Source organism: Cygnus atratus, chromosome 13 (assembly GCF_013377495.2).
Source record: "Cygnus atratus isolate AKBS03 ecotype Queensland, Australia chromosome 13, CAtr_DNAZoo_HiC_assembly, whole genome shotgun sequence".
Taxonomy (NCBI): domain Eukaryota; kingdom Metazoa; phylum Chordata; class Aves; order Anseriformes; family Anatidae; genus Cygnus; species Cygnus atratus.
In genome coordinates, this window is record NC_066374.1 from 4,480,154 (window position 1) to 4,552,242 (window position 72,089).

Sequence of the window (72,089 nt, forward strand, 5' to 3'; positions counted from 1 at the left end):
ACTTTAAAAAATCCTGCTGGTAACTGGAACACGCTGAGCACAAACACCAGCCCACAAACAAGGTGACGGGCATGGAGTTGGCTTCACCCCCACCCCAGCACGATGCTCTGGAGGAAGCCCTGAGGGTCAGTACAGATGCAACCATCCATCGGGGAAAAGCAAGGCAGAAGCAGCCCCCAAATCCTAGCATCAATCCTGCCTTGGGGCTCAGAGCTAAACCCACCTTACTAGCAGATCTGCTGAGTGTGGTTGGTCAGCCTCAAGGCTAATTCTGGGAAATGCTCCTAAAGTCACTCGAAGTCAAGCTCACATACCCCAGAGTAAAAATTAGCTCTATTTATTTATTACTAACTCGTGGCCCAGCAGGGCATGGACCAGACAGTATTTTGAATTTAAAATGTGCTTTTACAGAGCAGCTGTCACTTTGGAACCTCATTTGCTTCTACTGCGTTCTGACTTAGTCCCGTGAATTCCTGCACACAGGAGCAGCGCAGCCCTGAACCGAGTTTTTCCTGTGCAGAAGTGGATGACACAGAAACAGACCTGTCCCGCGATGAACCTGAAAGACTCCAAGCATATGGTACTATTTTTGCCTTTCAGATGTCTCTGTTCCAGATCAGTCAGATAACATCTGCAACAAAGTCTTACAGAGTCCGACAGCAAGGGGTAAAGAATGGAGAATGGAAAGAAATCGGAGGGAAAGGTGACGGTGGAGCTCCTGCAGGGGCTGCAGAACAGATCAGGGAATAGCAGCGATGGGATGGGTGTCAGGAGCAAAGCCTCTGGGTAGAGGCTCCTTCATTTACCAGCACACTGCCTGTAATCTACAATGAATTGTTCAGTTCTCTTTAGTTTAAGCTGCTTCTGCACAGGTTATATGCACGAAAATACAGTGGTCAGAATCACTCAGCCAGCCAACACAGAGAGAGAAGCTAAGGAGAGAGTGACTAAGCAATTACTTTTTGCAATCCAAGGCAGAGGCATTCAAGGAAAACACTTGTGCCACGTGTGTTTGATCATGTGACCTTTACTGGAGACAGGTGGGGTCATTTATTATACAGAAGTAACATCACACCATTCTCTTCCAACTTAATACCTTTTAGTTTCCTTATAAATCTGTAGCAAAAGTGCACTTTTAACAGTTTTTAATCTATAGTATATATCTTTCAATATTCTCTCTCAATCAGGTATTTGTAAAAACGTATCACCAGATACACAAAATACATGTCTAGTGTACTACATTAATTTTTGTATTTACTGTTTAGATTATTTTTAACTCAGTGCTCTTTTTATTTTTTGCAAGACTTTCTGATGACAGGCTTCTGCTAGCGCCACCAGGAGAGGACTCACGGCTTGTAATGGGAACAAGGGGAGAAGACTCGTAGCCAGGAACAGTCTTCACACAACATGAACAAGATGACAAGGATGCTTGCTGTTATTCAATGTCTCTTAAAATGACAGTACTCTGTATAATAAAAAATAATTTAAAAATGTCCATACTTTTTATTTTCTGCAGAAGGAGATGTGTGAAGAGTACTAAGTACTGTACTAAGCTGGAATCCGACGGCAATGACTGATTCGCATTTTGAAGAGAAGTTAATTGCTAACGTTATGCTTCTGGTCATGGTAAGGAGAAACAAATACGTACAGCCACCACAAGAAAATGTTTGCGAAATGCTGTTTTCCTGAGGACAATATTTTGGTAAAATCTCTTCTATCCTGTACAAGCCATGGAATTGCATAAGTTAAACGTCCTCAGGAACAACAACCACTGGTATACACCATGAATGGCCATACTGGAAACAGACACAAAGAGGACAGCTCTGGTGTTATCTAACAAGATGAAGGAAGGAAAATATTAATTTCCACTGGTAGTTTAGAGCCAGCTGCGACAAGCTTTGGCACAGTAACAGGACTTTTCAAAAAGAAAATTACATATGATTTTCAGAGATTTCTTACAAACTCCCATAGTCTTTTCTTTCTAGTTATCCTTGAGATTATAATATATACACACGTAACGGATAATTACTTAATTTCAGTCTTCAAAAGACTAACAATTTCCCCTGTTAAGCAAGGCCTATAGAGGTAAAACAATCAGAAGCATTTTTAAGGGGGTTATGATTCCCAGATTGGTGCAAATGTTACCAACAGACGATGAGGAACACATAGCAAGGCCATGTCTGGGCTGGTTGGCTAGTTTTCCTTCTTACATGATCATTATTGTGAAGAACAACTGGATTAGTTTGGTAAATAATGCTTCCCTTGGTTAAGCCTTCACAATTAGTGCTGTTTCTGTGTATTAGCATAGATTCAAAATGCTAGTTGCATCAGTTTACTACGTATTGAATGAAATGTTGAACAGATCCTGTTTCAGAAAGAGGGCACTTTTGGTTTATGCGATAGCTGCAAGAAATGCTGTAACTTTAAACTTTCTACAGCAACTGGTTGCCAGACATTCTTCAACACATAACTGCTTTTTTGCTCCCCTTAAATGTGCAGCAATGAGGCTTTGAGTCAAAACTTCTGCTTCAAAGCAAAAACGAACATTAGGCTACGTGTGGATAGCCCTATACCTTCTGAAGAAGAAACAGAACAGTAAAAATAAAAATGCAGAAAGAAGCAGTGCTGTTAGTGTTATCTAAAACCAAGGTAATGCATAACGGGGAATTTACAATGCTGCAGTCAGAGTTTTTTTGTCTGTTTTTTAAAAAAAATTACAGACTTGACATTTCCAATATGTCTTAGCTTTGCACTGCTTCTCAAGTCTGAGTCACCAAAAATATCCAGCAACCAGCTGCTGTTCATATCCTAAAATATGCCTTCAGCTGACACTGAATATTGAAATCATTCTGCTAAAATACAGAAAAACGATGATAGAAACCAAGGTATAGCCTCAGGCCAACATTAAATGGTAAAAATTCTACAATGCTACTTTTAAAACTCTTCTTCAGTTCATGAACAAATAAGCAGCCAGGTTTCAAGTAGAGGTAATGCAGATTTTGGAAGATAGCACGTTAAAAAAGCCCAGAAAGAAAACTGGAACAAAAGCTCTTCTTGTTACGGCAGTCAGCACTAATCCTCCAAGAAATGGCAGAGAGAAACCTTTATTCGCCCTGCTGGATCTGTCCTGGTCCTACAGCAACAATGAGTAACTGCTTCTGCTGTCACAAATATGTTCCACTTGGACATATCTTGATCCCTTTTTCTTTTATTTATACATACATATCTTTTGTCTTAGTCTCTTGACTGGTAGAAGAGGATATATCCAGATTCTGAGTTTTTGGAAATGTCTGATGTTAACCCATAGAACTCTTCAATGGCCTGGGCATCGATTTTCTGGAAATTAACAGGCAGAAATTAGTCTCAGTCAAACACTGCTTTAAGAATCCTTTTCACAAACAAAGTGTTATTTTCCAGCTCTCAGGGGTGATGCTGGAAAGCCGCACAGTATTAGTACAATCATACTTAAATATCATTGAAAACAACAAAATACACCAAAATATTTTCTCCACTTATTAACTTATTCACTACTGCAAATAAGTGAATCAACATAAAATAATTCCTCTCTGAAGTGGTGCACTCTTAAGCTGGACTGTAAAAGGGGGGAATTAACAAAATCATTCTTAAAATGTTACACAACATTTTTATTTGCCTTTTCATTCAGATTGGAGTTACTTTTCCTGACCATAGGTCTGTAATGTAAATGAAAAAAAGCAGTCAATGATTAGCAAAGAAAGATTTTGTATAGTTGGGAGTATACAAGGCCCTTCTTGAGCAGATTTAACATTTCATGTTCTTGTGACCCTCTTACATACAGAAGTCCTGCAAGCACCACTGGTTAACTATACCATGAAATCTGTGGATCACACCCGACTGTAATCCTCTGGTCTTATGAGAGCTTTTCTTCCTTCAGATTTGCTGGTACAAAGCCTGCTGGAATGTTATCACAAGATTCGTGCTTTAAGAGAAATAACTTATTTGCCATATTAATAGAATTAAATGGCTTGCTTATACTTAGAGTTGTGAAATACTTTAAATGTCTGGAGGGCATTTTAAAGGGCTTTTAAAGATGCAAGTTCTACCATCCTGATTCAGCTCCTGAGAATGACTGGCTTCACATCACTGACTTGGATCCTGCAGTCAGTGGAGAACAAGTGCAGAGATTGAAGTGCTGAAATAAAACACCCCCAGTGGCCTGTGCTGCTCAGCACTCCACACTTGTTTTAGTATTTTAAAAGACCTTTAGGACTTTGGATTCAAAGATGAGAGGCTGATGTAGCCTGAACTTGTTGAGGAAGACCAAGGGGAGAGTGGTCTAAAGTAAAAAAAAAAAAAAAAAATCTTTTTTTAAAATTTTATTTTTATTTCCCAAGGACTAGAACTGAGGAAGCAAAGAAGCACATAGAATACGAGTCTCTGGGTTGAACGTGTCTGCTTTAATCTTGAAAGGGAGTAGCAGAGACCAAGCTGCGCTAACATTTTAAGAGAAAGGGACCACGCAATGACTGCATCAAGGAGCCTCCTTGGCTACAGAATCCATTTGGCAGTGTGCTAAATGGTTGCTCACCGAACAGAGTTCAGTATCACCAGCAAGCACAGAGAAAGCAATGCTTTTTAAGTGGCACTGCCAAACAACCCACAAGCTCAGGCCACCCTTTTCCCAGCCTATCTGAAGCATTGAATGCAAGAAAAATGTCTTAAGTTTCCAGAAGATACATTGACCGCAAGACTAGGCAGTGAAAAATATTCCCTTGAATAGTTTTGTTAAACATTTACTGTTAAAATCTTGGGAAGGGGGAGAGAGATAAAACATATTTTGGTTTTCTCTCTCCCCCCCTCTCCATTTCTGGACTTCACAGAAGCTGAAATCCTACACTAATGGCATTTGCCTTTTCACACAGTTCACTGAGATAATGTCTACTTCAAATTGTTAGATACATGTTTTAATAGAAAAATAGCGAAAGAACATTTTCTAGTCCTTGTAATATATTTAGCTGACAACTCAAACATTTTATTTTAAGTGCCGACTAGTTTGCCGTGCAATCAAGTCTATTTCCACTACTACTCATTCTGAATGCAATTCAAATGTTTTACATAGATTAATTCATCCTACAGATATTTTTAGTTTTATCATGGCAAAAACAGCTTCCTTTTTAGATTCCACTATCCACAGAAAACAAAGTAGAAATGAAAGAGGATTATATAGACTTTATTCTTCCCATCCTAGCTGGCTGCGTATGTTGTGGACAGCAGAGTTTTACCCGGTTGCAGCTTTAGAGCAACAACTGGTTGATGGTTTCACAACTACTTTTAGGATTCTGTAGCTTCACTTGGCTTTAAGATGTTTTTTTCCTGTCAACTGAGCTTAAATATCCTTTGATCATTTCTGGTTCCCCAAACCGCATCTTCCTTACTCACCATCCACAGCATTCAACTGAATCCTGCAAGTCTGTGAACAGATATTTAAGAGAAGACATGCAATCATTCTTGCCCTGTTCTGGATTTGGAGAACTTAGGAATGGACACCTCTGTTTCAGGTACAGATCACCATGATGTATCAGTTAGTTCTCTAATGACAACGTGCCAAACCCGCCAGAGATCATTTACTCAGGTTTCTCAATTAATTTTCCTTGGCAAAGTATCCCATTTGGACTGACTTACGTCCTGGATTTGATGCAGTTCCTTTTCACATATGCTGTAGTATGTTTGCTTATCATTTATCTCCAATTTAATTGAAAGTTGGCCTCCCAAGCAAACCCAAACAGATAAACATGCCTTCACTGCTTATGACATTTAGTGGGTAATAAGAATAAGCTACTTCCTATTGATACTTCAGAGCTATTAATTCATATCACTTATCAAACACACAACAAATCTTTTAAACCGTATTAAAGGGGAAAAAACTTTCTCCTGCATTCTTTTAGCTGCAATATTTGTATATGGGTACGAGGACCTTGGCCCCATCTTCTGACGCCTGCTGACTAACACCCATTTGGCTACGTAGCTGGTTCTCACTCAAAATGTTATGTCTCCAAAGCTTAAAAGAAAACTGCTTTCATATTCCGAGAGTCTCTGAAGAGTAGGAGGCTCCTGTGGCGAGCCCTAAATACAGAAACTCCTCCAGAATTCATGTTTTGGGAGATTCCAGGGTTAGGGGCTTCTCTTCTTTTTTTGCCACTCAGTTTTTGAGGCCAACCTCTGAAGTGCCATACAGAACAACGTATTTCCTGCAGTGGCACTGTAAGAACAATCACAAGCAGCTTGAAAACAGTACTTGGTTAAGCTCAGAGTAGATAGTTAAATCCCTTTAAGGCAGCAGATGGAGCTGACAAAAGTCATTTCAGCTTTACTTCGTTTTTTCAGTGAATAGCCTACAGCCCCAGAAAGAAACTAATTCTCAGGAGCTGATGACTAATTGGGGAGAGCAAGAACAGATGAGCAAAACTGCAGCTACTTCTTCCAGAAGCCTGTAGCAACAGCAAAGGAAAGGCAGTCTGCACTACCCTGTTCTTCTTGATCACTGAATCTCCAGAAATCCAGGTGACTTCTGGAAGGCTGAGGAAAGGCAAAGGGTGGTGCTTCGTACGTAGAGGGAGCTGAGAGTTAAGCTTCACCTTTGTCATGTTTTTAGGAGGCAGGAGCAGGACAGTAAGAGCCCTTGAGACAAAACCAGCAAGAATGCCCACGCTACATGCTTCAGAGCGGCCCAAGGAGCAACACTTGATCGGAAAGGGTCAAAGACCTCAGGTGGCTTGTACGTAAAACTCTCGTGCAAGTTTTTGTGCCCTCTGTGGGCAGGAAAAACAAAGCCTCAGTTTCATAGAAAACAACACCTGCAAACAGATAGCTTTCGAGCAGGAAAAGGAATCTTAAAAGTCCCAGATCTGCAGCTGGGGCAGGGGGAGTGCTACAGCACAGGGCCACACTCCGTATCCTATTCAAGACTCCGAAAACTCACAGAACCATGGAAACCACAAAAAGCAGAAGTTTCATCTGAAAGAGCTTTATTTTTACAGCTTTTAAAATGAACTCTTAAAGAAGGTGAAATTTAAAAAGCCATGATCCAAGTTAGAAAAGCAACTTTAAAAAAAGCGTATCTATTCAGGAGAGAGGAACTACATTCTAGCTTGTGACAGCTCCTTGAACTTACTATCCAGTAACAGACAACACACGTTTAAAAGCTCTGTTTGGCACAGCTATAAAAGTGCCAATGATATTTGTGGATTATATTAATTCTGATTTGACCTGAAAGTTAGGATACAACATAGATGTGACTCATTCAAAACAAATATGGAATAACAAGATAGTTATTTTACATTACTTTTTAAATGCCAAGTTTATCTCCTGGATGAAAATGACAGTGACTATTTGCATTTAAAAATATTAAATTGAGCATTATTTTCAAAACGAGGTGACATATAATTATGTACCACTGCCACGACAGAAGAAGAAAACCCACAAAATACAATAATGTGGGAAAGAACTGTTCATAGCCAGAGAAGTTATTCAAATCACCAGGAAGTCACACCTGATGCTCAGAGCTGCCTAAAGAATAAAAAAGGGAGAGCTCACTACATCATCATCTCAACACAAACCAGGGTTTTGCTGTACCTGTTCAGACACGTAGCGTCTAACCTTAACCTTGACTGAGAGATCTCAGAAGCAAAAAGTACACTTTTGTCTTTACAAAAAGCAGTTCTACTGTAGTATTTGTTCTACAATTTGATATTTGGTTGATATTACGTGAGATATATGGATGAACATATTTTGGATATTAGATTTATGGGTATGTTAAAAAATAAGGAAAATTTGCTCGAACTGACTATTTAAATATTATCACCAGTAGCCCAAACACCTCTGTATATCCTCAGGACCTTAGTACAGTCTCCGAAGATTTTTTTTTATTTATTGTACAGACTTTCTATACTTGAATTTGTTGGGGAAAAAATGTTTACAGGAAAAAAAGATAAGGAGTTCTTAAATGCAGCAATGAAATGCAACTATCAGAAAACAAGTTAGCAACAAAAAGGAGCCCAGAAGGTGGTCTAAAATATGAGCATTTCAGATTTTTATCAAGACCACTGCAGTATTTGAGCCTGAACAGCTGTACACCACCCTACATCTTAGCTGTCAACACAGCCATTGCATTGGTTTGCCCTTCTCTGTACATGCATCATCTTTGTAGAAGCGGTTAAGTGATAAAGTTTACTTCTGAAATATCCAGAATTCTTCTGTGCATGGGTTTTGCAGAAATCATTTCACAGGTGCAAGAGCTAATCCGAGACATAAAAATAAACCCTTCACAAAGCTGGAGTGTGATGCTGCCTACACACAGCAGTGTTTTCACTCTGTAAAAGCACACCTACCTCTACAATGTCATCATCAAACAGCAACCAAAAGCCATGGCTCTTCACAATGGTGATATAATGTCCACGATTTGGACCACTGCCAGGGGAAAAAAAGATTGAAGATTTATTACTCCTGTGCCTTCAAAGGCAGGGCTGCTGCTCTCCCACATGATTCTAGCTATTACTGGCAGAATTAGATTTCCCAGCTTTTAATGTTGTCTAATACTACCTAATAACACTGTTGACATTCTTGGACTTTACTAAATTGCTTGAATTAAAATTTCTATCTTTGCTACCTGCCAAATTCAATATATTCAAAATACACTATTCCATAAACATTTTAGGTAATCATCCATATCTTTCAAAACTGAAATTAAAAGCCAGTCACTTCAATCACTGTTTTGTCACATAATCATCACTGAGTATTGTGAACACTTAAAAGTTTTATTAAGCACTTATCTGAAATACTTAATTTGTACTTTTTTTATTTTTTAAATTTAATGTGGTTTAGTCTATCGCTGACTGCAGATGGGCTTTCTGCAACTGCTGTTCCCAGTTTTCCAGTCTGATTCTCTCCCCTGTATCCTGAATGCTTACCTTGAAGGGAAGGAACAACAAAATGACTTAAAGAGAGAAGGATCTACAGGATAAAGGCAGGGACTGTCCTGAAAAGTTGCCAGCTTGGGATAGGAAACTGTATGGGTGGGAAAATACAAACTATCAATCTAACCTCAAATTCTCAGGGAACAATTCAGGGGCACAGTGGAAAAAAAAACGTATTTTTTCCCCCATCTTAACTTTTTGTTTAGGACCTACGTAACGCAAGGAGTATTTGGGGCTTTAGCCGAAAGAAAGTAATTCTCTAGTCCTTCCAGAATTACTGATATACTTAAACACTATACCTGTCACAGAATGAAACTTCTGCTTATAATGACTCAATGAAAAATAAAACTATGAAGGCAAAATATTTAAGGCAAATTCTGAAAACTCAAATATTTAGAAAATGAAGTCTATCCTAACTCTTTGGTAAGCTTCTAGTGAGAATTAGAACCAGAAAAGTCATCGGGCCCCTAAAAGCCCCATGTAAGGCAACAGGCTTGAGAAAAAAAAGCAAAGCTATTTAATCCATCTAAATGATGTTTTAACAATGTAAAGAAATGGCTATTGATAAATGCAGCTATAGGTATAGCAAATTAACGCCTACAGAAGATGACATAGGATGAGATCTTAAAATGATAAAAACAGGAATAGTACAATTGTACCACAACAAAAATCACCTAGAATTATATAGTGTTTATACTAAATCTATACAGTATTGACATATTGACTACTGTCCTCCTCCTCACAAAGATGCTTCCACCATTTGTGTGCTGTAGTACTTATTACTTTAAAACTCGCACTTCTAGAAGGCAATCATATTTATTCACTTCCACAACTGCTTTTTGTTAAAGTGTGCTTATTTTTTTCCTCCTTGCTATTAAAAACAGAATTAAAAAATACAATAGAAATTTTATAAAGTGTAAATTAAAAAAAAACAGCAGTACATAGTTGATTCCGCGTGGTGGCACCAGCTTCTAAAAAAACAAACCTTCAGTGGTTCAACACAGGATCTATAAACTACTATTATTTTTAAAAGCCTTTTCCAATATTTGTTCTTATTTCACTTTGGCTTCCCTGGAAAGCCGGTGGGTTTTTGTTTGTTGTTTTGGAAGACTGCTCTTACTCTGCTAAACCTCAGAGAAACAACTTTTCTGATTTGCCAGCATATTTGAGGGCTCATAAACAAGCAAGCCTTAGACTGTATAGTCTGAAAGCAAAATTTAAAACAGTTAAGAAGTGAAAAAACCCCACAAATCATCATTTTTTTTTTTTTTTTTAATATTTTTGGAAAATTAGCTTGGCATGCTCCCATATCGCCAGCCACTGTGCTATTATAAAATGGCATATGGATGACAGACTCATTTTAAATTTCAAGAGGATGCATTTAAAGTCTAGAAAGCACAAAGACATACCTGCCACAGTGAACAACTACAGCCACAAGGTCATACATTCTGTCAGGATTTGTAGCATCTCCTGAAGTGTTAAAGAGCCGGAGCTCCAAGGGGAAGACTACACGGTAGGAAAGTTTGGTGTATCGATGCAGCTGGTCCATGTATTTGAACCTTTTTAAGTGCAGAGCTAGAATCATGGGCAACTTTTTCACTCTCATTCTGGAACAAAATTGGGTTAAACAAAGAAAAAGGTGTTAGCAGATCGCCTAAAAACAAAGCTTTGTCCAAAAATAGTCTTGATACGAAGAAGTCTCTTAAAACACGTCTAAAATTTTGATGAAGGGTTTTTTTAAAGGCTGCCTTTCCCGTATGTATTCTGGTGAGAATGGGCATCATTTCCTCTGAAAGATTAACTACACAACTGACGTCTGAATGTAGGACAACTGTTTGAGCTGAAAACATCAATTTTTCATCATATCAATGGAAAGAAAGGGATGGAATAAATCTGTCCGGGTGTTCCAGCTGCTACCAAGTACGAGGTGAGAAATGAGATTTTTGCACACAGTATTCATGATGAAAGCAGATGGGTGGCTTTGAGCTGATTAATGCTAACTGGGGAAAACACGAATGTCTGGAAACACCAGATATAAGCTCTTCTGGGAGGAATACAAAATTAATCTCATTTCTCTCTGATAAGGTTGCCACAAAGTTACCTGGTCTCCCCACTTTTCCTTGCTCCTTTCCCCACCAAACACAGATCAAAACAATCCTGCATTTTCTTTTTACTGATTTCACAAGGTGCATTTTCTAACAGCTGCCTGCTTTAAAAGAACATCTATTAGCCTGAGTATTTTAACCTTACCTTTTCTGTGCTTCCTGTTTACTGCGGCACTGCTCACAATAGTATTTATATTCACTGCATAGAGTTTCAGTATTACTAAACCCTCTGTGGAAATGAAAATGAAAGAAAAGTCAGATAGAGAGGGGTATTCAGTCAGACCACCAGCTAAAAGTTACTGCTAATAATGATGAAAAAAACCACACACAAGATAAAATTCTTATTCTCAACACTTATATCTCCCAAACATTTTAGGCCTATTTGTCCCAATCTTGGGCTGTAATATCAATGCTCAGCTAGCAAAATCTGGAAACGATACCACCAGATACTAACTGCATACTTTCTAGGTAGGAGTCAAACGAGATAGGTAGCACGCAGCAACAAGGTAATCGTGTTTTCTTTCCAGAGACAGCCACTCCATGTGGCAGGCATTAAACAAACTCTGGCCATTAGCCACTGACTAGGGAAAGTGGATTATCTTTCGGCTCCTAGCAATTATACATCCGTTATCAGCTTTTAAAAAGCTAGCTGCTATACACAACTTGTAGTATCCTAGCAGCTGATAAGCCTCGGATTTGGCAGTCAGCTACGTGGACCAAAACTTCTATCAGCAACAAGAACACCTGCCTCAAACAGCAGGACCAGGCAACTGAAATGCACTAAAAATATTAAACAGGAATATATTATGAATCCATACATAATATGTTTAGTTTCATAAAACCCAACTATGTTATGTAACAAATTAAAAACCCCATTAAAGAAAGTGAAACCCAATCTTCCACACCAGCAAGAAATCACCACACTCAGTGATTACTAAAAAACACTAAGAAATGAGCAGCAACACCAGTGGAGATGAAATGAACAGCACTCTGAACAGAACATATTTTACCATAAGCTCAAAGCCTTCAACTGTTGCACATAAGAATAAACAAGGCTCTTCCCTCTAACCAAGGGCAGGTTATTTTTTCCATTCACAACTATTTTCATTTACCTTAGACAGTGTGTAATTGATGTATTTTGTTCCACATCAACCGACAGATCCAGAAAGTCCTCATCTTTGCTACTAACCTTGAAAAAAATAAGGAAAATTATTTCATAACAGTTTATAATCTTGCAGATTTCTTTTAACTATTTCTGGAAGGGTACAATGTTCTCAATGCAAACAGACTGATTTGAAAAAAATACATACACATACACACAGAGGTTCTTTCTTGAAGTAAATTAAAACTGAAGAAATAATCTGATATGCAGTTATAATCCAAAGGGGATTTTTTTTTTTTTTTAAAAAAGCCTTGAGCTTTCAAGACATGTTTGCTTACTTCACTGGCAAAACCAAGTTTTTAACCACTCAGAGCTGGAGAAGTTTTATCTGTATTCCACTCTGCTCTGTAGACTGCATACAGTTTTTTGCTGCATTTCTGAGTATAACAGCAACTACTGATAGGAAATGCAGAAACAGTCAGCTGGATTTTCAATTAAATCCTGGGATGGCTTAGCAGTTAGGAAAACCATCCTTCCATTTGTGGAGCAGTCACATTTAGCTTCTAAATTCTTGAGACAGAATCTTATTAATTCCATTTTTAGAGCTTCTATTCACCACACAGCCATAATTTTAGATTTAAAATGCCAAGAGCACTCATTTCAGTTGTAATTGCTTCTCTCTTTCTCTCTCCCTATCTCGGTTTTCATTTTTTAGAAATATTAAATCAGACATGGCACATTGCTAACTACAAATTCCTGGTCTGAAGGTAGCGTGGTTCTTCTAACTCTACACTTTGACACTTCTTTTACTCTCAAATAGAATGGCTATGGACCGGCACCGCAAAGCACAGACTTTTAGTTCAAGAACCATTAAATTCAGTTAATCCCAGAGTTAAATAAATAGTGAGTAACTCTCATGAAGAAACAAACTATCAATCACTGACACAAGAAATAACATGAAGACAAAAAGGCAGCTCATTTCAGCCAGGTGCAGACTGCCTTGATGGAAACAGGGAGGAATAATAGAAAAAACACTATGCTTTTTCTGAGAAACATACCTTAATGAGTATTGGTTTGAACATAGAGGTGATACAGTCATAAAATAGGCTATGCTCCATATTTTAATAGAGAGAGTGCAATTTCATCTATCCTAATAAATGAAAAAGTGTGCTTAGTATTAGGGAAATTGATCCAGAACCTGTGAAAAATCTAAGAGATTTTGTTTTGTTTTAAACGTACAGCCTCACAGTTAAGACATCTGGTTTCATTGGTTAGTGTTCCTTGGAAGATTTCATGGACCCACGTCAGATCAGTCTTTTCCCCTTCTTCACTCTCAATGCTGCCATTCTGGAGCTTGCCATTCTGCTTCTCCTGCTTTTTCTCTTCTTGCAGTAAGTCAGCAATAGTGTTAAGTAGGTAGTTCAGGAATTCATGTGCATCCTGCTGCATATAATTATCAAACAATTCTGGAAAGGAAGAGACAATGAAAAATGAAAAAAATACAGATAATACATAATATCAAGCTACTACACTTTCAGGAATCAGTAAGTACCCTACTACATGACACCACAAATTATTTGGGGTTACACTGTAAGGAGTCTTTAAAGAATTGGGCTTTGTTGTTCTAGCAGAGGATGTTAGGTTACCCTCACCTATTCCTCTGGTTGCATGAAACAGATCAGAAGCTGAAAAGCAACATGAAAGAAATTTAGTTTGAGCATTTCCTAGAACTGAAGAACAACAACTGTTGTTGTTTTGCTTTCCTTTGGGGAAGAAAAGGAATAAAGAAACTCAGATGGATTGCCTTGGGCCATTAGCTCATTAAGTCCAGCATCAAGGGGCAAAAAATCCCCTACTAGGTAAGCTTATCTTTTCAAGTTCAAGCAGAGAGGATAAATCAACATACACAACTTCTCCTCACAAACCAGCCCTGGGAAATAACCACCAGTTCTCATCATAACAAGTTTATCGTACCACAAATGTAAGAAAGCAGGATAAGGGTGGTTAAGGCTCCCTACAGACCTTAACTTTGACTGGCTCCGTAAGGTCTGTTTAGTCATGGCAAATTCTAGCAGTGACCTGAAGCATGATGACTTGCAACAGACTTCTAGAGAACACGGTGCCAACAGGGAGTAACTGGAGTACTGAGACTCGTGTAAGCTCTCTGTACTTGGTCTGAGCAAGCACAGAAACAAAGATATCCAGATAATCCTCTTATGACACAGCACAGTTAATTCTGATATAATCTCTTCCTATGCTACAGAGGTGGCAAAATTCATACCACAAACTGGAGTTCAAAAGTATTCCAGAAATCTGCTACAACCTGACAATTTGGACTCACTTAAAAAGGAAACTGTTCCATTTTTATATGCTTAGGTATTCAATGCTTAAATCTACATAAAGAATTCATTTATTCATTTACCATTTTCTTTCCTCAATCGGGAAATAAATTTCTTGGGTGGGATGACTCCCACCTTCTTCTTTTGCGTAGCAATACTGTTGAAGAGATCAGAAAGGCATGTCAGGAGGCTTTCCTTCTTTCGAGGCTGCACTTTGTATGCCAAAACTTTTTCCCGAAATGGACGACAAAAATAAAGTGCCTGTAAGACTGAGTTGCAGTAGCAGGTGTTGCCGAACTGGTTAAAACAGAACAAAAGGAAAACAAACATTTTCGTGTTAGGTCTGCTAAAAAGTAATAAATGAAGAGAGGTTACTCATAAAGAATGTCACATACTGAAAATGAACAAGTTGCCTGTCGGAGGTCATTTACTGGGGAGCTACTAGTAGGCATGTTCTGAAAGACTCATCCGTACATCATCACAACTGGAAGTAGCAGTAAAATGAAGAAAACAGTCACAGTGATATTGGGCACCAAAAAAAAAAAAGCAGGAAGGCACTGATGAAAAAAGCCAATTGAGGGCTCATCATAAAGATCAGACCTTCTGTAGACAGCACATTATTAATCCTGGTAGGGAAGATCCTGGCATTACCCATCTGGAGAGGTGCCAATGGTAGAGCAGCACAGAGTAAATACCAAAAGGAAGAGACTGCATCCCTGCATCTTGACTGTGTTACAGCAATGAGAGCTCAGTGCGTGAATTCATATTTCTGATTTGCCTGTGTCGCATACACAGATTACTTTTTGGAGATAGTTAGCAAGGTATGTCTAAAGTATTTCCTGTTTACGATGAAATATGAAAAGTACATGATGTAGGCAAATTCAAAGAGCAGCTGTTTTACATCTGCCCTATCTGGAGGCAGTGTCATTTTAGAGAAAAGAGGACAGCGATAATGGCTTCCATAGGCAGTGTTCCACATTGCTTAACAAGGAGAAACAAACTGAGATATTAGCATATCATCTAGAAGAACTACAGCATTTTTTGAGTTGTTTCTTTGCAATTTATTGTGCAATTATATTCCACAGTGCTGTCATTTCACAAAAGTGAAACAATTTTTGGTTTGCCAGTCCCAAAATATTCTGGTAGTGAGATTCTGCAGCCCAAGAACATTGAGAGCAAAATATTAAGATAATAAAATAATAAAAAATGCTCGTTTTGTTTATGTACTACTCAGAGTATGGCCACTACTGTTCACCAGAATTCAGTGTAATTAATGTAGCACAACGACTGCAAGTTTGCTGACTGAGTGAAACAGAAAATTAATAGTTTTAATTCACACTGCTCAAAAGGCTACACCATTACACATACATTAACAATAATTTATACCATATGCAAACATGGAACAACATTTAAAACTGTTATTGACATGAGGAAAACAAATATACAAGCTGAACAAACATGAATTAGGATGGAACCCAACTCATGCATATGAATGACCTTTAAATCAAGCACACAAACAAACATCACACTAACTAAATCTGCATACAATACAAAACAGGCAGGAAAACTACCACAAGCCTGACTAGATACCTCATCTGGAAACAGGAACATATTTGTCCATAATAATTCCAGAAAAAGAGAGAGAAGAAAGTAGAAGGTAACACCTTAAAAAACTGGGAGGTCATGGTGCAGCTTGCATCCAAAAAGTTCGCAAACACATAGCTAGTGAGATTTCAGGAGTGTCAAAGAACAAGTTAACTGGTTACATGTGTACTGCTTTGATGCTGCCCATATAGTAAAAGAAATATTAGAATCAAACTACATGGAAGAGTTAAGAAGTTCAAATGCCATCCAAGTAGCCTTAAAAATTGCTGACAGTAAGAACAAGATGCTTTCCAGTAGCCAAAGCTATGTGGTGAAAAATTCACTTAATGGCATGCTTCAGGCTTAAAAAACTCTCCTTGTATAAAATATTCCTACTAAATAGTGTTTCAGCCTGCTTTGTTTGCTACCACTTTTACACAACATAACATGGAAGCACTTCTCTTCCTACAATCAGAGGACAGAGCCTGCTGGAGTTCAAGAAGCATTTGGACAGCGCTCTTCGATACATGGGCTGGTTTTTGAGTGGTTCTGTGTGGAGCCAGGAGTTGGACTCAATGATCTTTGTGGGTCCCTTCCAACTCAGGATACTCTACGACTATGATTCAATCACTATCTTACCTGCTGGTGTTTTAGGTATTTTACAGCATGCCAAGTACATTGCAGAAAAACCACGTGATACATTTTATTTCAGAAATTCTGACTTCTTAAATGCCAGAACAAAATCCTTCCAACTTCAAGCAATTCAGTGCCTTGGGAAACTTCTGAACAACTCTATTATTGATCTACTCTTCTCTATATTAGAGACAGCTCTCCAAAAATAAGCAGTATTACGTATCAGTGTTAAAATTATAACTTAAATCAGTCTGCGTTTAGAAGAACACTAGTCAGTTCCAACCACAACCATAATTTTGCTAGAAATTCTGCCCCAAAAAAAGAAGGTTGTAGCCATCCATCTTCAACAGAAAGCCAAAAGAGAAGATGGCATGGCAGTTCTCTGTATTCAGGCTGCTGAATATTTCTAGTCCTACAGTCCTATGCACAGATCAGACACTCAGTTTGTGTGTATGGAGTCTACTGTGACCTAAAATACAAAGGAAAAATAACTACAAACATCTGGTATTTAAAGCGTAAAGGAAATTCAAAGGCTCATTTTAAGACAAGAAGCTTTTTAGAATGAAAACTGAGATGAAATTCTAGAACTAAAACAACGTATGAGATGAAATTCTAGAACTAAAACAGTGTTCCATCCCTCTCACACTTCAGTTCAACATTACACAAAATCTCTTTCAGTAGCAGTTGTCAGAAGGAAGAGTCAGAGCTTTCCCCCACATGCTCTGCACCGGTGTTTGCAATCGTCTGACTGCAGGTGAGCTGGTTCAGCTCCCTGATCCACAGAGGAAACTATGAAACAATTTTTGGAAAGCCTTCATTGTCCATGGTTTCAACACCTGGTTCTATTTGCAGTGCAACTACATATTTACTAGTACCGAAGCCATGAAACTGCACTCCTTAAAGTGCTCCAATTAATTTTACATCATGAAAGAACTAGAAATAGCTTCGGAAAAAGCTCTCCAAAACAAGCATGAGAACGATCATTCCTAAGAAACTGACTGCAAGAAATGGAGCACAACAGTATTAGTCATATTTTGTCCTTCTGAACAGAGAATGGATGCGGACATAACTGCGGTTATTTTTAGAATGCTGTTTTCCCTCTTCACACTGCTCATCACTCTGCTATTTATGTTACAATTGGAGATGCCTTCCATTTTCTCATTATGGTGCAAACCTCAGAAGCTTTGGAACGGCCATTAACACCATACTTACGGAGTATAACTCAATGTGTTTAGATATCTTGGTGTCTGAGAACATAAACTGCCAGAGGCCCACACAGAAGGCAATTAAAAGAGTTTCTGATGAGCTGCAGCAAATAACACTTTAGTAGCTATGCTAACCTTGCTCTGTGCATCTAAAGATGATCATCTCTGTTTTCAATGAGATGTACCTAGATGACCAGCAAAAAGAAATATACTTGGGGTTCTCGTGAGCTGTATTTTCATACCATGGGTACGATGCCACAGAACCTGTTTCTATCAACCAGCTTCCTACATTCACTGTAAAAGATGTCACAGGCCCAACAGCTGCCTTTCTCCTCCAGAAGCACTGGCAAGATCAACACCAGTTCTCTCCACAGTTAATTTAGGTAGACAATTCCTCCTGTTCAGCAGATCCTAATGAGGTCAGATGCACACAAGCTGATAGATAGAAGAAATAAAGCTTTTTAGAAGGACTCATTGTTACAAAAGGCTGTCAAAAAATAGAAGAGCAGTGTTACTACATGTGAGAAAATTATTGGCCAAGTTAATATCATTCATCCGACTATGTACTTGCTTAGAAGAACTGCCACAAATCCCACATGAGCAGGATGTTTTAGAAAAGTAACATTTAAAAACCTCAGGAATCCCACACACCGCAGTATCAGCGTAACATCAAATCTCTCTTCTCTAGATGGAGAGAATACAAACAACATACACACTTTAATGACTTTTCTAGTTCAGTACTAAGATCTTATATTTAGAAATGTACCTGGTAGGAAAAATACTCTCACTAATCAATATTTATAATAAAATACTTACTTTTCTGTTTTTAAGACAAAATTTATATCTTGGTTAACAACGAGGCATTGCAGGATGTGGTATCTGTGCAGAGTCCCCCTTTACGTCAGAAGGGCTCAAAATAAACTTCTAACAGAAGCCTGTTAAATTCCAAATTACGATGTGAATTAAAAAAACCAGCACTTAAAGCATAAAACATGCACTTACATTGACCAAGCCAAAGTAATGCTCATTCACAGGGAACTGTTCAGGACCAATCTCTTTCTCCAAAGCAGAGGCATTGGCGCCCTGCAAAGAAACAGTATGTTAGAGAGAAGAAAAAAAAAGTTACAAAAAAATCCAACAGAATTCATACTACCACCACAGAAACAAAGAAGCTAAGAATGAGGTACTTCCATTAAGAATTAGCAGCTGGTGTTTCCTATGTTCTTGAAAATGAAATCAACATGACAACTTTAATTTATTATTACAAAAGGCACCACACTTTCACTACAAGATTCTACTTCATCAGCCAGAACTACGGCAGAGCACCATCTGATCTAACAGAAGTTTTTTTTGCATTTGATTTTATTTGAAAATTAACAGCAAGAAAGTTGTTCTAATTTAAGTTTTCTGATTAGTCACAGTGTAGAAATGCCAACTTAAACTTAGTCAAGCATGTACTGTAAAAATAAAGAAACTTGTAACACACACAATTTTTAAACCTAGAGGACAGCAACCATACCGTCTATAAATTCCATGAAAGAAAAAATGTCTGTCTGATGTGGACTGCACCTTCATGAAAGAACAAAAAGACAACTCCCTTACGGAATCTATTGGGGGATGCAGGAGGGAGGGAACTGCATAAATTTTAACTTCCAATGTATTGCATACAACTTCACAGCTAATATTAAAACATTGCTATGTAATCTCGACCTGCATCCATCAGATGCTATGTGATCATCAAGACTTCCGCTGTTACCTTACAGCCATGTTTAAGGTGCCTGAGTAACTAAGACAGGTACTTTCACCAAATTCTCTGTTCTAAACATATTTCAACATGCATTGAATACTTTAGAGTATTCGAAGAGTATACTTCTGAGTATTCATTAGATCTTTCAATGCTGTTACAGTTTTTGAAGGTAAATATGGCTGTTGATTATTTGTCTCTATCATACATAAAGATTTTTTTTTTTTTTTTTTAAGTCTTACCTTCACTGACACTTCCTATCAGAAATACTATTTTTTTTTTTTCTTCTCTCCCTCTTGAAAAGTATTATGGACAGGTGGAGCATGATTAAGATAAGAATGGAAAGAAAAATTTTATATTTTATGAGACATTCCTCAAACTCAGCCCATTTGGCAGTGCTTTGGTACCTTTAATTTAAGGAAGCTTAAGCTTACCGTGTATTTCTGGATATATCCTTGAGTCTCCAGCAATATAATGAGGACAGAACTTACTATTATAGAGAGGCCCCCAAAATATCACTACATATCCGTAGGGTTTTAACTATTGCACAGAACAAGAACTAAAGCACACCAACATCCAAGTTTCAAGTTTGTTGGTTCAAATTCAAAGTGGTTTATGCATTTCTTCCCATTCCCCCTCCCCCTTTTTCTTTTTTTACTCCACCAACACCTCACAGCTGAGCTCCCAGTGGGGATTTGGTGCCTTCCCTCACACCCCACTCCATCCTGTCCTCTGATGCTTCCTGATGATCGCCCACCAGCCCTCAGCTGCTTCCCATTGCATCTGTACAGCTGCCTAAGGAGTCACCATCCTCCAGTGCAGCATCCAAGCACTTTGGACTCCTGACTTCTGTTTTGCATACCCAAATCACTCCACCTGAAACTTTCTGCAAACAGGGATCCTACTGCACAGGTGAGCCATATTAAGGCTTAAATTCAAACTCCTCAGAAAAGCACTCAATCACAAATTAGAGCCCAGCAAAACACAATTCACCTATTTCCCTGAAGCTAGCAATGGTTTTTAATTGCTATTTCAATCATTTCCATTAGCATTCTGCTATTAATATAAGCCTCTGGCAAGTAGAGACTACATTTAGACCATTAAAGACAACATACGTAGAAAGAAGATAGAAAGAACGAAGAAAAAAAATCTAAGAAACACAACAGAACCTAAGAAATAACTCAGTTTAAGAGGAAGAAGGGCAACGCTGTAGTCAGATCTCCCACATCAGATTTACTGGAATTACATACATCAAAAAAGACAGAAAACAAGGAAGATTCAAATTTTGGTACTATAAAAACCACACCAAAACATAGGTGCTGATAGATTTACAAGCCAGGCTCTTTGCAAGCAGCGATTACACATGACATTTCTGAGGCGTCACTGCCAGTTCAGGCAGCTCCTCTCCTGTTTCCCTACACCCATTCCCTGCTCCCAACTACTTTTTTCTTTCTCCCTCCACTGTGTGTCCTCCAAAAAAAAAAAAAAGGAAAAATATAGTAATAAAAAAACCCTAGACCTAAGATTTTTTATCTATCATTACCTCTGCCCTTTTTCCCCCCCACCTCCAAATGTTTACTTCCATCTACTGTCCCAAAATTGTAACTTCGATAAGTTAGCTGTAGGAGTAGATGAAAAATTAAGGTTTCTGTAGTAAATTAAATGCCTAATTTAAAGTTATTCAGTTGCAGAAACTAAATTAACCCAACATTTAGTCACAAAGTTTCTGAAGGCTCTTGTCAGATGGCATTTAAAATTAGCATACCAAAATCATGTAAACCAAAACAAGACTCAGACTAATTGTGTGGGGAATCAAAATCACAAACTACTCAGACGGAGTTCTGAATTTGTCGATTCACAAATTAAATAATACATAACATACTGAAGAGGCTTTGGAAAATGTACGTGCCTATCACAGCATGATTAAATTACTCCACTGCAAGCTGCACAGTGATTAGAGCAATGCAGCGCAGGAGTGAGCTCCAAGAAGACCTAAGCTCCACAAGGCAACAAATATGTAGCGAAAAACACTTCCCAGTGACAACACCAATGGGCCTCGGGCATGTTTCAGGATGGAAACACATGATATTTGTGAGTAAGGCACATAGCCGCAGTCCAAGTTCAGCTCCTCGCAATCTGTGATCCTTGCAACTGAATTTGCAAGTAGCACGTTAACCAGCTGGGGACTTGAGCCATGCCTTGCTGTAATGGAGCCTGAGGAGCAGCGTCGCTTTCGGACTGAAAGGTGTTATACACAGCTTCCCACCCTGCTACAGTATTTTTCCATCTTGATAAATACCCCTGCCAACAAACACCTAGTCGTAAGAAACGACGCACACTTGGTAATTTTGGAAACAAAAATCCCATTTCTCGTCTAGAAATAAAATTAACCAAAGTGGCAAGCATCCAAGTGAGAGACTTGCTATTCGGTTATTTGAAGAATCAAGGAGATGTAATTCTGCTGGCATGCCACAGAGAAACCCTTCTGCATCTTACAGCTTTGATTTTTCTTATTGTTTTACATACATTCAATACTGTTTTGCTAAACTATGACACACACTGTGGGAGCAATAAAAACGTCAAGAAAAAAAATCACTAATAGACACCAATTGGGTTTTCTTGGCATATGAAAGCTAAGCAAGCACTGTACAATAAAATGCAGCTAAATGCACAAGTTTAATGCACAAGATCAGAATTGACTTCTCAATGCTATCACAAGACAAACACATCCCACAAAAACCTCAAAAGAACATCCCTGGGACTTCTAGGAGGCCCGTGAAACGCTCTCAAGGAACTGCTGCTCTGGTTTGGGCAGAGATAAAACTTTTTGTACGCAGTAGTTCTGAGAGAACACAGAAAACACAAATTTGTAGTCAACACAATCACCCAAAAAAAAGCCATCCCCCTAGTCTAACTGAAGTGGTAATACTGATCTACTCCTGTAACCAGACTCAGCGATGCAAATTCAACACTTCCATAGCGGTGGGAGAGGTGACAACTGCAGTTTCAGCAACCTGAAATCAGGACTTGTAATTTTCTAGAAGTTACCGTGCCTTAAAACGATGTCTCAGAGGTTGGCCGCACTTTGCCGGACCTCCCCTATGCTGTTCACATCACTGCGGGCACAAGTGGCTGAGCCTAGAGAAAGAGTGAGCTCAGTTCACTGGGTTTGCACAGGTTGGCACTAACAGCGAAAGGGAAAGCTGCTTGGCCCCTCTGAGCTATCAGCATAATAAATACTGCCAACAGCAGCCAAGAAAACCCCAGCAGCGTACAGACAACAAAACGTTTTCTCCTATAGCTGCAGTCATTTTACTTTGTGGATACTGAATCTTAGAAGAGGGAACTTTCCAAGAATAATTGCGCTCACTGATTTCCATCAGAAAATATGAGGAATACCCATTTAAAAAAAAAAGTCCCACATGCTGACATTTAAAGAACCAAACAAAGCACAGGGAATTGTTAATATTCAAGTTTTTCCCCAATTTTCATATCAGCTTGGTGAGGACAGCACACCAACATTAGATATGCGTGACATACGGGGAAGGTAGGATTGAGTACAACTCTTGTTTACCCCAAGAGCACAAAAACCTCTCTAAGGCAGGTTTCATGGAGTTTGGTAGTGCAAAAAGGGACGTGAAAAGACTAGTTTCAAAACCCCTTACCTGAGGTAGCTAGCTAGGCAAGTCATCACAAAGGAAGTGATCCTACAGCATAGCTGAAATTTTAACTGCATAATCCCTCAAAACCAGAGAGATCTATGAAGTCTTCCAACTTGGAAACTGAATCGTTTTTGCTCAGTAGAGCAACCTTAAAGTTTTATATCCAGTCTGATGCACCACGCAAGTGAAAAAACACTGACAGACTTCTCTTCTACCCACCATACACAGGTAGCTTTAGGGCAGAAACAGTTACGAGGCCCAGAGCTGAGGAGCTCTTCTGAGGTTACGGATGAGCAGCAGAACAGCTGGGAGTGACTGAATACTGCACAGAGCTGAACCACGGTCAGCAGGTGACAAAATCCACATGCCCAGCATCCTCACGGTTCCTACTTCAACTTACTACTTCTCTTCCTTCTTAGCACTGCTTTCTTTTTAAAAACTAAAATTCACGCAAGTCCTGCTCCTCTGCAAAACTCAGCTGCAAACAAATGGATTATTATAGAACAAGCAACATTACAAGTCAAATTTCTTATCCCGAATTAACAACGTTCACAGTTTGAAGAATTCACACTTCCATTTATAAGTATCTGCTTCTTGCAGCCATGAAGATAACCGTACAGATGTGGGAATGGTTACAAAAGCAGTGCCGTACTATCTCGATAAGCTTGCAAGCAGACCTCCTGAGCACGAAGCAGCTGCTGCCATAGCTTCTGCAAGAAAAGGATCAGAATTAGCACAACCCCGGGTCAGTATCCTTGCTGTTATTCAGAACTCTTGTCAAAAATAATCAGGTCAACACCACACTGCTGCTTGGGCAAACAGTGAGCAGAGTGGCACTGAAGCTGTGAAATGAAGTAGGAAAAAACACACCAAGCAGATGAAGGGAAAGGGCTATGAGCAGGAAGATCCCACTGCCCCCTCTGCAACACCCTGTGGGTTTGGTGGGGGGAGGCAGAGTAGTTTACGGGATTTCTTGTTGCCAGCTGAATTGCTCTCAAGGACTAAGCACCCAAGGAGGGCTCAGGCAGCTGTCCTGCACATTTTGGAGGGTGCCGGATTCACATCTGCTTTGAGGGAAGGGTGGAATGTCTTACATTAGCACAACTCTGTGGCTATCTGGAACTGGGTCCATTTCCTAATTGTGGAGATGGCAAACTTATGGAATAGGTTGGAAGAGAGAAGTACAATAAGAAAAAAAAAGAAGAAACTACGGTGAAAGAAGAGAGAATAACTGAAGGCACAAAAAAAAAACACGTGTTGAAATACTCACTGAAGGCGGCTACCGTACAAGCAGCATTTCTGACATGCTCTGCATTATGCAGCATTCTTGAAATTACACAGGAAAACCCATGTAACAGCAGATTGTTGATGGATTTATAAGTAGCTTCATTACTAGCTCAACACAAAGGGACAAAATACTAAATACTTTGTCTGCCTTCTCAGAAGGACGCAGAAATTTACAGATACCTAAACAGGCAATGCACTTGCCAAACAACTACTAGTAGTGGTTTTTTAAATGCTAGCAAAGATGACGCAGTTGCTTACAGTACAATATGAGAAAGTAAACAGAACCGTGAAGCTCTTCTCATATTTTCAGAAAAATGCAACCAAGAACTTACAGTTTGTTACTTCTTTTAACATTAATGAACTTGTTAAAATCTATGAGAAATCCAAGTAGATCATTGCTGAGCTTATTTAGGGGTGCTCCATCCTTTTAGATGCTTCATTTACAGTTTATTTGAAGTTGGCAGGAGATTTTCAGAAGAGTAACTCCTAAAGCCATCAGTATACACATTACTGCTCTCAGAGTTCCCGAAAAAATCCTATCTGTATGTTGCATGATGTTTAAACTGCAGTTTCCTATGCCTGCACGTATCCTTCAACTGCTCTGCTAGCTAAAATATACCCAAGACCCATCTCATCACCAGATTACTTTTAACAAGCTAGAGAGAATCAGTTAATTTAAAACTCTCCATGCCCAACTCCATACAGTCCATGGAAATCTGAAGTTGCAGACTCTTTTCTAAGATAAATTACTTGCCATGTACGTATATTTAAGCTCAGTGCAAAACATTGGTTTCAACGTTGTATGCTTTTTATGCAAACCTTTTATCCTCTTCCCACTGCAATTAATATCATTCAGTGCAAATGACATAATTTGCAGCTTAGTTTATGCCTAGAATTCCATTACAGCTGCACATTCAGAAGCTGCAGAGCACGGCTGGTATAGCAGCCTGTTGAAACAAAAATGCCTTCAGATGTACCAGCTTGGGCTCAGCACCACACGAACGCAGCTTCTGGATTGGAACCAGCTGATTCCCACTGAGCGCACAGCGTGCACCTGCCTGCAGAAGACATTTCCCTTCAGGAAAGGCAAAAAAAGAGGAAGGGATCCATGAGGGACTTCAGTATCCAGAACAGATCTGGTGCACTAGCCTTGCTGAAGCCACTAATTACTCATTTGACCCTTTCTTTTTAAGGAATTAGAGCAGGAAAAGATGTGGCATTTGAAAAAAAAAAAAGCCAGGAAGTGGCTTTTAAGTTGGGCAGAAAGGCTCCAAGGGGCACCACCAAACAGCCCTCAAGATGACAAAAGCTCATTAAACGAGCTGCATGACTAACGAGTGATTTTGAACGAGTGAACAAACAAAAAGCAAAAGGAAAAATGAACAAGAAGGCCAGGCCAGCACTACTCAGAACGTTTCAGGGAAGAAATCCTCGCGCAGCAATGCCTTTTGTACTCTGCCTGCATCTCCTTTGCTACGTTCGCTGTCATAATAGTTCCAGTTTCAGGACTACTAAAATCACCGTGTGGGAGAGCGGAGGGGGAAGCAAACCTGGGGCTGTATTTCTGAAACACTTGATAAAACGTAGAGCCATGATTTTCTAAACGCAGAATTAGATACTACTTCCCCTTCTTCTGAAACTTAGTGGTTGTGTGTAGCACTGAAGCCAGACAAAGAGAGCCGTCAGCTCAGCTACCTCACGCTACGACTTCAGTTTTGAAATGATCCCTTTCACGCAGCCAGGAAGGCTCACGTCCTCAGCACAGCAAACTGCGGTAAATTGAACTTTGGATTCCAGCACTTAGCATGCTTATGCAGGCAAACAAGCTGATAATCCTGAAAGGTGCAGGTACGAGAGTGCCGCAGACTTCCCAAACTCCACGCTTTTAAATGTTACAGAATTTTCTGAGTCTGCACAAAGTGCACGCAGGGAAGGGTGGCTCTGGAAGGAGTAAAAAGGGAGTAAAACTTACGGAGCATGCCAGCGTTATGGAGACCGACGGGAAATTACAAAATGCTGTGTTTCAAAATGGATTTACTACTACCAAGTGTTTCAAGCCTTAAGTACAGTTTTAATTAAAGTATTTTTAAGTAAATTAAACCAGAGTGCTTTGTAAATTGTTTCATACAGATGTTTATGTAATTAGGAGCTGGTCTTGCAAGGTCCACAGGATCTGTGCCTCACTTACTGAGGTACAGCAAGTCATACGCACTTGCGAAATTCCATAATTTCATGCTCTTTAAAATTAGACAGCAAAGCCAGGCTCCAGTTAAAAGAGCACACAGGAACGACGCCGATTAGGGTTTGGAAGTCAGGACTCCAAGCAGTAGTTTCTGTACCTTTGTAACACGGTACTGTAAGCAATTCATTTCTCCCTCCTTAGCCACTGACTCCAAGCTTACCTAAGTGCTCACAGGCAGCTCCATGAGGTTCCTCCTGACCTTGGGTTTCTCTCAGTTGACTCAGTAACACATTTAAGAGCAGATGCCTTGCCACGACAGCTCTCAGGTATTTGAGGACCTTTTGGCCCTCTATAGGAACACACACAGGCCCACAGGTGCACTCAAAGCCCAGTGCTCACCAGCATCGCTCTTTTGTGAGTTGCCAATGAGATTTAGTGTGAACTTCACACATCAAACAATATTGGAAGACGTGAGGATGTGGGTGCTGACAGAAGGCTAGACTTAACCTTACAGATTTCTGAGCAGGTTGTAACGTCAGGCACTACGCACGTACAGGTTAAACAGGCACTGATGCATTGTAGCTGAAGGAAACAAGGAGACCAGCAGAAGGGCACAAACCTCGGGATAATAGCACAAAATACAGACACAAGGCCCACTGGTGGGTCTGAAGGTGTGTATATTCACAGCACTGCAGGAGAGGTTAAGTGGATAATCCACTAGGAAAGGAGCTAAGAAGATAAAGTACCAGAAACAAAACATGATGACCTACAGTGCAGCCCTTTACTTTGGCAACAAGTCCAGGAAGCTTCTGGACTGACATCTGTAAGAGCAAATGCTGAAAGCCGTGCACTCTCTAATGTACAAGCCAGTAAGTGATGTGGGTGTATACACACACAGGTACTCACTGTCTTCAAAACATCTCTCCTGAATCCTGATTAAAGAACAAAACAAGCAAGATTCTACAAAGCATCTCTTGAACAATCTTCACTCTGCTATTTTAATACCTTTTCCCCAGTATTCATACCTCATTTTAAAAACTGCAATAGCTCCTCTAGTACCCATCCTCTAGTGTAATTCATACCTGGTTTCAGTGAACCACACACTGCCCCCACGTTTCTCAGTGCTCCATGGCACAACAATTGTGCTCTCTCACTTTCCCAGAGATAGTAACGGCATTAAACCTTAAAGTTTATGAACGATCTGAGATCACAACAGACACCAGGTCAGCAGAAAGACTTACCTATGTGGTAGCTCAGGACTCCTGCATAAAATCCTAAAAAGCCTTCAGAAGAAAGCAGCCCACTGTCCACCTGTTGGGCTGCTGGATGCAGGCCCTCTGCCTGCCAGGCACAGGCTCACATCTCCACGCTGCTACAAGTCCAGGATCCGGAGAACACATCGATAACCACCCCCCGCACACCCAGCCTTAAACTAGAGCACAAGCAGAAAAACCAGCGTGACCTACCAACTAGTTTGCAAAGAGTTACACACACTTTTTCCTTCCCTACTATAAAGCAGGGCATTCTCAAGGTGTGCATTAAGTACACAGATGAGTATTTGTTTCCTTTAACTTAACAAATCAAGAAGCAGAGCACTGCTGGAAACAGAAGTCTGCTGAGCTAGTTTGGCTTCTGTCCTCCCTTCTTTCCAGTTCCTCAGTGACACCTTCCCAGCCATAAATGCCATTTCTCTGTTAAAGCTAAAACAAACGTCTCAAAATATAGGTGAAACAGCAGGAAGGCACACGGTATACATCCAGGACATGAAAGCCCTGCTTGAACTGAATAATGCAAATTATTCAGGTGGCAAATGGAAATGTATTGCTTACAAATGAATCAGTCATCCCTTCTCTAGTGCTGAAGTTAATTATTATATCCTCACTGCACTGATTCAGAGGAGTAGAGCAGAACTACCACCAATTTGTATACTGGATCTGAGTTCTTCATAAGGCACGTCTTGCTGGTTTAGCAAACAATTAGACATGAATCTAGGGGAAGTGTCCCTAATTAGCCTACCAAGAAACACCAATATTTCTGTTAACAGCTTACTGAAGACTTTTCACAAAGTCTGCAGAGGAAAAGATCAGATCTCTGTGCTTCTTACTTTGCTCCATACTAGCGTTCTGATTTGCTTATACAGACGAAAGAAAAAAAAAAGGTTATTGTCAATGCCACAAAAGACCCTGACTGGTAAGCTCATTTCTACAGCTGACTGTCACAGCCCTGGAGCACAGCAGGCGCATTCTGGATCAGACGACACAGTCAGACCCGTGGCAATTCAGCCCTCCTTCCTCTTGTAGTCAAGAGAGGATTCACATCTGTCCATGACTGCACATACACCACAGAACTAGAAACATACCGGTTTAAATATACTTTTGAAACAGGAGCTATGCGTTTTTCATGAAGCAGAAGGTAAGGGGATTAAAAAAAAAAGTCTCAACAGTTTCTGTTGAGTCTTTCTGTTTCATTCTGCCACTTAATTTTGCTGTGACTTACAAAAAGAAAATGAGAAATCCTAGAGTCCGTGACAAAGACAAAGGCCAGGTAATAAAAATTAAGACAAAGGGACAGAGCAGAGAACCAGAGCTCTAGTTGGTAGCTCTTGGCTATGGATGTGCCTCGCCATATGGTGTCAGCATCCTTACCAAGCGATGAATCACTCTCAAGTTACCACGTATTTTCCTGTGAGCTCCAATCTTCCCAACGCCGTAGTTGCCACACAAATGTTATGCAACTGCTGAAAGAGGGACGGTGCTCACACACCGGGAACGCTACGATCAGAAGGCACAGGAGAGGTGATCCACACTACAAAAACCCGGGAGTTATTTTAAGGAGGGGGGATCGAACTCAAGTTACAAACGTACTACTGCCTGCTAATGAGTTTGGGCACAGAATTCAGTTTTTAAAAAAGAGAGATTGCAGAATACTGGAGTGTCTGAAATGGTAAGTCAGGAACACCAGCCCTTACAGTACTGACTGAGGTCTGAGAACGACATAAACGTGTGTTTCAGCTTTCTAGCCCAAAGTACAGATGATGATGTCCCTGCCTATGGCAGGGGGTTGGAACTAGATGATCTTTGAGGTCCCTTCCAACCTGAGCCGTTCTATGACGAGAACTGTTGGTAAAAACTGCATGTTTTACTAGAAGCATGTCAAGTACTGTACGGACAGCACAGATTAGCATAATTCTCGAGAAAGTAGTTTCCTAAAGGGACTGTGCTAAAGTAACTGAATGGTTTTACAAAGAAGGCTTACATTTTTTGCGTTCACGTTGTGACAAGGCAAATGGTATTTTTTACTTACTGGACATTGAAGTAGATGCAAATAAAGCAATTCATTTTTTAAAACATAGCACCCAGAACCTTACATTTTATATGGTAGCTGAGGAAAAGATAGAGTGGCATTGCAAGGAAGTTTATCCAAGCCACATAGGCAGGTAGAACACTTATGCTGAAAAAATCCATAACATCTGACAAAATGCTTATATCACAAAGTTGCAATATTGGGGTTATAACCCCAAAGCTGCAACAGGATGAAAACATAATTGCTAGACATCTTCTATTAAAAATAAATATTACTTCAGAACGGGCATTAATAGGCTACAAGTATCTGCTTAGCTTTCATCTAGGTCCCAACCAAAATTAAGGTAAGCGCGGGTGCAAAAATGTATCCCAGACTGAATATGTATAGACAAAGTCTCTAAAAACAAACACATGAATGACTGTAGTCAGGTTTGGCTGCATAGTCATAGGAAAATGCACTGCCTTACGTTTACCCTCTTAATCTGAGGCTCAGTCAGCTGATCTCAGGAATGCATCCAAAATATTGTATGGGACTGAGTCAATCGCCTGCCTCTGGGGTACGGAACTCCGCAACGAAGGCGTGATTCAGCCACCTCTCCTGACCTTAATTTCACCTGTGTTTCTGATGGGCAATTAGAAGTACAAGCTGCTTTGGAAAAAAAAAGGAAATCTAGTGAAATGAGCGAAGTATGAAGTTCTGGGTGATCTTCTGCAATATTTAAATTGATTTTTTAAATCAGATACTCATTGCCTTAATTAAAAAAAAAAAAACTCGTTACAAGTATTACTATGACTCTCCAAACACCAAGCTTTGTAAAACAACACTACAGTTCAGTTCAAATGGATCTTAGGTGAATCAAAACTGGTGTCAGTACCCACATGGAAAGGCAATGGAAAACCCTTATTCTCTTTGTACAGGTCAGAAGTAGCAGAAGTTGCAGCCTTTCTGAGGATGCAGCCCATGCCTGCTTTGCTACTGTTTCAAACAAGATCTAAAACTGAAGTTTGACCGGTTGGAGTACTGGAGATGGGGGGTACAGAGCCACTAAAACCCATGTCCTCAGCCTGATCTTATGTTGGATTTTGGCAATTCAGACCCCTACACCAGCTCGTACTGCTCAAACTCCCCACACTAGGAATAAATACAGTGTGTTTAGACGGCATATCCTTAGTGAGATATGATATTACACTATGAGCCACCTGTGCTTTAGAGCTGGACAAGCCACTTGCTGACCTCTATTTACAAAGTAGCCTCATTAAAAACCCTGCATAACCACGCAGTTAGCAGCCTGCCTGTCGCTGGGTGTTTTTAGCAGCACGCACCATGCCCTGCTCCACGCACCATGCCCTGCTCTACGCTTTCACCCAACACGATTACAAACCTTTCACGATAACCTTAAACGGTGCAGTTACCACAAAAAAAAAAGCGACGGCCGAGCTGGAGGGGAGGAGAATCCCGGCTCCCTCAGCTGCAGGCACCCTCTGAGGGCACCCCAGACCCAGCATCTGAGGCCTCCCCCACACCGGGGGCTTCCCCTTTTCTCCCTCCCCAGCCGGGCCTCGCCACCCCGCAGCCTCGGGAGCCGCAGCCCGGAGCCCCGTGTCCCCACGGAGCCGCGGCCCGGGCGGGCTCACCCACCATGGTACAGATGGAGGCGAGTCTCCGGACCGTCATCAGCGCCTCCATCCGCCCGCCGCCGCCGCCGCCATGTTGCGCCGCCGCCCGACTGACAGCGGCAGCCGGGCCGCGGGTGGCGCAGCCGCCAAATGGGGCCGCCGGTTCGGCGCCCAAGCGGAGCCGGCTGCGCGCCGCCGCGCCCGCCCGCGGGTTCCGCCTCGCCCCGCGTTCCGCCCCGCTGCCTTTTCAGCTTGGGAAAGAGCCCCCAGAATGAAGGCCAGCCGTCAGCGAGCTGCCAAGGCCACCGCTGAGCCACGTCCCTAAGTGCCACGTCCCTAAGTGCCACGTCCACACGTCTCTGAAACATCTCCGGGGATGGGGGACTCCGCTACCTCCCCGGGCAGCCCCTTCTAACAGCCCTCTCTGTGAGGAAAGTCTTTCTCATACCCAACCTAAACCGCGCCTGGTGCAACCTGAGGCCGTTGCCTCACGTCCTATTGCTTGTCACCTTAGGGGAGACCTTATTGCTCTCTACAGCTACCTGAAAGGAAGGTGTGGGGGAGCTGGGGGTCGGCCTCTTCTCACAGGTAACTAGTGATAGGACTAGAGGGAATGGCCTCAAGTTGCCCCAGGGGAGGTTCAGGTTGGAAAAAAGGAGACATTTCTGCTCAGAAAGAGCCGTCGGGCATTGGGACGGGTTGCCCAGGGAGGTGGTGGAGTCACTGTCCCTAGGGGTGTTCAAGGAAAGGTTGGACGTGGTACTTGGGGACATGCCTTAGTGGTGACATTGGTGGTAGGGGCATGGTTGGACCAGATGATCTTGAAGGGCTTTTCCAACCCTAATGGTTCTGTGATTCTATGATTCTATGAAAAGAGACCGGCACCCTCCTGCCGCCACCTTCTGTCAGGCAGTTGTAGAGAGCAATAAGGTCTCCCCTCAGCCTCCTCTGCTCCAGGCTAAACACCTCCAGTTCCCTCAGCAGCTCTTCATACATCTTGTTTTCTAGTCCCTTCAGCGGCTGCGTTGCTCTTTGCTGAGCACATTCCAGCGACTCAGTGTCCTTCTTGTGGTGAGGGGCCCAAAACTGAATGCAGAAGAATCACAGAATCATGATGTCAGAAGGCCGGAATCATGATATTAAAAGGCCAAGCTGGAGTTACATCCCCACAATGGTGCAATGGCTGGAGCTGGGGGACGTCACCAAGCTCCCAGTGAGGAAGGCAATGGACACTGGGGCACTGAATAGTCCTGAAGGATCATCTGGAACTCATCTTCTCCCAAGAATGTCTTCAGCAGTCGTCAGCACCCACAGGCAGGTTTATACAGAGCCATCCAGCGTGATGAGGGAGATGGCCATTGTTTCTGCACCAAGTAATTGTTTGCTGCTCTGCACCATGCATCCCCGTCTCAGCAAAATCACAAAAAGGAGCCTTTCAGAGCACAGCGCTGTGTTAACAGTGTCTATTGTACACCCAGCAGGAAAGGAGTGAAAAATGCTGCCCAGTCACTATGTAGCACTTCACACACCGCATACCAAAAGCAAATACCTATCAGAGGAAAAAATCCCTTGTGGAGACAGATGGGTGGAAGCGTTTGTTGTCCCAACGATGACAATGTACAGAATTCTCTGTGTTGAACCTGGAAGAAACCTGACTAATATTTCGGGTGGCCTATAAATTAAGTGCTGTTGAAAAGCGCTGGTGAAGATCACAGGAAGCCCTGAGCTTATGCTGCGCATGAAACACACCGTGAACAGGACCGATTCCACATGCCACCCCTTGCTTCAGCCTTGACCTTGTGGGAATATCTGTGGGGAAGAGCTGGTTCAGTTTCCAAAGCACAAACTATTTTATGAGGCCAAGATGTTTCTATTCTATTTGAGTTGCTCGCCCGCAGTGATGTTCTCTTATACACGCTGTACTTCCCACGTCATCTACTATAGGATCTCAGGGGAGAGTGTTCCGCAATCTAAAAAAATATCCTTAAAAATACACTAAAAGTGAAAAAAGACACATGCAACTTACAGGGTTTCCATGAACAGCAATGCAACAGAATTAGGGACAGGAAATACAGAAATAGTGGAATCTGTACAGCGTTTAACCAGATTTAACTGTAGATTTAAATGATCACCTCCCTTACAACCCAAAATAGAACCAAATATGATTTACCACAGATGTCGTAATAGCATCTGAGGACACTTCCTTCCCCGCTAGCCTCAGGATCGGAACAGTTTATTGCTGGGTACAAATATGGTGCTAAAATGACAGTCTTGTCCCTAAACGACAACTTCTGAGGCTACTGCTGAGCCACAATTGCCTAATTTTTGATGTTTTTACCTGTAATCAGCCCCAGCACAAGGTGCAATCCTGAACACATAGAGAAAGGCTTGCTCCCCATGCACATCACATTCAGCACTGTTTTGTCTTACCTGCCACAAAGGTGCTTTGTATTTGCCCCTCCGGGCTAGGAGGTACTGGGTTACTGGGAGCAAAAGGTGGTAAAAATGCTACTTTTGTTTAGTGCTGAAGCTCTGCAGTGTGAGAGCTGGCCTTTGGGCCTCACATTTGCAACAAAGAGTCAGACAAAGCTGCAAATATCAGTTTGTGCTTGTTTAGAATACGTTCAGGAGCAGGGGGTGTTTACAGGAGCAACCAGCTACAAGTTTCATCCCAGCACCTGCAAAAGCAAGTGGCATTTCCCCAACACCACACTTCACACATCTGCTCAGAAATGTGCCACGCTTCTCTAGCAGTGTTGCCATAATGTCAAAATACTGTGCAAAAGCATCAGAGAGACACTGGGGGTAAATGTAACCATTGCAAATAGACTTTTAGAATAATTTCTTTTTCTTTTTCTTTTTCTTTTTCTTTTTCTTTTTCTTTTTCTTTTTCTTTCTCTTTCTCTTTCTCTTTCTCTTTCTCTTTCTCTTTCTCTTTCTCTTTTTTCTGCTAGGAAGAAGGGGAAAGAGTGAGAACAATCTCCTTCCTCCCAATATGCAGGGATCTTAGCAAGATGCTCTAGCTCTGCTCATCTGTTTCTCCTTTTGTAAAATGTATGAGGAATAATTACATCCAGTTTTGAAAGCAATTTGACATCCTCGTATGAAAAGCACTATGGTAATGGCAAATATTTTTGTTTTTATTATGCTTCATCGCTGAAGATATGCACAAGTGCCAACAACAATAAAAATAGAAAATCTTATAAAAATCATAGCCAAAAGTAACATAGACTAATAAATAAATCTTAAAAAAAATTGGTGTGGAAATAACGTAATCTGTGTGCAACATGCAAAGGCAGATATCTTTGCATGGAGCAACCTAACGAGTGGTTAGTAAAATCTCCAGAATCATCCAAATGTTTTCAAAATTGCTCTGAGTTTTGCAAACATTCTCCCTTTAATTTAAGCTATTGTTTTTTCCAGAAGAATTTGAATTAAAAACATGTGCTTTTTTAGCTAAATATAAGCCCATTGTACACAAACAATGAAAATCTCTTTTAAAAACAATTCTTATTCTACATGCCAAGGGTTATACAATCTTAAATAGTGTGAATCCTTCTGCATGGTTTCACTCGGTGAAAAGACTATTCTGACAATCTAGAAAATCAAATAAAGATCAGATACAAAACCCTCTGGCTTTTACTACGTATCTTACTCAAATTCTTTCCAAATTAGAGCCCCAAATTTATCATTTTTGGTTAATAAGAAAAGGAGTTTGGGAATCTATTTAAAACTTTCTGGAGTGTATGTTGCCTATCAGAAACTATTACTCTGGACAGAGATTTCCGCGCGCAGTGGATGCAAGCGTTGGTTAGAAGCACAAGAAGCCTGGGCTAGTGCATCAGAAAGTTAGATTGAACCATATTAGCCAAAGAACTAGAAATCGATTGGTCTGCTTCCAAGATTCAGTCTAAAAGTGCTTTCACATTTGTTTTAAGCAACCAGAAGCCATCACAGCTGCCAAAAGAAGCAGTCCAACATTTCCTCCAGCACTGGTCTTTCATTCCTGCCTCGACACATCTCCTCTCGGGTGTCAGCATCAGCATCCATGTAAGCACATGGCAAGCAGCTTTTCCAGTCTCCTCCCAGCAGCTGCTCCAAGCCGTGACCATTTCAGTTGCCCGGCTCCACGCCCTCTCAGCCCCCAGTGTGGTTTTGAGATGCAGAGAATCGCACACTGTGCTGGCAGTGGGGATGCTCTGAGCTTTCATGTCAGCAGCAAAAAGCCACCACATGTCTCGTTCTCCATTCCCCTCCAACATTTTGCTGTTTTTTTTTCTTCTGTTGCACACTGAGCTGATGATCTCAGAGAACAGCCGTTGATGACTCCAAGGTCTCCTTCCTAATTTATGGGTGCCAAGTCCAAGTTCAGCACCACTTAAGCATAGTTTATGTTATTTTTCTCTAGATGCATTGCTTTACATTTATCTAGACTAAAGCTCCTCTGCCAGCTTTCTCTGTGCTTGCTTTTGTGAGATCCTTCTGGAGTTCCTCAGCACTGACACAACCCAAAAGGACATTTACTTCTGTTCCTGTCAACGGTGTTGCCTCTCTTTTCAAGCAAGACAGCAGACCTGTATTCTTCTAGGAACGTCTTTGCTCATATAGAACATTCCCCATGATATTGCTTAATTTATCTGGCCGTTTTCCCTGGGATGAAATTGTTCTGGCCACCAAGAAGCTGGTAGATATATTACCACTTGTTTTTATAGGAAGACTTACAATGAATAACTTTGTATTACTCACTCACATATGCTTTTAATAGCAAATGGTAATAAGGGTTCCAACATCCTACACTTAGGGAGGGGGACATTTACATACTGCTGCTAGCTAATCCTAAAATTTATAATGTGTCCAGCTCAACAACACATTTCAAAGTGTCCTGTTAATCGACCACAAGATTTTGAACATTTTCATGTTCCTCCTTTCATTTGGCCAGTTCTTACAAAACTTCTGCAAGATTAAAGCACCCTGGTAATGAAATTTCCTGGAAAAGATTTTTCAGTGTTTGGGTGTTTGCAAAAATCTGGAAGCCAATTTACACTGGAAGATTTAAAACCGTTCCCATAGGGGCCATGTCCCAAAAGACACAGGATCTGGTGTCTCCCTCCCAGTGCCACGAGCTGGATAGCCCTCCAGGCCTTTTGTTCTCCCTCTTCATCAGCTGACTGTCATGATGGCCAAAGTAATAACCCTTCACACTTACACAACAACTCAGCACAAATACAGCTTCAGAAGGGGTTTTTAGAGGGGAAACAAAGCCCTGGAAAAGTGATACATTCATAAATCTTCTGCATCCTGTGCTTATTTTACTGGACTGCTGTGCACCAAAGCTGGATTTTTCTGAAGCTCTGCACCCAGGTCATGCTCAGCATGCATAGGTCCTGTGTGAGGCTGGCATGGAAATTGAGATCATTTGAAAACCTGGCCCCCAGTGCTTTGAGAAGGGGTGGTAATCTAGAGACCTGGCCTGATTCCCCTTCCTCCTGTGCTAGCTCACTGTGATACCCCGGCCTCCAAAACCTGCTTGGGAGAACTCTTGTGTGTGCTGTGATTGAAAGCAGCTGCATGAAAGCGTCTGGACAGAAAAAGCTCTTCTGGTGGCTGCAGCCTCTCTGTAAGGAGCCATGCCTACCTTCTGCCTGGTAGGAGCGTGCAGAAGACAGGAGAAATCTGCATACTCGGGTCTCTGAGATCTGTGGGTGGATTAGCTTTCAGTTAATATCTCTGTTTCCCACGCAGCGTGGCAGAGTACACGTCTCAGAAGAATGCTGTCTGCACCAGGCTTCCTTCTTCCCACCGCTGTCTAAAGCCAGCCCTACCCTTTACAGATCTCTTTTGACCAGTTTTTTCAGAGATGAATGCTCAGACTGTACTTTCTGTAATTTCATTTACATCTGTTTTATATTATTTGCAGTTTTCCTTTATCTGGGCCATTCCCTCCCCACTGCTCGTCCCTTTTTCTTCCCTCCCCATTATCCCTGATAACTGAGAGTTGCTTGTAGCCCGTGTACAGTTACGTGCTGTCATCTCTACAGACCTTGCAGCTGCCAGCTGTCTTAAAACTACACCGGGTTTGCCTATAGAAGTCATTCTTTCTTCATTCCGTCTGTCTGGCTCTGATGGATACTGGCTTCTTTAGCCTTCCCAAGCCTGTTGTCAGCCCTAAATTCACTTTTCCATGTTCAGAGAAACAGCAGTGCCCCAACCCCGTGCTGACCCACATTCCAGTGGGCAATTACAACTAATAACATGCATAACCCAGCATATCAAATGTATCCTGGAGGATACAGATACGAGCTTGTACTTTGGAATAAAAAACCTACTGCTGTCTGAAAAATGGGGGGGGGGGGGGGGGGGGAGGGGGAAGTGTTTATTTTCCTGAAGAGGAGTGTCCCATCAGCTCCTGCACCCTGAAGGGGCCCAACTGCAGGACACAATAGGACAGGGAAAACAACAGAGCCTGGAGCTGGAGCCCATTGAAAATGCAGAGAAACTAGACAGGCAGAACGGGATGATTCAAAGTGGAATTAGAGCAGGGCACCGGGGTGACTGTCTCTTGCCGCTGTGACGACTGAAACACAGAAGAATCTCGTTTTAGCAAGGAGCCAAGGGGCAGCACACAAACCAGGCGGCGGGGAGATAAAGCGGGGAGCGAGGGAGCGTGGTTGATGGAGGCACACGCTCTGTGCCCGGCTGGAGGAATGTCCTGGTTTCCCTCGTGATTGGCTGGGGAATGGAGGAGTCAGTTTTCACGGGGGTTGATCAAAAAGTTTCCTTTTGCTTTCCAAAGTTGCTGTCTGAGCAGAGGCACCGGGAAGAGGAGGCCGGTGGCTGTAACGTTCCTTGGGAAAGCTACTTCAATGAAATGAGAAGGCTTCTCTGCCCGGGGATACACAGCCCAGAGCAGACGCCGAGAAGCTGCTTTCCTCCCTTTCTCTCCCAACTCCTACTGGAGTTGATCAGCTCTCCCTTCTGGCATGCGTCTCATCTCTCAGGATACGATGTCACAGTATTCTACTAACTTTCTCTTGCTTCCCATACCAGAGTACCCGGTGCTAGACTGCGTGCCCAACAAAATCATCAAGCTCGTGGTGCTGGGTGGCAGCAGCGTGGGCAAGACAGGTAAGCCCACAGGTGTCCTTTGTGCTCTTTGCTTGCTGCTGGCTGCCTGCGACGGTGGCTCCGATAGACCCAAGGCTGTGCCAACCCCTTTAACCATTGCAGCTGAAGCATTTGAAGTTAGTTCGTGCTTATGTTTGTTTGTTCGGTGCCTGGTTTGCCAGGAGGATTTGCTGCAGGTCTGTGCGGCCGGCCAGTGCGTGGGGACTTCTGTACTCACAAATGAATCTCCGGGGTCTTGTGCAGAGGGTTTAACATCTAAATTTCCACTCAGAAAAAAATGGGCTAGCGATTTTTATTCTCCTGCTGTAAATGATATATGCTCTGTGGACAAATAACAGCGCAGGAGATGTATCTTCCTGTATTACTCTCCAAAGGAGAGCAGAAGAAAGGAGGGTGAGGAAGCATTACTGCTTTGGAGTAGACGGTTCATGATTTCAGAAATAATTACGGGAAGATCTGTTTTACTGCATCTGGGGTTCCACAGCACTCAGTAAAATGTTTCTTTGCTTTGGATTTGAAGCAGCTGTTTCTGTATTATTTTTAGGTAACTTGCTGAAGGTAGCTGCCCATGTAAATGTACCAAAGAGGTGACTCAGTACATACTGTGAGAAAAATGATTGTTTTAGATGAAATCTCTGATACAGTTGTTTGCAGAACAAAACTTTTTATTTAGATATTAACTGAATGGTTTTGAAAATTATTAGGAATCTGCTGAGATGAAAGCACTACAGTAATATAAATTCCTGTGACCAAAAATGAGATATAAGTGTTATAAAGAGATCAAAAAAAGGAAAATGTTCTAATCCAATTGTGTATGAAAGCACCACAGGTTAAGATGAATAAGGAGGTAATGCCACACCATGACCTGTGTGTGCACAGCACATGCAGTTTGTTTGCTGGGTGTGATTAGATATCAGTAATGGGTTTCATTAGAGGGGGACTGAGGATTTTTAAGGCTGGGAAGAGCCATTTGATCCATCAGCCACACTTCTGATATGGCACAGGGGTCTAAAAGTTGGTATTGGGATTAGTTTCAGTATAGTAAGGGTTTGGCTTGTTATTCTTCTAAATTATTTTAAACCAAAGGTCAGATCATTATATCTGCAGTCACAACAAGCAGCCCTCCACACCCTATACTGAATAGCCTCACTGAACTGGAGGGGTATTTTACAGTACAAGTTGCTATTTTTTTGTGTGAGTGTGAGTGCAGAGAGGATTTGCAGAATAGCACGTGAGCAATAGCAAGATTAGCTTGGTTTCATATTATACTAACTCTTCCAGTAAGATATTACATGTGTTCTGCAAAGACTGACTTTGGTTCACATTAAAGACCCATATTTTTTTCATTGTTTTACAGCCCTGGTTGTGCGCTTTCTCACTAAGAGATTTATTGGAGACTATGAAGCCAATACTGGTGAGTCTGCTCTCTACTGCAGTGTTGCAGATAGCTTAAAAAGGAATCTACTCAATTTTGTGACTGGTGCATATTACAGGAAAGCCAAGCAGTGTTAGATGTCCATAAGGTGCATATTTTCAGTTAATAGCCTCAAGCTATGAAAGCAATAAATCAAAGCCTCATTATTTATGATCCTTTTAGCTGTTTTTTTTTTTTTCCCAACTTGAAGGAAAAGGATCAGAGTAAAAGGCTTGCTTGGGGACATACCTATACTAAAATGCAGACTGTAGGAACAACTTGCATATTGACTAAACCGCAGAAACCCAATGCTGCTCTCTCTGCAACCCCAGGGAAGCCAGAGGAATTCCAAAGTGTGTAAAAGGCAGTTCAGAACTTTTTTTTTCCCTTTGTATTCCCTTTTTTCAGTGTCTTTTATGACAAGAGAGACTTCCAAATTGAAGTCTTCTTTCCGTAAGATAAGCAAAGTGGCCATGCAAACTCCTACTGTGTTTCTTGTTTAATCCTGACACCTCAGGGGATGTGCTCATGTGGACTGTTTAATTCTCAGCCTCTGTTCCAAGTAAGTGCTAACTGTATCAGCCAGCATTGTAGAAGGGATCACTGTGCACATACCTACTAGCACATCCCACACGTAGGCCGCCTCAGGTTTGGGGTGAAAGAGGAGGGGATTCAGAGAAGTGGACTGCTTCGCTTTGGAGACACATGCTGGATTTAGAATGGTGAGCTAGGAATGGAGATGGCAGTACAAGACACCTTTGATCTCTGCCTGTCTGATGAAATACAGTCCGAAAGCTCCTCCTCACAGCTCCCTCTCACTGACCCTAAGTAACCTCGACGGTTGCCTGCACTATTTCTATTTCTTTTCCTTCATCTTTTCTATGGGAGACCGTAGATCAAGTCAGACTTCTGAGCTTTGGAATGGATTGGTGCCGAGAACCACATGCTTTTCTCATTAAGCTACCAGCCCAACAGCCATGCTGTAGAAGAAACAAATATGCCAGAAATAAGAAACAGGTGGTATTGTATTTGTGATCACTCAAGCATGCTTTTCCTCCACTTGGGTATAAGTAAGAGCACAGCGTCTGGAAGTACCTGATCTTTTTTCTGCAATGCATTACAGACTAGAAATAATATGTTGTCTGGTTCAGGGGCGCAGTATCTTCCCATAAAGTAGTACCATCTTTTTTAAGCAGCTTAAAATCTGATGTGTTTTAATAAATAAATAATTCCCAGGAGGGCTATATTACCTCACAGAGTCAGTATTAAAATATAATATGATAATGTTGGATCCAGATGCAGTGAACTTTGCCATATTAAATTTCCTTATATTGTAAATGTTTCTATGAGCTCAGAATCTTTTCCACTGGAATAAAAGCACTTGTTTCCCTGAATCAAATCTTACAAAGATAATTTTTAGAAGTGACAGCATTATTGTCACTAACCGACCTCCCTGTTGGTCTGAATTCCTTGCTCTCCAGTAGATGGGATTTCTCTAGGTTTGAGATGAAGTACATCATTTAAAATGTAGCGATGACAATTATATTTGGACAACTCTGAAAGGTCAAACACAACAGCTGTAGATATAGCATTTCTTGTACATCCATGTGACTTGCATTAAGTTCCAAAGAAAAACGATGATGACATCGGTCTCTGAAGCTGTCCTTATCACAACCACAGACAGTTCATAAGATCAAAACTTAGTTTTCTTTGTCACTTCATCTGCACTCCAGTACCAAAATAAAGGTCAAGCCCAGAACAGTCATGCTCCTATGAGAGCTGGGTCAGCCCTAGACACTTTGCCAGGGCTTGACCTTGAGTATCAGTCATTCAGACTAACCAGAACTCTGATTTACTCTCTGGGGATTTCAACCAAACTCTGACTGCTAAGGTCATACAAATTCCAAAGAGCATCTGGGTATTCTGTATATGCTCACCTGCTCTGTGTCCAAAACTAGAATACTTCCTTTTTTTAAAAAAAAAAAAAAAATTCAGAAAAATGCAATAGGAAGCAGCTCACCTATTTTAGAGTAAACACCTGGATAGCTTGGCTTGAGATTAAAAATATGTGCCCTCCACATTTTAAAAAGTTAACAAAACGGACTGGAAACCTGACTGGGATTGATGCACCCACTGTAACTGAGTATTTGACTCACTACAAGTACCACCCTTCCCATATACCATCCTAGGGATACAGTGGGAACATCCAAGCACACAGCAAATACAAAACCACTTTACTTAAGTAAACAGCCACTCAACCTCCCTGGTACCTTTCACTTTTCTATAAGCAGCTACATATCCTAAGCCTCAAAAACTAGATTTCGACACTTCCATTTTGCCTTTATGTACTCTTTCTTTGTTGTTACAGTCCCTGCCTCTAATGATTTTGCTTTTCCACCAGGTGCTTTGTATTCAAGAAAGTTCACCATAGATGGGGAACAGATCTCCCTACAGGTGCAGGATACTCCCTTTGTTTCACTGGAGGTAAAACATCTGCTCAGTGCATCAGTACTTTACAACACAGTTACTATCTCTTGTTCGTTGCCAGCACTGTCATCTGTTAGTATTCCAGCAGAAATACACCTGGGCTCAAACCCAAAGGAAGACTAACAGGGGTACCTTACCTCCACCAAAACGAGCCCTTGAAGAGGTTAAATCAGGCTCTTTTTAGGAGTAAGTCAGAACTAAACCAAATCTATTTCAAATACATACCTACATCCCAAGCCTAGATAGCAGGAAAATCATAGGCTGGCTTGCTCTTGCCAACTCCCTGTTTTATTTCCTGTCAAATAGTTTCTGTCTCTGTGCAGCAGAAAACTCACCTGCCTAGAGGCTCAGCTGGCTCACCTTACATATTTCGGTGCACCCAGAATCTCTCTTCTTGAAAAAAGGTGTTTCTTTTCAAAGGGACAGGCCTCACAGAAACTGTCATTTCCAGCTAGGGTGCTTTTCGATGCTTTCCCTAATTTTTCATGTTTTAATTTTATTCATTCCTTATTTCTCAGTTGTTGGCTTTTACATATACCCCTCTTTCTATTCTTATTTTAGATATTCAAGGTTTAATATTTGAACAGGAACCTGTTTCTATAAATATTCTTACAAACAGATTCCAAAATAAAGATGTCTTTTTTTGAAGATCTGCTTTACATGTAGAACAACGTGATGAAAATGGTGTCAGAGCAGCAGGAATTGTGATGAAGTTTGTTTTTACAGGAATGTTGGAAATCTCAGGAGAGCAATAATTCCTATAGAATAGCTGAGATTTCATGGTAAAATTAGGCATCCTCTTGTCGCCGTCAAATCTAAACTTCTAGGTTTGGCTTTAACCTCAGTCTATGCTCAGACTTGGCCAAATATATGTCTGGATGGGAACACCACCATCTCTCATCCACTTTCAAGCTAGCCCTGGACAGCTTTATATATCCTGTTTAGTCTGCGTGGACCCATGAGCATGGGCTCATTTCTGTGCTCGTGAAGAGCTGTTCCACCCTGAGATTACAGAACAGGGTAAGCAAAGCTCCCCCAGCCTCAGCTTGCATGTCCATTTTCTCCGACGACCAGAAGCAGATTGAAGTGGAAAGCCTTGACAAGGCTCCAAACTCTCTGCTGTGAGAGGTGCACAGAGCAGAAGAAACCTTGTTTATTCTGCACACTAAAAAGCAAACAAAAGCCATTATGGAAGTCCTCCAAATATTCAAGTGGGACTTAATTGTACAAAGACCCTATGCCAGCTTGCTTACAGAAGACATAGCAAAGAGAAGCTATTGGTGGTGATTAGGCACAATAGGGAATGCCTGATAGGCTTAGCAAAGGGAATCCCTTCTCTCTTCTGTCCCCTGGAGAAAGGAGGGAGTGAATGAATTTAACTCCCCTCTCACACCAGATACATGTTTATTTTCTGATTTCTCTGTTTTAACTAAGACTCTGCCCTAAAGTTCAGAGACTGTAACCAGAGCTCTGCAAAATTTAGTAATGCCAGCAGCTGAGGTTTCCTAGTCAGGAACTATTTTAATTTAGTTAGGAAGGAGTTTCATTTCCTTTGTCCCAATCAAAGGTCTGTAGTGTTTCAACAGTTCCCACAGACATGCTTACCTTAGCTTGGATCTCTGCTGGCATCAAATAATGTATCTGAAATCATTTGAAAGGATTGTTCCTGAACAGAACTTAAGACTGAGTGAGAATAGGTCAGATTTTCTGTTAAAATCCTTAAGAGAGTTGTTTGTAGTGGGCAGGCTGAGCAGAGCGTTTCAGGAGGAAGTCATGTGGAATCACTCAGGATTCTTGCCACACTGGAAATGTTAATGTTTAAGAGAGAAACAGAAGCAAGGAGATAACTGGTTTTGTTAGGTGATTCATTGCTGCTTGGACTATACATGGCAAATGACTGTGTGTTTCAAAATTCATTCTGGAGCAGAGATTTCCATTTAAAAAGTAGCCCATTAGCCTTTGATTTTCCTGAATAAAGCATTCCATTGGGGATTATCCATCCATCTCACTACTGGGTGGGCCTAGCTGGAGTAACTGAGAATTCCTGCTCATTAGGGCTCCCTTGAACGTACACCTTCTCCCAAAACATTTTCCAACGCTTGCCAGAGCAATTAGTTCTTTTTCCCCATAAAGGAGTTTGCTGGTGAAAAGAGGCTAATTGTCTACAGATTGGATACAACTCAGACACCAACAGTGCAAATTGCCCTTCTTCCCACAGCCTGCCCTGGCCTGGCTGAGTTCACTCTCATTTATGTTTCAAGCAAAGCTGCTAGTGAGGCTCCTTCTTCCTTCTCTATGCAACCCTGTTTTTTTTTGTTTTTTTTTTTTTTTCTTTCCCTCGGGTGGGGAGCGGGGGAGAGGAGAATGATCAGGACATCTGTTAAACAATTTCTAAACAATTTCGCTGCTAATAAAGGACATTTAAGATTTAAGTTTATATTACTGTGATCTGGCAAGAGCAAAGAATTACTAGGTATGATGGGCCAGTGCCTGTATTGCCCATACTGAAATAAGTACAGGGCAAATAGGTATATCAAAAGGGCAGTCAGAAGAACTGCTGTTGAAAGTTTTAAGTCTTATTTAGACTCTGAGCCTTCAGATACCCTGTTTCCTCCTTACCACAAAAGGGTCTTGTCTGTGGTCCTTCTTTTAAACTGTCTGACACACCATAAAGAACTAATCAGTTTTGCTCATTCTTTTCCACCTCTGCTTCCTGAAGTTAGGCTTTGTAATTCATATTTAGATGTCTAAACAAACGTGATCTGTTTTGGGAGATTGCTGAGCACATGCAAATCCTGTTAAAATGTATGAGAAAGGCAGATAAGTGTTATGTAGATAGATAGATATGGGAGCATATGTTCTAATATTTTAAATTTCCGTAACTAATATTGACCAGTGGCTAAATTTTTAACATATTTTTTGTTCTTTCCTATGACAAACTAGATTTCTGTCAAAAAACCTCTAAGTGCTTTTCCAGGTGTTTTATGCCTTTGGAATGAGTCCTTACATGGCATCATACATACATGACAAAGCAATTTTTGAATGATGTTGAAGTATGTGAAATGTTGCCTGTTTCAGTTTAGGAAGATACTATCTGACCTCTTGTGCTGGATCTGTCCTCCACAGCCTGAACTGAATTGTTTACTGGGCATATTCTGTCGGCCAGTAACTGTTAGATAAAACATTCATGGACATCAGTGGGCTTTGGAGAGGATTTAAAATGCCTGTCCTAAGTCTTACTAAAGTTCATGAAGATTTCTTGAATAGAATTTAGCAATAATAATAACAAAAAAAGTTGGACTCTTATTTATGATGCTGAACTCCCACTAAAACACCCAGGAGCCTCTAATTCCTTACAACTTCAGCAAGGGCTGAATGTGTATCGTGTCTTGTTGGGTATGGAAGAAATTGCGAGTTTCCAGAAAGCCTGGATTATTGACAGGAATGTCAGTTCTTATCAAACCGAGAATACTGGTAATAACTGCAGCACTGATCTCCCTATCTAGCTGGGAAACATGCCAGCAGGGATAACAAAGGGTAGAAGATTAGCTGAAAATAGCGTCATCTAGAAAAGTGAGCAGATCTCTTTTCAAGCTCCACAGTATTGTGGTATTGTATTCTGTTTTATATTCCCCATGCTGGTGACTGCTATGACTGTTTGAGTAGGAGCTGTGATGGACAGAACAAACTTGTGACCAGCAAAGCAGTAATATAAACCCACGGCAGCTCCATAAATGAGCAATGAGATTCACCTCATTTTCAGTGCCAGTAATTGGCTATTTGCAACAAATTGCTCTTTCAAAGTAACTTTACTTCTGATTATTTGGAAAACTATATGGCAGTAAAACCTGTCAGGCTTCACTTAACAGAATTAGTGAGAACCCCCAACCATGGAGACATCCAATACAGAATTGGAAAAAGACATAAAAAAACACCTTGGGGAACAACCATTCACTTGCAATAGTATGACTAGCCTGCTGAGATTTTCTAACGCTTCTACTATGCCAATCCCAATTTTATCCACAATAAAAGGGCAGGTTGCTGTCATAAGGATTTACTACCAGAGAATCCAAAATGAACTTTTCAATTTCAGTATTAGGTTGTTCTCTTATTTTTAACCGATTGGCTTTGATCCCTCTCCACTTCTGTGCTCCTTGTCTGTCATATGCTACTGACACAGAGAGGAACGTTCTCCTGTCCCCAGTGCATCCCCCAGCAAACAGAGAGGTTTCTGCCTGTCTGCTGAGCAACAGCCGTACTAATACACAGCTTTGAGTAACTAACGGTGCTGTATGACTGTTTGCTCCGTCTGCTCCCTGTTCTCAGTTTTCTAATCTCACACCTCTTGGTTTTGACGGCAGGATGACACTGACAGCATATGTTGCCAAGAGCAGATAAACCGTTCAATCTACTGGGCAGATGGCTTCGTTTTTGTTTACTCCATCACAGAATATGAGAGCTACCGAGTCATCCGGCCCCTATACCAGCACATCCGCAAGATTCACCCAAATGCTAACATTCCCCTGCTTCTGATGGCAAACAAAGGAGACCTCCTGCGAGCCAGGCAGGTGTCCTCCAAAGAAGGACTCCAGCTGGCAAGTGAACTGGGAGGTACTTACTACGAAGTCTCAGCTCGGGAGAACTGTGAGGGAGTGCATGAAGCCTTCCAGCAGCTCTGCCAGGAGGTCAGCAGGATGATCGGGAGCTGCAACGGAGAGAAACGAAGAGGCCTCCACCTTGTCCGACCCAAGTCTCCAAACATGCAGGACTTAAAGAGACGTTTGAAACAGGCTCTGACTTCCAAAGGGAAATCTGCCACTACGCTTTGATGTAGCTGCCAGAAATTGGTTTCTACATCCCTGAAAAAAAAGGCAAGAAAATAAGCTGGTAGTAAGGGGCATCAGCAATCAGATTGTGTGAAAGGTTCTTTCATATTGTCTACACATCTTCCTTAAAAGTCCCATATTCATTCAGCAAAGGAACTTACAGAGTGTGCTCTTTGGGGCAAGAATTTAGAAACTGTGATTTAAAGAATAGATTGTCGCAAATTATTTCTGTTTCAAAATGGACACAGTCATACAGTTTAGGCTTATAATGTAGATTTTAATAATAAAATAATTAAATTCTACTATTAAGAGAAGTGGCTTCTCTTGAGGGTGGTTGTGTTCCTAAGCATAGGCAATAAGCTACAGAAGGACACCAGGAGAGCGACAGGAGCTATAATGACAAGCAAAACTTAACAGATTTGCTTAGTCATCAGACTGGAAAATAAAGGCAAAAAGTAATTTTTTTTAAAAGTAATAATTCAGAAACTGCCGTTTAGAAAGTTCTTAGGAACTTGGAGAGTGATTTGCAAGCTTATACAGTGTCTCTTTAAAGGGAGATTTCAAAAAATGTCATTTTTTCAGATTACTTTTCTTTAAACACTTGTTATTTACGGAAGTGATTATATGGGCAAAATACTTACTTTTAGCAGCATTTTGTAGCCAGTTTCTCTATGGTCTACTTGTCATTTCTGAGTAGGCTTGCTACATGGCAATGAGGGACAAATAGAGCAGTGTGGCTGTAAAACCTGCTCAAAAAAAAAAGACCGTATTAATCAAGACCAAGGACAGAACGTAAAACTGATTAACTTTTTTTTTTTCCCCAAACTAGTTAAATTTCAAGCTCAAAGATACTGTTTTAAAGAAACAAGGTCTTCACACAAAGTATATCTGATTCATTTTTTTTTTATTTTTATTTTTTTAAAGAATAAATGCTTTTTATGATGCCTGAAATTCCTGGCTTCAGGAATTTATCATTTTGTTATTTGCCTTAAAACCAGACTTTACTTGCAATGCATCCAAATCACCAGTCTGTCAATAAATATTTCACTGGCAGCATCTCACTGCATTGGGTGCAAAGGGATTTGATTTGGGTGCATCATGTGCAAAGGGATTTGAAGCTGTATCCTGTGAGCTGGCCAATTTTATGGTAGCAATAACAACAACATGAAGCATCCATCATTCTGTTCCTAGTGGGAGCAGAGAGAAACTGGGTTAAACCATGCAAAAGTCAGGATGCAATGATCTTTTCTTCAAACACACCATCCGAGCAATTCACGGGACCATGAAATGAAGTAAAGCTCAGTGATTTACACCAAGGAACACAGAAGGGAAAATCCTGGTTTGATGGATGTGGAAAAATACTCCCAGCTGTAGTTTCAGCCAGCAATACCGAGCTAAATCAACCCTTTACTTGTGACCAGCAAAAATGTAAATTGAGTCTGATGAGTATTTATAGAGCTCAGGTCTTGAAAATTTATTTTACATTTTACTTGTCCCTGTATTAGACAACACTAGTCATGATTTTCCTTATCACTTGGATTTGCTTTATCTACAGCTCACCTTCAGTTTTATTTATTGTTTTCCACAGCTGGACATCTGAGAATATCTTGTGTTCGGATTAATTTAAAATTCTTTTGTTAACACAAAGCAACTGCACCTTTTTAAAAATTAGTTTCAAGTAGTAGTAGGGAGCAAAAAGGAAAGTTGGATCATCCAAACAGGGACTCAAACACTATCAGGGGATTTCTACTTTAGCTTATGGTTTATTAACAGATTGGTATTTGAGCAGTGTCATAATTCATTGCTGGCATTTTGGTATAGTATTAATCAGCACAAAATTTCTGTATTTTAAATTACTAATAGCATAGCTCAAATATCAAACCTTTAACATGAAAATGAGCAAACAGTTTACAAGAGACACACAAACTAAAAATTATTTACATCAGAATAACGATCACCAATTTTGAAGAACAGCTAAATATTTTGCCATCCCGGTACTGTATAATAAGGGCTAAATTTGCTGAAGACAACATGCTGACATTTGTTTTCATAAAAGCCTAAGAGAATTAGGTGCTCTATCCTATTAAAATTGTTTGCAACTTACTCTTTCAGCTCTAATCCTTTCTTATTTGGGAAGAAAGTTTCTTCCTAAAGAAATTTGTTTTGAACAAATTCCAAAACTGTCAATGTTCTATTTTCAATAGCAATTAATAAAAAAAAGCAAGGCCTTACCCGAGTGATATATAAAACGGCTCATTTACATCTCACATCTTTAAATGTTCTTTGTTTATATTAGACTAAAAATATTTTTTTTCTTAATACCCTGCTTTAGAAGTATACACAAGTATTCCTACGTTTGTACTCTTACATAAATTAGTCTTCCCACATTCCTGAGGCACTGGCGGGGAAAAAAAATCTACATTTTAGCTAAGACCATAAAATATTGAAACATTTAAGTCTTCTCCTAAATACTAACATGTGGCAAGCATTTATTCTGCCACAGAAACTTGAGTATAGTATTTCCTTTGTTCATTGAACAGCAATACAAATCCTGTAATAGCTTTGATACTGGTTTTGAGCCAGGACATACCATCTACAGAGGACAATAGAGCTCAGCATTTTTATTAGCAGCACAGTCCTTGAGCACCAGCATACACCACTGTGCCACTGACGGCTAAGCAAGGCTGAAGAAGGAGAACAGTAGCCTGAAAAGCAGGGGGAAGAGAACAATATAGAATTACGCACCTAAAAATAATCATGTGAAATATCAAAGATTAGTCATATAGAACCTGGTCCTGAATTAGCATCTTCAAGCTGCCACAGAAAACATGCATTCTAATGAAGGTTTAAAATGAAGCCTTGAGAGAGAAGGTACCTGACATAAAATCATGTGAGAGAATGAAAAATGGATTTGAGGATAGATGGTGGGGGGTTTTGTTTGTTTGGTTGGTTTGGGGTTTGTTTTATTTTTTGTTAGCGTAGCAAATTCTCTTCTCAGTTATCCTGGTTAAATCCAAATTAATTCTGTTGGAAGCAATGAGCTGTAGAATTCACTTTCCTTCCCCACGCCCCTCTCTTTTCATTTTTCCTGAGTAGTTTAAATCTTGTGCAGCATCTGGTTTTCAAGATGGTTTACAGCTGGGTTTACTTGGGCACAAAGCAGTTGAGTGATTTGCCCCAAGGTTACACAGCTGAGCAAGTACTTCAGAGGAGCTCAAAAACTGTGTCCTTTGTAATTAATTCCTGACTCCTTACAACAACTACCAGACCATACCACCTCCCTCAAGGTATGTGCAAAGCATAGTGAGTTGTATTACACAATAATGCAATTAAAAGTTGGAAAAAGTTACTTGAATTACAACCTATATTAGAAACTGACGGAGCAAAATATTTCTGATGTGCTGGCACTGTGAACAATTATAGTAGTAATGAGACTGGCTCGTGAGTTATTGAAAATATTTGTAAACGATTATTTTCTGCAGTATTTCTGTCAGCTGTATTTTTCACACATCTTTAGCAGTTCCCCCTGGGAATACAGCGTGACTTGGGAGACAAGAAAACCAAGCCTCGTTTTTAACTTTTCCTGTTACCTGCTTGGTGATTTTGGCCAGATCTCTTAACCTAAGTTACTGTGTTTATAAGGGTAAAGATATTTACACATCTTTGCAGTGCACTCTACCATTCCCAGGAAAGAATTACCAATGATAAATATATGAAATTGCTCACATTTGCAGTAGAGACGGCTTAAATCTTAACATCTGAATTCAGATCCCTCAGACTCAGGTTGTTGGGATCCCACGTTTACACTTGAAGCAGAGGAGGAAAATGGAAAATTTATGTCAGGTGTTCAACCAAGGAGGGGTGAGTACCTGAGACGTGGAAAGAAACTTTGTACTAGAAAATAGTTGTCTAATTGTTTCAAAAAGCAAACTGGAAGACAGCCAGCTTATTGTTGCTGCTGATTTCCCTATGCTCTTTCCCTATACAAGCTAGAAGACTGGGTCAAAATCACACTGACTCTGCTGGAGTTGCGGTGGCGATGCATGACCCTGAAGTGGCAGAACAAAATGACATATTTGCTGGTTCTGAGTTGTTCCTGTGTTTTCAAATAGTTCTTATGAGCTGTCCTTGTCTCTTCTGGGGCTAGTACAGGAAAGCTGTGGATTTAAGTTAAAAAGACCTCTGGACATTATCTAAAAGCCTCAAAAGCAGGGACAATGGTCCTAGAAAATGCTATCCAATCTATCACCTCTGGAGACAAAGCACGATTCTTCCTTTGGTACTTTTCGCTCCTGCTCCCACTGGCTCTCCCTTTCCTTGTTCCTCTCCATTCATGCCTTTGTGTTGGCTTAGTTTAGCAAGGAATATTTCTGCAATCGTTCTTCCTTCGATTCTGAGGAATATTTTTTGGTGTTTAGTTTGAGATATATTTCCAACTATTTTAACTCCAAACATGGTTTATATCAAAAGAAGAGTATCTACTTAGCCTTTTGACCTTATTTACCTAAATCATTTTAAATTACATCTAAATCAAGTCAGTAGACCTCTGTATTTAGACAAACCTTTGAATTCATGCCATTTGCCCCCAAATGCTCTCGCTGATTTAGCCCAGTATCTTCTTCCCCTGTTTTGTATTTACCAAGTTAAGCTCATTTCTGTTGCTTAGTCATTGCTTACTTAAACCTGTTTAGTTCTGGTAAAGTTTTACTGCTCTTCTCTGAAATCTCTTTAGTTTAATCAGCCAAATTCTCTTTTCTAAGCAGCTGTGCAAGCTGCAGATGAGCTCAGAACAGCTGGTGACTTTCTGCTCTGTTAGATTTTTGCCTGTTATTGAAGATTTTTGAATAAACAGGAGTATGGAGAGAGAAGCATCAAACCTAGTTCTAGTCTCCTTTCACCTGTCAACTTCCTTTGTTGACAATAATTTTATCCGTCACAAAGCGGACGAAGTTTATCCTAAATGATTGCATTTCAGTTTGGTTCCTAGAGATGGAAAAACACCAAATATGAAGTGGATAGACGAGTTGATAGGCTCTGTAAACCCTAGGATCCAATTCATTCAGGAGCTGTCATACCAATCCTCTTTTCTTTAGGAGATACATTTTTTACATTTTCCATTTTATCCAAATGGGTTTCAAGAAACAGCCTCTGGATCTCGTCACACAGACACTTACTGTCTCCTCTGTAGCAGGTCAAGGGGAAGCTGCACATTTTCTAAATGTGATAGGTGAAAGTATGCATGTCTTGTGCTGTTATTACAGATGATTGTGGAGACTGTTCCTAAGGATAATGTTTTTCTTCTTTCCGGGCAAAAATGCAGAACACTAGCAAACAGTAACTGGCCATTCTGAAAAGAGTCTAGCTGTGCTTGCTGAATCTGGAGACAAACTGTACTTCCTTTGCTGGTTAGAAAACTCACCAGACAAATGGGGGCTGGGATTTTTCTGATGCAGCCTTTGAATTCTCACAGAGAGAGTTGAATTATGTCACTTCTTGATTGTGATCCAGGTTTCCAGATGCTTGCAGGAGCCACCATTCTTCACACTGTGTTCTGCATTGTATTTCACTTCAAAACTCTCAATATTTCCCTGATGATGAAAAAGAGAAACAACTTTGGAGTATCATGCTGACGTACAACAGCCCATTATCTTACTTCCCTATTTTTGATAAAGACATGAGTGTCTTCACTTGATGAAGACCTGAAGCGTCTGAGCTGCTTTTGCAGTCGCTGGGGACTAGAACTCATAATATATAAGCATAGGTATTTATCATTTCAAATGAACAAGACTTTTCATTATTTAACTAGCAGAATGAGTTATACTGTCACACACCTCAGCAGTTCTGTGACTGTCAATAAAGAGCAGTGGGATGTGGAAATGAGAGACATAAAATCTCTAAATTACACTCCTGTGATTTTCTATAAGAGAAAGAAAGAATGACTTTCCCTTAAGCACTGGGAAAGGTAATAGGCTGGTTGCAGTGCTGAATATAAAGAAAGTAGCAATGGCAATTCTGGCTAACAAGTCTGTGATCCTGCCCCTTAGTTTGGGAGCTGGGACAGAGCTCAACATTTGTGAGAAGAACCTCCTAAGTGCACAAAGAAGGCTTACCCTTATAAAAAGGGGAAACGGATGGCTCTCTGAGAAGGAACCAAAACGTTTCTGTGAACTACATATCTGGGGGAGCTCTGCTGAAATGGAAAACCAGAATCCAGGCCTTGGAGAGCCGTTTGCATTTCTCATCCACAACTTTTCAGAGCAGTGGTGAAAACCCCACGTCTTCATCACATTGCAGCCCACACAACATTACGCCTGTGTCAAAGTCACTTTTCCTAAAGGACTAGAGTAGTATTGCTGATCTCAGTGTAGACACCAGTACTGCTCCAGCAATGAGCAGAGGGTTTGATCTACCATTTTTATCCACCCTTTTATCTGCCAAGACCACCTATGAAGTCCAGAGTCCAAGAGCTAGGACCAAATAGATGTGACTAGTGTTCATCAGTCTGTGCTGGGATCAGTAACTGGCGCTCAGGAGAGCTATAATCTGCCAAAGAAGCAGTTTTTAAAACCCAGAATACATATTTGTGTCAGAACTGTGAAATGATACATTTTATATGCAAGTGTTATTCTGCTAGCATTATTTATTAGGCTGCTTTGAAGAAAGCAAGAAGTTTTGTTTTTAAATCCTGAGTGTTAATCATTAAGACTCCTCATTTTATCTATTTTTGTGCTTTTAATTTTAGCCATTTGCACTTATGAACCTTGCACTGGGGAATGAGCCGAAGGAAATGGAGCCAAAGGTTCATCTCTTTGTACGTTTGGCAACGCACATCCACACCCGACACTCTGAGTATGTCTCAACACTGGAAGAACCAAGGATCATGAATAGGGTTGAGAGGATAGGTACAATTTGTAAAGACCAGGCACCCCTTAATCGTAGTCCTGTGGCTGCTGGTAATAGCCACTGGCAAGACAGGCACATCCATCTATCCATACAGCACCAGCGTTCACCACCTATTTGAACATGGTTTGCAACGAGCTTTAAATCTGAGGGATGAGGGAAGAAGGCTGTTGAAGGGTTAAATGTTTCCTGCTTTTAATCTAGAATCACGTAATGTGGAATGAATGTTTCAGCTCAAAATGTTTCCTCACTCTGACAGTTTCATGGTGTGAGGTCAAAGTGTGGGGGAGACAGAAAGAAAAGAGGGGGTGCACGGGGTGGCGAGCCAGCAGAGCCAGGCAAGCACACGAACTCCTGGAGAAATGACAAGGATGGTTTCTCAAGCAGCTTCAGCCCAGCTGGAAGGGGCTGTGGTGGAGCCATCAGCAGCGCCTGTGTGACTTTAAGGGCTTCCTGCTCTAGCTGCCTCTGCTTCTCCCATGTGTGCGTGCTTCTGCTCTGGGCACGGTTCCCACGCTACATTGCAAAATACGCCTTGAGTTTCTCACAGTATCGCTGCCCAGACACAAACTGCAGCTCTGGTCCTTCCTGCACCCCGCAAATCCAGGAGGTGGGACTCCTCTGGGGGCAATGCCTGCTATATTTATGTTTCCTGCCTGTGCGGATCTTTTCCTATGCTACCAGATCTGTTTTGTACACTAAGGGGCTCTACCTAGGGCGGCAAACTTCAATTTATAAACTCGTCAAATTTCAGATGAACATGAATCTGCAGACCAGCCTGATCTCAGATCACTTCTTACATACTGACCAGCCTCGTTTGATTTCACCTGCAGGCCTCCTACATGAGCAAGGTGATCACTCATTCATGACTACCACTTCCTATGTCAAAACCTACTCCTACAGACCAGTGCATCACGTTTGTCTGTTTTCTCTGAAGTTTCCATCTCCTCTGTTGCAGGTAAAACAGTTTTCATTTGGGGAATTTGTACTTACTTAATTTCTTGCCAATTAATGTGAACAGCTAGGCACTGATTAAGGGGCTGAGAAAAAATAAAACAAACAATTACACAAACACTTAAGCAAACACCTTTCGGCCTTCTCCCCCTGAAGCCAAACGCAGCAGCCTTGACCTCTGCCTTTCACCCTGGGTTACTCTCAGCCCATCCCAAATCCTTGCTGCTCTTTCTTAAACACAGCCGAGCAGGGCCACCTGCGGATGGTTTGGCACACAATGGGGCGTTGCGAGGCTTTCAGAGCTGCTGGTGACAGGCTTGTGGCATGTCATGGCCATGTCCCACATGGGTCACCTTGGCAGCCCCTGGCTGCTAAACCTCGGCTTGCAGGGCCGCAGTGAGTCCTGTAGTTTATGCCCAATATGCTCCTCCTGCACACCAAAAAGAACTGCCCCCCACCCAAAGGATGGCAGTAACACAAAGAGGTTCGGGAGATCAGCCTGCTGCTGAGAAGAGAAAATTCTCCATCTTCCCACCAAATGATAACAAATGTCTGAAGGGAATCATCTGACAAATCCTCTTGCTCAACACCACTCGCCCCGAAGCTGCATAAAAAAAAAACAAACTCCTTTCATGGCAGGAAATCCTCAGGCCAGTTTGTCACCAGGATTCAGAAAGATTTAAATAACAGAGCTACTGACATTCGATTTTGACTGGTGGAGGATACAGCCAGAAAAGCCGGTCAGCGAGCGTTTCTGTGGGCTGATAGGTGCTGATCCTATTGCTATCGGGCAAAAGTGGGTCAGATTGCCTTCAGGGCAAAGATTTGGGCTTCTCCAGAAGAATCACTGGATTCTAGCTCAAGCTAAAATTAGCTAGTTAGGTCTTTTTAAGAGTTCTACATGAAAGCAATTTCCTAGGAATTAGGAAAATGTCAAACTCAAGCCCACAGCTCCAAACATTTTATTTCTAAAATGGGCCCCATGAAAACTCCCTAGGTCAGCCCTGTCAGTTTCCAGCACCCAGTTTCAGCCTTTAAACTGAACAGAAGGATCCAACCTTAAGTCTCTTTTTTTTAACCCCAATATTTATTTGGGGATCTCCTTTGTGGGTCACTACCAGTTCCTCCAACCCCAAATCTTCGCCCTCCCTGTGTCTCAGGCAGGTTTTCTGGCTGGTGCAAGAGGCAGCATAACCTGAGACTCAGAACACTGCCAGGTGCTGTTCAGGTTGTCGCACACCTACGCACTGGTTCCCACTAAATTAAAATGTTACTTCCTTCCTTCGTAGAGTGTTTTGAGATCTATTGATTAAAACTCCTGTGTGTAAGCCAGGTGTCATGTTGTTTTAAATATTCTCTTGTGTGGAGAAGGGCTGATGGTTTGTTATTAATAGAGCAGGAAGTTGGGATTAAACTTTGCTCTCTAATCACAAACAAAAGCTACAAGAGCTCTGTAGCTTCTGGGTAAACCTAGGAATGAACAACTGTTCCTAAGGAAAGTGAATCCCAGAAGGAGAAACCCAGATTGATGTCTCAATGGGAGCTGAATTAAAACAAGGTCAGGCTTGGCAGCCTGCCTCCTCTTCACCTTGCGAATATTCTCCAAGGGACTGATCTGGAACACAACTGTTTTGACACAGGGTTTCCTGTTGCAAACGCTCTATGCAGGCTCCACATCAAGCAGCTGGGATATTTTGTTTTGTGTGCCTAAACCACATTTTTAAGTGGTGTAACTTGCCATACCACCATGAGAGTCTTGCAGACCAACAGAAATCTGTCAGCTTTTATTAGCTGAGGATTCAACCCAGCCTAAAAATCACTCACAGCAAGAAATGTTTCTGAGGCTAGGATGGTAGTTTCACGTATGCAGACAAAGCAGGGCATTTTTCAAAGCCCAGAGTACCCCTGCAATTGCAGAGAAAGCTTTGCAGAGGTACCTTTTAGGTCTACTGGTTCTCTCTATTAAGCCACATGGAAAAAGTTTTGAGAGTTGTGTCAACAGTGAAACAAAAGCTCTGAATGTTCAGTGGCCCTCTGATTTGCTTTAAACTCCTGGTGCATATTTTGCATTCACTTTCCAGGAATAGCCCAGTGAGATTCTTCCTGGCACAAAAGCTCCAGCAACTAGGATTGATGTCTATAGGGTATCAATTACCTTGTTGTGCAGCATCAGAGTACTACGACTGCACGTGGGAGTCCTGTGGGTTAGTGGAGTCCTCCCATAAAACAAATATGATATTACAGCAACAACAGAATATTTATAGATACCTTCTAGCACGATACAGAAGCTACTGCTGGCTGGCCTGGTACATCCAGATAGCAAGCCGTTGACTCCACAGCCATACCAGACCCAGACTTGAAAGCACAGCAGTTAGCATGAAATTGCATTCTAGCTAACAATCTCTTTTTAACTGCAAAAATGCATTTTTTTGCAGTAACACAGCCCTGTTGCTTCCAGTTATGGGGCTGGTTTGGTTGGCATTAACTGAGGACTCACTGCCCCACATTACTGTGTGATGTGGGCATGCCCTTAGAGTTGTACAGCTGGGTATTTGTTCTGGAAATGCTTGCATGCTCACCCACTCTGCACAGAAACAATGCAATGTTATTTTTTTTTCTAAGTGGTCATAATTAATAAAGCACAACCCATATAATCACACAGCACTGCTCAACATCATTGGAGAAATACACAGCAAAAGAATTACCTCCCCACTGCTTTTGAATAGCACAAAAAAGTAAATAATCTTTCCACAAGTATTCAGTGAGCAAAACAAAGCCTAAATTCATCAGTAATATCATCTCCCTGCCTTTAAAGTTCAAGCAGTGTTTAATAAAAGCTCTGTGGTATGGGCAGCCTTTACAATTGCTGGGCACTTACTGTGCTGTGAATTGGAGATGTGACAGACACAGTGTTCTATAAACATCGAAGCTCACCAGTGCATGCTCAGCCACTGCAACATCACTGGCGGCAGGAGCTATGCTGCTGCGGTGCGTGCCCAGAAATCCAGGTCTGAGAAAGAGCGAGCCCCAAAAAAACAAACAGGACTCTCTCGTCCAGTTATTTAACAGGGCATGAAAGCAATTAAAGAGATACTGAGGAAACCAGTCATGGAAAAATTAGGTCATACTATTTAAATTCAGCTTTATGGTTACATTCTTTCTTTAGTAGGTTTCCCTCCCATGTTGTTTCCCTCCCATTACTGTTGTTTCTAATGATAATAGCAGTGACACAAGCATCAAGATCTTTCAGCATTCTTCTGGCTACCTACTGCCCTATTTACCCTCCAATGGTCTGGTAAGTCCAGATGCCCCAATAAAGATATCATCACTATCTGTAAAGTAAGTAACAGGAAACAAAATGAACCATAAGGAGACGCTAGGTCCATTATGTGAGTTTTATGATGTACAAAGATTAAAGAAAAAGACAAAAAATTAGTACCAACATAATAAAATCAGCCAAATATTTCAAGCAAACGTAGAGCAAAAAAGGAGCCTTGTTACTGCAAACCTGTTCTTCTAATACCAGTGCTTCTGTGTGAAAAAGATTTTTCTTCAGTTGATTTCAATGGATCAGCTTGTTTAATGTTTTCCCTTAAGTTCTTGCCTCTTTCAAGGCAGATACCTTAACCTCAGTTCTAAGAAGCAAGATATAGTCACTTGAACATTGCCTAATGCTATAGTTGTTGTTCCCAGATAACTGGTGGTTTAAGACCTTCTGAACCACATTGTCTTTATCAAATTTTCACCTAATAGTGCCAGGCAGGTGCATGACAATCTATAGTTGTGGTTTTTATAGCTGACAGCAGTCTACAGTCCCAAAAGTTTGTGAATGGCCTAGGGTAGATTAGGTTTTAAAGAAAGGATAACAGCAAATTATTTCTACTGCGCCACTTAGTGTATTATGTAACAAGTGATTACTCTCAGTTGATTATTTTTACCTTATTTCTTTAACATCTCCTCTACATATTCAATGGAGGCAGTTATGGGCCACTGAAAACTGTTTTATGTGACATCCTGTGCCATTTTTGAGTGACAGAAAGGCTGTGTTGGGGGTTATGTGTTATACCAGACTTTAAGGCCATGATTTTCCACTACTGAAGTGCCAAACTATTTACTTGAGCTGCCACCACTCAGGTATCCAAATTAGCATCTGGGGATTTAATGAAAGAGGGTGGCTGTTCACCAGATGTCCACGGACATGTAATTGATCTAGGCTATAATGGACATCAGTGTAGAATTTGGCAAAATACCAGCTGGGAAACTAGTAGTTAAAGAATGGGAAACAATGCCTGGTATACAGATGTTGCTGTAGATTAAATTAAAAAACAAAACAAAACAAAACTATTTAAACTAGAAATAGTAACAGTAACTGAAAAGCATTGTACTGGTGTAAGCCAAATACTAGAATTTCTGAAGAATCAGGAACCAATCTTGTTAAATATTTTCATGAATGACCCTGGCACAGACCATCAGAGCATGGGAGTAAAGCTTGCTGATGATGTAAAGCTGGGAGGTTCCATCTATATGCAGCAGGATCAGAGTGCCCTACAGGAAGAATGGCATTCCTCTGGGGAACTGAATCACAGCAATAGGATGCAGGAGCAAACGCCCAGGGACTGAGAACAAGAATTTCTCCTCTAATCAGTGAGAAGCAACACAGGAAGAGAAAGGCTGTAGCATATTACAGCAGCGTGCATGAGTATCAGTGTCTTGCAGCTCTGAAACAGGGCATGTGATCTGAGGATGTTGAACAAAACAGTTACAGCAAAGGCAGAGAGTGTTGTAAGTGGCACTGTGCAGGGGCTGCCCAAGACCATCCTGTGAGTACTGCTCTGATCACCCGTACTCCCAATAGAACAGGTGCAGGCAGAGGAATTACTGAGGGTAGGAAGCCTGTCGTACCAGATGAGGCTGAAGCCGTGCTTATATTTTTATATCTCTGACCTCCAAAGATCCTGGAGCAAGCTCTGAGCATGTTTTTATGTCCACAGGGCTAGGACATTACATTACTTAGGGAAATATTAGCTCAGATGTGACTGGGTATCAGTGGAAGGGTTACACAGAGTTCCTATGCCCCCCTGCAGCCTTCCTCTTCTTGTTCTTGCCCCCAGGCTGTTTCTCTCCATTGTGCCGACAGGAACATTTCTGCAGTCACCTGGGAACTGAGTCAGAAAATTGATCCACCCAAAGAACAATGCTGCAACAACAAAAAGCTCATTTTTCAAGATCAAGCCTCTACACAGTCAATATCTCTGGACTTCTTTGAAATCTGAGATTTACTCCATCAATGGTAACCTGGGAACTTTGGGAAAATTGCATTTTCATTGTATAGACAGGCACCTTTCTCTACTTGGGCGTGCAGGAAGTATTCCAAGAAGGGACAAAGTCACTTGCTACACACCCGTCTGAGTGGTGAAGAAAAATTCCTTAGCAAAGGAACAACGTTGAGCAGGAATCAATGCAGTCAAAAAACTCAAGTGTCCATGAATTCCCAGTAGCCCAGAATCAGAAGCTGTTATCTAGCTATGGGAGCAGGAATGTTCTGGAAAAGCTTCCCAGTGGGGGACAAACACTTTAACTAGTTCTAAGATGAGGTTTGACCCTTAGGGACTGTACAAGACAGCTCTGCAACAGTTGGAAGTTTCCTTCATGTCCGACAAGGTCCCTTCCAGTGAGCTGGTACATCCAGAGCCAAGTGTTGGGTGCCCCGCTCCAAAACTCTTGGTCACAGAATACAGAAAAATGGATTTGTACATTGGATTCTACATTCTCTACACAAAGTTAAAAACTTGGCTGTTTCTCTCCACTCTGTATTTTTGCAATACAGTGCAAATTCCACCATTAGGGTTTGCCAGCACTTTTCACTAAAATGTCACAAGCCAGATCAACTACACAAGGTGCATGACAGAAGAGAACAAGGCTTGAGAGACTTTTGTCTTGGAAGGAACAAGTCCTAAAGAAAGTGTGAAAAGGGCATATCCTACTCTTTCATGCTGAAGACCAGCATTGAATTCATCCCCACACCATTCTTCAGCTATATTGAACTTTTCCATCCTCAGCAGATTGACTCCAAGGGGCTTGAATACGCAGAAAAGAGGAGCTGGCCACTAAGGTTCAAAAGAATGTAATAAGGATGACTGATCCTTAATGGAAAAAACAAAAACAACAACAAAAAAAACTCAAAATGATAAATAAAGAATAAAACATGGTTTTCTTCTGCACCATCCTAAAGCTGCAGCATGAAGCTGGGATGACGTGGGGCTTTCCTGTAGCGTATGCCTCTCCCAGTAGTATGGCCATGGTCACAAGTGCATGCTGCAAGTGCTGGGGCCCCAGTGAACTCCCACTGTCTGCAAACCTGCAATGACACCTACTGGTAACCAAAGATGTTCCTGCTCGTGGACAATGTGAGCCTCCTTGCTTCCAAATACACGCGAGATTTCTCTTATCCCCTGGCTTTCCATCATCAAGGTTCGCCGCAGTGTTTCTGTACATCCTAGCGCAGGAAGCTGGGCTCTGCTTGGCCTGGTTTATTTGCAAACCACTTATTTACCGTTTGTCTTCTGTTCTGAGCTGGAACACATCAGGGTAACTGCCTTGTGGGGGGGGGCACTGAGACCTCATGACTTCTCTTGCCTAGGGCTAAGTCATTCAGGTATGTAAGGACCTTCGTGGATCACTCCCACACTGCCATTTCTGTCATCCTACAGGACAGGAGTTGTCCTTATACCGCAGTCCTTGGCACCCAGCACCTAGCTACTCTCTGAAGGCCTTGGAAGGTGACCCTCTATCTGTGGTTGTCTGCGATGACACCTAGATGGTCCCTCCTGAACTGGTGAAAAGAAGCAAGTGTCACTTCAAACAAAACAGTCCCACTGCAGACAGCTAGGGAAACCAACCGTATTTAGTGGTAGTCTAGTTTTAGAGCCTGAAAATGAAAAGTTTCAGAGACAGTGGTACTACATTTCTTTCAAAAACCTCTGCTTCTTCACCCTAAAATTAAGACCTTGACAAAATACATCAACCAAATCTGTGGAGGACTGACAGTACACTAAGCACAAACCAAAGGAAGGCAGGAAGTCCTTTTCAGCTCAGAGTTAGCATTAGGCTTTCTAACACTGAGATAACACAGAAAGAAAGGGAGGACTGTGGAGGAAGAAACTGCACGCATTCTGAAATCTGGAGGGGTTTTAACATGCGTGTCTCAAGACTGCTGGAACACCGCAAAATGATTAACCCTTGTACAGGGTCCCGTAAATCACAGCAAAAACACAAGCAACGTAATTAGAGTTGGGAATCCCATGTCAGATTTTCTTACTGAATTTCTTGGATTTGTCCTAAATTTTAAATCCTCTCCTTTGTCTTTTTCTAACATATTCCTGGGTAGCACTACAGCCACGCATAAACAGTGAAAATTCCCTAAATTATTTCTATGACTGTAACAGTTAATTGAAATTAGTCACTTGCATTAAAAGAAAATCAGTGGTGAGAATGCTCTGTATTTGTAAATAGGTAAGGAGCTGGACAGATTATCTGTTGGCATCCCTGAGGAGTACGCAGCTTACTCTCATTAACTTTGGGTATCTTCAGAGTAGGCACATGTACCTGAGGACTAGTTTTCCAGCAACACTCTACAAGTAGGAGAAATGAGTTACTTGAGTCACTTCATCTCATCCCAGATACCCAAAAACATCTCTGCAAGGGTGAGATGAATTATGCCTCGAGAAGAACCTATTTTTTTCTCATATAGAGACACCATATATATCAACCTTATGTAATATATATAAAAACCTTGTATAAAAGATCCTGTAAATAGAATGTAGTAGAATTGTAGCAAGTACCTGGCAAGTATCTACTCTGTCGCTGAACTCAATGAACTCTCACTCCTTGTGTTGGGGGAGAAACCTTGCAATAGCTTTTTGTTGTGCTTAGCATGAACCTTCACTGCAAAGACATAAGGAGAGACTTTGTTAATTCATTTTATGAAGGGTTTATCAATTTTGGATTAGATTTTCAACATAAATGTAAACCAGCATTTCTTATACAAAACTGAAGTAGGTATTATGTGGTGGCACCTTGTGATCACGCTAGACCATGTATTTTGAGGCTTACCTTGTCACAGCACCAGCACCAGTGCCTGGGAGGGGTACAAGTACTGGAGCCCAGTTTGGATACGTCGCATTTGACACCATTTGACAGTCACTGAGGAAGAAATCCTCTCCAGTGCAGAAAGCCATCACAGGAGGCAGAGCATCATTTGAGCCCTTAATTTGGGCATGAGTAACATTTTTCTCATCCAAATCTTTCTATGGCAAAATAACATGTAGAACACACTATCTTTTTATATGACTCCAGGAAACCATTTAGCTTCCAAATGGACTAGTTTGTTCATGGTTATAACAGGCAGAGAGCTAATACACTATTTACTTAATTTGGCAAATTTTGAATTCTTCCTTTAATTAGAGCTAAATACAGTCTGTTCTTGAAATTCATTTATTTATACTATTCTGCATCCCCACTGATATAATCAAAGGAGAACTCTGACTCTCCCATTTTTGCAAACATGTTTTTCCTCCTGCATTTAGAGTCCTCGGCATTCCGCAACACTCCGAGGCCAAAGTCTGTGACTTAAGTGAACCAGTGCTTTGGCAGGAGTCACTTCTTGCAAAAATATTTTTGGCCTGGAATGACAAGGCTTATGCAGCTCTCCACAGCTCCCTATCGCTAAAATACCACAAGCTATTATGGAATAAAAAGGAGTCACAGGGCCAAGCCAATGTCCTCTGGATCACTGAAAATCCCAGAAGCTGATCCAATTTAAGAGTCTGTCCTAAAAAAAGATGGATTTCTTTTTTTCCCCCAAATCACACTATCGCTAAAACTTGCCTAAGCCACATAACACGATAGCATCTTGAAGGGTGAAAGAACAATGCTACCTGTTACCTCACCTGCATGAATTGCCAGAATTCAAATCCTTCATCAAATCTTCGTAGCAACACTGAGTGCAATTGCTCTTTTTCAAGCTATCAAAACCACTCAAGATACACAGCATGAATTGATTAGCTGTACAGAAAGACTGGATTAGCAGCTGATGAGCTATTACAATTTAAGCTCCTGCATCCCGCTGTGTGTAGCACTTGGGCTTAAACTCCCCGCTCTGATTGCCTAGCCGGTGCATGCTTAAAGCACCAACTAATTTGGATTACAGTTTAACGAGGGGCCGGGATGTAGGCTAGTGTTACAGCCAGCTCAGGTATCTGCACATGCCACTGCTGTCACTTCAGGGACTGTTGGGTAAACAGGAATGAAAACAGAATATGAGAGGGAGCTAGCTGTGCCAGGAGCTCAAAAGGTAGTGTTTTTTTTCTGGCCAAATGTCACTTCAATAAGAGACAGAGATTCTGAAAAGGTTTCCTAGAGATCTAGATATGAATTCCGTGCTGTTACTCATGGTGCAAGAGACAAACATCCTTCACACACCACTCTTCAGGACAAACACTGTCAGAGTGGAAGTGCCTGGGTGAGGGAAAAACTCACTTCACGAAACTACTGCAGAGGTGTTTCACCTTAGATCGGTTCCTGAAGCAGGAAAGTAGAGGGATGCTCAGTCACCATCCCTGTGTGTGACCAGCATAACCCTCGGCACAAAAAACTGATGTGCAAAAGGCCCCTCTTCTGCTCCTTTTACAGTCATTTATTGCTCCGTAAAGGAAGAGCAAAACAAATGACATCTCTTCCATGCAGCATCGCAGCAATTCAGCCTTTTACTGATGTTAAGTAGCAATAGAAAGTTTTGGAAAACAGAGAATCAAAGGTGCTGGATGCCAATACGTAATTAATCTGTTTTCATTTGTTCATTCAAGTTTTATTAATATGACAGAAGAAAAATCAGGGGATCAGAGCTGAGCCAAATGCTTCACACCATAAAGATTCATTTTGTTGTTGTTGTTGTTTGCTTTTTTGTTTTCCTGAAATCTTGCTGGTTTAGAACACACAATAGCAACTAAATGTCTCCATCAGGATTAGGCCATAAGCCACCCACAAAAAACAAGCACTGCCAAATATAAACAGTCCCAATTCTTTTTTTCTGTCAGCAAACAAAACACCATCTTCTTGTTTACACAGAACAGTAACCAGCTCTGCAATTAAGTAAGGCAAAAATTCAAAAACTGATTTGCATGATTTTCCATGCAAATGGAGCATTCATCGAGCCAGCAGAAAGGTAGGAGCAGCAGATTCTCTCCAAGGAACAACGCCGGGCAGGTTAAATTGCTTTGCTCACTGATAAATAAAGAGCAACCGCAATAAAAGAGCAATGCAGCACGAAGGGCCAACTGCTTCCTTTTCCCTCCACAGAGTTATTTAGTATGAATTTGAAATTGTTAGTCACTGCAGTGTGTGGGTGCAGCACACGGAGGAAAATAAAGATCACTTTCAGTGAGAGCCTTTCCAAATCCACGAACACATTTATTGAAAAGTTAGCTCCTTACCCAACACTGAAACTACAGTGGAAAAAACATAGCTGCTTTGCATGTCACTGACCCGACACTAGCACTGGGCAAGGCACGGTGAGTTACTCTCTTCCTAAACTGCGAGTGCTGAAGGCAGGGATTGTCTTGATCCCTGTCTCAGGATGCACCGAGCACTATGTTGGTGCTCATCTAATTGAGAATGATGGTTAAAATGCCAGAAAACTACCACAAATGCAGGGGGAACCGCATCTGACATCAGGACAACGTGGTACTCCACCAGAAGTCAACCAGCAGATATGGGAAATGGCAGCTTAGGGGCAAAGCCTCTTGCCCTTGAGCGCTTCCCAACGTGATGCATCAGGACTCGGAACATAGCGGAGATATTCAAGCTACAATCTAAGATCTGAGCACAGCTTTACGGCTGGATCAAGCTGCTGGACCAGAAATGTTTCAGTGGTTTAGAGCCATCTTTTCGTAAAGCCTCAGTTCTGTGGGTGTTTGTTCTGTGTTTTATGTGGAATGGGACCAATTAAAGCTTATGACACACAGCTAGGTTTGGGGGATCTGCACTAACTAAGGGAGTATTGCTGTTGTAAAGCAATTTTAAGGGGGCATTGCAGATAAATGCTTTTTCACCCCATACAAAAAAATCCAACGTCGAGTAAATCAATGTTGATGCCCCTTCTCTAAAATAAAGCTGCAGTTCTCTGCAAGAAGATACTCACATACCCCAAAACTGTAGGGTTAAGAAAATTTCAGTTTCACTTGATGAGCTCATGTAACCTTCACTTTTCTCTCTGTTATTTACAGTGGGTGGGCAGAATTCTTGCAGTTGTGCTTTTTGACAACCTTCATATATTTAGTCAGAAATCTTTGTTTCTGGAATCTTTCTGGGTTGTCATGGAAATTATCACCATGTCCCTAAGACTAGGATAACAATTTTATGACAAATTACAGGAGATAGGGAAGGAGAGTATTTTGGCATAAGACAATACTTACAAGGGAAAAAAAAAAATCACACAATGTTTTTGCACCCTTAAAAGGCATCCAATTAAAGATATTATTCTCTAATCTCTGCCCATTCTTTACATCTTAAAAGAAGAAAATCTAGCAATCTGCAAACAATTTTTTTTCTTGCAGGACTCAATACAGAGCAGCTCATGCAATCTAGGGGAGGTTGGCCAGGCCATCTCAGGCTGCTCCCAACCCACCAAAATCTGAGAACAAAGCCTACAAGAATATGAAGAGCTCGTTAATATTTCTGGTGATTTAATACCTGAATCTTGCTACATCGCTCATAGGCACCTAATACAATTAGCAGCGTTTTAAGCCGTTATTAAATTGTACCTAATAGAAAAGCATCTGAATAGTAGCCAACACAGATTTTTAACAAGAGGGGCAACTCTTATTACATGAAGAAAGAGATATGGAAGCTGATTTTAGTAGAGGAAAGAAAGATGCTTTTTCCCCTTTTGCTATACCGCTTTGCAGAGGTGTCTGGCAAGCAAAGAAGAAAGATCTAGAGCAGAGACCTGTTGCTCTGGGTTGTGTTCTAGGCCATGCATTTGGCTCTTTAGAGCTAGTAGGGCAGCATGTAAGAGGTTTCATTAAAGGAGCATTTTCTCAAGGCGGGGTGAGTCCCCTTCAGTGGAGGACCCATGTTCACACGCAACCTCCAAAGCAATGAAACTTTGTTGGGTAAATGGAGCATTTCTGCTGAGAATGGCTTTCAGGAGGGTCATTTTGAGTTGCCACATCTCAGTCTAAAGATGGTTTCTGCTGCTCCAAATATCAGGCAAACTCCAGGAGCAAGCTGAAAGTCAGCTTTGTCTTCATCGAGCATGTCAGATATGAGAACCAAAAAGCTGATCCCAGTAAGATTAAAACCCAGACACTAAACAATCTATTTCTAAATCTTCAAACCTGACACCTTCTGTGGTTACCTGGACTCACTGACAAGAATACTAAAGAATGGAAAAATTCTACTATTTTCCATTTAGGGCATGACTAATTGACCTAAGAACAAAAATAACAGTTCTGCAGCTGTCTGGAAAACAACACACCCAAGATAATTTATGTGAGCAGAACTGATATTTCTGATACATTTGAAGTGAAAAGCAAAAAGGAAAAATTAAACTTACATATCAGCCAGATTTTTTTTTCCATCAGCTTCTTTTTCTTCCAGAGACATTGGGGATTATTTTGGTTTTCAGACTAAAAAATATATATATTTTTTGTTGTTTTTGTTTTTTAAATTATTTTTCAGATAGCATAACACAGCAGTACTTGGAATCAAAATAAAGGGATTTCAACCTTTTGCTGGTTGCATGTAAGAAGCCTTATCATCTGGCTCCAAAACCTGTGATTACACAGTCTTTAACACCAGAGCTGTGCACTACTGGATCATCCAGAAGAACAAACTTGACTAAGATCACACATTGCATATTGCTGCCTGCCTAGCCAGAGTTAAAGGCAGTGATGAATCTTTTTTTACACTGTTTTTTATGCCAGTTTCAAAATAACAGATATCTTCTGTAAGGTACAGTGGTACAGAAAGATGATATATAACAAGTGTTCAAATTCAATACCAAATTCAATTTCTCAATTTCTTTTAAAAAAATCGGGAACAGCAGGATAACCAGAACACTAGTTTGTGGTATGTGTCTGAGCTGTTTTCAGTTGAGTTCTTAGAAAATTTATAAACAGACGCAATGAATGAGATCCTTGATAAAAAAGTCTCTTAATAATGATTTTGCTTGTTTGTTTTTACTAATATTGATATCCCAAATGGTAACTACTTCAAGAATTTGGAGTTTCAAAGTTTGATTTTCCTTGCTGCTTTTCAATTAGGAAAAGTACTTCTTTCCTAAAAGGAAAGATTTTCCACATTAAAAAGGATTTGGCAGTGTGAGGTGGCCCTAAAACAAAACACAAAAAATCCCAGGTACTTTGAACAGTTTCTCCTTTCAACATGACTTAAGGTGTTCGAGCAGTAATTTCAACCCTTTACCCGCAGAGGGCAGACGTTGACAATGATTTGAGATTACAGCCGTAAATCACAGTAAACTTTTGGTTAATCCAAGTGCTAAATCTGAGAAAAAGGAGTAGGATGTATTTGAAGACCATGACTTACTAACGAGTAAATATGATGAAAGCTCTCAAAACAGCAGTTGTAGTGGATACAGCAGAAGGAAGCTCACCACCGAGGTGAAATCCTCCTACCCAAATAAATAAATAAACAAAAAATCCCTTATTTTCTTCCTGTTGGACAGTAAACAATTTTGGTCAAATGATGTATTTCAAAAGAATACAGAAACTTGCATGAAAACCACATGGAGAAGGGGTTCAACACAAAAAAAACCCACAGCCCCAGTCGTGGTGCCATTTCCAAAGAAGCTGCACCTTTGGGGTTAGGGCGGCTTTGAAGATTCGAATGGCTGGTTAAAGGCCTGCACATAAGGGCCAGGGAAAGACAAACAAGCCTCAAAGGCACAACACCCCCCCCAGACCTGATAGCATCCTTTAGCCACATCAAAAGAGCACAGGTCTGTTTGATATTCACTTTTCCTCCTTGAATTTGGAAACATGTAAACAGAGAGCCGGGCCAGCAGCCTTGAGCCGAATGCAGGATGCGCAGAGGGAAGTAGGAGTGGTCCATGGCACAGCTGGCCCGGCCTGGCTGTTGTCAAACGGGAAGCCCTGCCTGCTGCCGGCCCCAGCAGATCAAACAAAAGATACAGCCCCTTTGAGAACAGGTCGCTATATACCTTCGGGAACTTCCTGGCCTGGCATGAGGTTACTGTGTAGGGTTTTGTGCCAGACCTCCTCTGCTAGTTGTCAGGATTTTGTTGAGAGCTGTCCAGCTTCTCTGAACAACCCCGCTCCGTGCACGGTCCTCAGCATTTGGGTTTAAATAGCCAAAGAAGGAGAACTGGAAATTGTGGCCCTGAAGGATGCAAACCCAGGAAGAGAGCAAACATAACCTGGTGTTTATTAATTTTAGGTTAGTGAGAATTTCATGCAACATCTCATAGTTTAAGTGTCACGAGTTAGGCACTCAAAGCTTGAGGATTACAAACCCATAATTATTTACCACTGGAAAATCAAAGAGAAAGACCAATTTTCATAAACCTCAGCCTTCAGAATGTAAGCCAATCTCTGTTTGCACTGACAGCTTCATTTTGAAGCAGGTTATTTCAGAAAGGCTCCTTGTGGAAATTCCTCAGAAACAGCCTGTCCTGACATCCGCCGGAGATGGCAAATGAGCCACAGGTCGGATGGTTCGACAGTTCCTCAAGCAGTGGGCTTCCTGCTGACCAAAATACGTGGCCAGAAAAACGCTCTGAACAACTCCTCGACGGGCTCACTGAAGTCAGCCCTGTCAATCCCGTGGCATCCCAACTTTTTGTGCTACTTTGAGAGAAAATAAGGGGGAAAAACCACCTTGCGTGAACTTCTGTGAGTTAACATTTCTCCCCAGAGCTCTTCACCAAGAGAAGTTTCTCATCATACCACAAACACCATCTCCACAGCCCTCACTCAGACTGCCAGCCTGCCTTTAAAATTCCTTTTTACAGGTCACACAGAATTTTCTCAACAGTCCTTGCCCTGCAAAACACATCCCTGTTGCCCTCCCACACTTGCTCTGCTCTCCAGTCGGGTCCCACTTCCTTCCTTTTTGCTTAAACTTGGGGTCACTTTGCCGATTTCCTGCTATTAACACTGCAGAGGAGGGCTTTTACATCCCATCACTGCAACTCACAAGTTTCCAGCAAGCAAAAAGCTCAGGAAAAAGCACCTTTGATTAGTGAAGTTTTTCCCTTCACCCAGTTTTGGAGATTCAGGTGGGACTGCTTTGGAGCTTCTGGACCCATCTCTGAATGCAGTCATGTGTGCAACAGGGTTTTACTGCAAAGCAAAGGAAAAGGATGGAAACAAGATCTAAAGGCTCCTGGACTTCTTCCCTTCGCTTTATCAGGGCACCTTATGTTAAAAGGAATGGCACAGTTTAAAGGTCGATGTCAGTCTGCAGCTGGCTATGAAAGGCTCACCAGGAAAATACTTCAACAGTGAGCGAGTGGCTGGGTGGAGATGGCCTATGCACAGCCCCGCTGCAGCTATTGTTTGGCAGCTTGTCTGAATGGGGTTGGAAGCCTCTTCTTCGAGGAGCTGATCTTTTCTCCTCCTCTGCGACTCTTTTCTCACTTTCATGTTTTGTACTTCAGAGCCAGGCTGCTATACCAGCCAGGGTCAGCAGCAGGTCACACTTGTGACATGAGGTTAATGTAGTTGTTAAGTAACAACATGGGTCTTCCAACGGCATGAATATTCCACCCCAGCCTCCCAGACACACGCACACACACTTGCTGTCTCAGGGCTGAAGCCCGAGCCCAACACTTGTTTAACACAAGGCAGACCACACGACTCTCTGCCAATATGCAATGCAGTTGTACTTACTGCAGTTATCATGCACTCAACAAAAATAATCTATTTAGTATGTAGCACTGAAAGATTTCCAATCACTTAAAACAGCTGGGAGAATATTGTGACTGCTGAAAATAAATATTAAATAACAAATATTGACAGTACAACAAAAAAATTGATAAATATTGACAGTACTGTTGACAACACAGTGACCAGGACCAGAAGAGTGCAGGCTGATCAAAATCTCTATGTTTGCTGGGCAGCCACACTATTCGTTTACTTTAAGGGGAGCTGCACATGCTTGAGAAAAAGCTCCAGTGATCCAGATAAGATTTTCAGAGATGTACAAATCATGGAATCCTATTTCAGTCTGCACATTTTCGCAGTCAAACCACTTTGATGTGAGGGCTGTTGTTTGAGAGGAGAGAAGGAAGGAGGAGATGAAAGAAGTTTTTAGGAAGTGTCAAGTCATGATGCACCAAATTTCTTACAACCTCATCTGAAAAACAGGTAATAAACATGTTATTGGACCAATACCTTCACAGATATTTCCCTTCTCTACTTACTGTACTTCAGCTGAATGTACTCCATGTAGCCTGCAATTGTCCAACCTCGGTGACAGCAGGATACTGGACAGGTATTAGCATCATAATACAGTACAAGGCCCCTGTTTGATAACCACATGTGAGTGTGAAAGGGGCTGAGTTAGGGCTGCAGAAGAGAAATCATACCGACTGTCTGCTTTGCTAATGACACAGCTTTGTCTGTGTCTCT

At 41.2% G+C, this 72,089-nt stretch overlaps 2 protein-coding genes across 6 annotated transcripts; one reads left to right on the top strand and one right to left on the bottom strand.

The window, feature by feature from the left end:
• Positions 1–1,011: 1,011 nt before the first annotated feature.
• On the bottom strand, positions 1,012–31,897 carry LOC118245563 (ubiquitin carboxyl-terminal hydrolase 12-like). Of its 5 annotated transcripts, none has more exons than XM_035541864.2 (9): positions 31,736–31,897; positions 18,922–19,002; positions 14,581–14,794; positions 13,398–13,624; positions 12,169–12,245; positions 11,202–11,285; positions 10,361–10,558; positions 8,367–8,445; positions 1,012–3,336 (listed from the first exon to the last, which is right to left on the bottom strand). In XM_035541864.2, the coding sequence occupies exons 1-9, from the start codon at positions 31,781–31,783 to the stop codon at positions 3,235–3,237; spliced, it is 1,110 nt and encodes a 369-aa protein (XP_035397757.1). In that variant the 5' UTR covers positions 31,784–31,897; the 3' UTR covers positions 1,012–3,234. The 5 variants fall into 5 exon arrangements, with proteins under 5 accessions (XP_035397757.1, XP_035397762.1, XP_050569454.1 ...); XM_035541869.2 differs by having other exon boundaries at positions 14,581–14,654; positions 31,736–31,849; XM_050713497.1 differs by lacking the exon at positions 31,736–31,897 and adding an exon at positions 14,893–14,981 and having other exon boundaries at positions 18,922–18,987.
• Positions 31,898–38,314: 6,417 nt separating this feature from the next.
• LOC118245564 (ras-like protein family member 11A-like) lies at positions 38,315–48,211 on the top strand. The gene is made up of 4 exons (XM_035541871.2): positions 38,315–38,838; positions 40,196–40,252; positions 42,654–42,736; positions 47,101–48,211. Exons 1-4 carry the CDS (start codon positions 38,694–38,696, stop codon positions 47,566–47,568), a joined length of 753 nt encoding a protein of 250 aa, XP_035397764.1. The 5' UTR covers positions 38,315–38,693; the 3' UTR covers positions 47,569–48,211.
• Positions 48,212–72,089: the final 23,878 nt, after the last annotated feature.

What these genes read in the sequence shown, in the direction of transcription:
- LOC118245563 (XM_035541864.2), bottom strand. Translation starts at nt 31,783, where the DNA reads ATGGAGGCGCTGATGACGGTCCGGAGACTCGCCTCCATCTGTACCATG. An exon ending in TCGCCTCCATCTGTACCATG is followed by an intron (nt 19,003 to 31,735) that starts GTGGGTGAGCCC and finishes GTTTCTTTGCAG; the next exon opens with GGCGCCAATGCCTCTGCTTT. An exon ending in CCGATTGAGGAAAGAAAATG is followed by an intron (nt 13,625 to 14,580) that starts GTAAATGAATAA and finishes CTTCCTTTCCAG; the next exon opens with AATTGTTTGATAATTATATG.
- LOC118245564 (XM_035541871.2), top strand. Translation starts at nt 38,694, where the DNA reads ATGCGTCTCATCTCTCAGGATACGATGTCACAGTATTCTACTAACTTT. An exon ending in CAGCAGCGTGGGCAAGACAG is followed by an intron (nt 38,839 to 40,195) that starts GTAAGCCCACAG and finishes ATTGTTTTACAG; the next exon opens with CCCTGGTTGTGCGCTTTCTC. An exon ending in CTCCCTTTGTTTCACTGGAG is followed by an intron (nt 42,737 to 47,100) that starts GTAAAACATCTG and finishes TTTTGACGGCAG; the next exon opens with GATGACACTGACAGCATATG.